This window comes from Crinia signifera, chromosome 3 (genome assembly GCF_055691185.1).
Source record: "Crinia signifera chromosome 3, ASM5569118v1, whole genome shotgun sequence".
In the NCBI taxonomy this organism is placed as follows: Eukaryota; Metazoa; Chordata; class Amphibia; order Anura; family Myobatrachidae; genus Crinia; species Crinia signifera.
Window position 1 is genome coordinate 23,351,603 of NC_139219.1, and position 72,089 is coordinate 23,423,691.

Below are 72,089 nucleotides of genomic sequence, written 5' to 3' on the forward strand. Positions count from 1 at the left end.
AGACAGTTTTTAGGATGCTAGAGGAGGCCCACGCCTCCTCTAGCATCCCAAAAAACTGTCTGCTGTTAGGGGGCAGCCATGTTCTCATAGTTATTTTTCATTAGAAGTACTGCAGGAGGAGACGGAGCCAGGACAAGATCTGCGCTGCGGCCGGGAGTCGGGACCCTGAATGCGGCGGCGCTGGCGGCGGCATGCGGAGGGGTAAGGGGGGGGTTAAATATAGTTGTAACTATAGCCCCACAGATCGGCGTCCACAGACCCTCAGCGCCTCCCCGCCACCGCGGGGGCTGCGGGGCTATAGTTCCGCCACTGGTCCGGGGGGTGTCTTGTCCGGGGGTCCCTGTGATAGCTATTATCAGGTACATGGGGAAGGGGAGATTACAGCCTCCCCGTGCGGTCCGGACCGTCCGGTTTTTGCTACATGCCCAGGGAGGCTTTATTCTCCCCCTCCACCTCTCCCTGGTGACAGGTGTCAGAGGCAGGCCCCCGGACAGGACACGCCCAGACAGGACACCCCCCGGACCGAACGCTACAAGCTCCGGACTGCAGATTTTGGTGTCCGTTCCGGCGGTCCACGGGTCTTGTCCTGGTCCGTTTTTTACCCATACCCCAGAACGATGTTATGACCACTAAGTAGAGAGGCCAGGAATCCTTGGTTGGATGTACAGTGTTACCAAGTCTGACATGAGGTTCATAGGTAGGGGATACAGGAGCAATACAATCGGACATAAAAGAAACGTAGGACATAAATGAATAAGATAGAAAATAAACTGGACATTTATCTATTTCCCCTAAGCCCCAACAGAAAGTGAGGACTTGGACTTTTGTGCCACAGCTCGTGGTAGCCACCTTTCCTTCCAGTAATTATTGTGTGCCCTTCTGTAGGTCTCCTAGCACAAGATTCCTGGAAGATGACGGGATAAGAAAACTGGTAAGACAGGAATCCGGTAGCTGAAGATAAACAAAGTCAAAGTCACAGAACCGAATAGTCTACACCAGGCATGCCCAAAGTCAGGCCCGGGGGCCAAATGCGGCCCGTGCTGTCATTTCAAGTGGCCCACAGCCTTCAGCTGGAAGTGGGCAGAGCATCAAATGTGGGAAGCACAGCACAGGACACTAAAGGTGGGTCCCCGGCGAGCGCACCTTTACCTTGCTGTCTGCTGCAGTGAGGAGGTGCCGGCTGCCACAGTCAGATGTGTTTGGCGTCCTACCCCTGCTGCTGCAATCGTATATCACTCTACTCCACAATCACAGTGACAGCAGTGTTTGGGGAGTGGGGCAGGAAGGGGGAAGCTTGCTCCAGTAACATGCAGAGTGGAGGAGGGCAGCAGCTGGAGCCCAAGCATCTCCTGTTCTTGCAGTGCCTGCTTTGCCTCTTCTTCCTCTGGCTCACATAAGGGGCTGGGAAACATACAGAGATGGGAAGGGGCAGAGTGGGGGACATACTTTGAAGGAGGGTCAGGCTGGGGGACATACAGTGAATGGAGGCAGTGATGGCCATTCAAAGAAGGGGGAGCAGGGGCAGGCTGGGGGACATACAGTGAATGGGGCAGAGTGGGTACATAGTGAATGGGGGTCATACAGTGAATGGGAGTCATACAGTGAAGGAGGGTCAGGCTTGGGGACATACAATGAATGGAGGCACAGATGGACATTAAGAGAAGGGGGCAGGCTTGGGGACAGAGTGAATTGGTGCAGAGTGGGGAGCATACAGTGAATGGGGGACATACAGTGAAGGAGGGCTAGGCTGGGGGACATACAGTGAATGGGGACAGGCTGAGGGAAATACAGTGAAGGGGTAGGCTGGAGGGCATAGAGTGAATGGGGGCAGAGTGGGGGACCATTCTGATGTGATTAATGATTCAAAGAATGTCAGGCTGAATGGTCGGCCCCCACACATTTACACCTCACCAAATCTGGCCCTCGTCGCAAAAAGTTTGGACACCCCTGGTCTAGACTCTAGAGCACAGATTCCGGTGTTCTTTACAAAAGAAGGAAATGGAGTGGCATTAAATATTGACATCAGAATTCCGACACTGACATTACTTCAACATGCGCAATCAACTGCAACTTCTCAGAACAGCGATCCATGCTGACGTAGGCCCTTTAACCCTAATTACAGTCAAACCGTAACTCTACAAATAATCCTCCTAACCCGAATTTCATGTGTCCACAATCTAATTATTGATACATAAATAATGTTGTCATTTGTGAACATGTCAATATCCTTACAGTTGACATTCTGGGGGAAATTTACTAAGATGTGTATTCTACTTCACATGTGATGTTGCTCTGGGCAACCAATCAGATCCTGTCTACTATCTTCTAGAGGGTGCTAAATAAATAAGAAATAGATTCTGATTGATTGCCCGTAGCAACATCACATATGTGAAGTAGAATTCACATAAGGAGATCAGTAAAAATAACATGATGAAAACATCCAATCGAACCACAGTCAACATAGGCAGTGGCATCCGTAATGCATGGTGACACCCAGTGCGGCTAAATATGGTGCCCCCACATCGAAGATGATAAGAGGATGTGGCCTCATGAGTAGGGTGTGGTCTTGTGAGAAGGGGGTGTGTCCTAGTTTGTTTTATGAGCCACAGTAGTGCTCTAGTTCATGTTATGCCACATTGTAGGACCGACAGTATAAATTATGCAGCACACCCCCTTCATTTACATTATAACATACAGTGTCAAAGTTGAAATTATATCACATTATAGTGCACTCTAGTTCATATTATGCCACACTATTGTGCATCCACTTCATATTGTGCAACATAACCGTGCTTCCACTTCATATTATGCAACAATACAGTGCCTCAGTTCATATTATGTAACATATTGTCTCAGCTCAGTGTAGCCCCTGTCTGCCGGCGCTCACCAGAGGGGAGGCTCTGGCAAGCCCCGACCAAAGATGACAGGGGCTACATCTGTATACTGTGATAAATACCGCTGCTTTTTTATCACTGGTTGCAAGCAACTTGATTGACAGGTGGTCATCCTTTGAGAGTAGTGATCGGACTAACCTGACGTTTTATGGGAGTGGCAGGAAAACAAATGTGACCAGGCATTTTATGGGAAGTCATGTGATATCAGCTCTGGCCCTGATTGGACTGTTTCTATTGCAGTTACCAAGTCAGTCCTGGGCTACACATTGACTGCACACACTGGAAATATAATTTGATGGATTTGCAAGAAATCCCCAATCCAGCTTGCATGGGGCGGGATTACACTCTGGTGTGGGTGGGTGGGGGGGGGGGGTGTATTCCAGATTGCGGGGCTCCAAAAATAAGCAACAAGGAGACCAGGTCTGAACAACCCCCGATATTGTGACATGTTTGTGAGATGAACACACATGTACCCAAGGTCCTTTACTTGTAAGCAGACTCCCACTGTGTATTTAATTAACTCTTGTAATAGCTTACCATACATTCGCCCATTATTAATAAATAGCTCCCACGCCAACTATACATCTAGATTATAACACTTTTCTATTTAAATGGACGCTAATTGAACATTAAATCAATCCAACATTGAATAACTTATATCCATCTACTCTACAGAAAAGGTAATAGATCACTTTGAAACATATGACAGTTTGCAAATATCACAAATTAGTTCCCCAACTCTGTGCGCGTCTTTATTGAAGAACGTTGTAACGCAGATCGACAGCCGACATTTATGCCAAAATTCATCCAATTAATGTGCGAAGAAAAGAAAAAAGCTCTGCAATGTGTTAAGTATTAAATTAACTAATTGCTTATTTACTATGGTACTGTAATTATTTATCTAGATTTTAATGTTGTATTAACAATACAGAAATTGTAACAAAGGCACACAAATGAATCATTGTGTTACAATTATTTTGTTCAGCCCACTAAAACCTGCAAAAGCTACACATAGTTATAGTATTTAGAGCGGGATGTACTAAAGGGAAGTATTTAGGGCGGGATGTACTAAAGGAAAAATGTGGTAAAACGGGGGTTTTACCGCATTTTCCTTTGTACCATTGCCCGTCCGCCCCGTCTTCTATCGCTGCCTGCCATCCGCGCGCCCCCCTCCCGTCCTCCTTTGATCTCCTCCACCCCCAGCAGGTGTCACAGCCGGGAGGACATCCGGCTGCAGGGGGGAGGAGGAGATGCAGGGGGACACTGACAGCCGCCGGGATGTGATGGAGACCCCCGCAGACCACATCACAGGTATCGCGGGGGTCTCCGTCACCGCAACCCGATGCTAGCCGCAAATGTTAGGATTAATGTTGGGATTGGACACTTTAGGAAAAATGTCAATTTGCTGTTCTCACCACCACCCACACACCTATACCGACTTTCCAGATCCACAGGTGAAAATGTGGAGGTGGCGTCTTGCAGCAAATTTGACAAGGATGCCTCCCAGAGTCATCCTTAATTTTGTGATAGACTCAGGGTTCCCCCCAGATTCTCTGTTTTGAATGCTACCTTAGATACGTCTTCTCCCTGGTACCAACAGTCATTACTATAAGGAAAGGCTGCATAAGAAAACAACACTATTTCCCCCTCCTCCACCCAACTATCCGTCTCTTCCCTCCTATATACGGACTTCCCACTAAGAAACCTAGGCGCTCATCCAGGGCCCAGTGGGTACCATGGGGCCCATGGATGGGCCTCAGGAAATGTGGCCCCCCACAGTGTTCCCAGAAGTCCAATGCGGGTCCGTCATTCGTCATGCTATGATGTCATCACATTGATACTGTGCCGACCTACCCGCACCAAGAGAAGGGAGCAGCAGACAGAGGAACCACTGGTGCCACGCTTTCAGTCCCAGCAGCTACAGAAGAACATCAGCGAAGGCCGTGGTAGTCTACTATCGGCTTCGCTGCTGCACCTCCCCCTGGTTAGGGTGTCTCAAAAAAAAAATCATAAAACTCCTGCTCCCTAGGTATTTTCTCATTCCTATTGTTCCTAAAAGTAAGTATATGTAATGTGAGCTTCGTATGTGCAGGGATAAGTTTGCCCTTAGGGATGAAATGATTCAAAAATTTGTCTACAGTATGCCCATTATTTCCTCCCTATTTTAAATTTTTTGGGGGGATTTTTGGGTAGGCTCATGATAATTTTAAACTGTTATTATACATTGATCACAGTAACCTAAAAGTAAAAATGACCGTTTCCACCTTTCAAAAAGTACCCCAAATTTATTACGAAATATTAAAAACAAGCTAATTTGAAAGAAAAGTTTTATTTCGCAACATCAGACTTTCTCAAGCTTATTTTACTGATTTATAATTTTTTTTAATATAGATTTCTTGAAGCATGGCATTTTCTTTTGATTTTCTTCAACCGACTGCAGTAAAGTCTGCCGTTGCTCCTCATCCTTCATACTGTAATTCTTCAAGAAAAATCAGGAAACAGTTTGACTCCTCTTTCTGCAGTATCGTTAACTACTATCAAGTACTTGACAAATGATTTCATTTCACAGAAACTGTGAAAGTGAAGTTTTTTCAACCAAGCTGCATCTTGTCCAAACACGTGGAAACGTAACCATGAGCTAGGACCAACCATTTGGGACAATTTGGTAATTGGATTCATGATTCTCAAGTGAAAGGCAAAACAACATCTGATCGCGTTGCATCGCATCGTAATGGCATGCGATACGACGCGATATTAAAATTGTATGCTCACGCCTGGGGAAAGGCTCAAATCAGGTCCCATCGCATGCCATCGCATACCTTAATTAGTGGCATGCGATGCGATGGGCGCCGTGAAAATACAGAATTACCAAAATATATATATATGGAGCCTTCTTCAGCTAGCCTTCTCTGGATAGCCTTCTCACCAAGGCCTATTGTTTTCAGATGCAATACAATACATAGAACAATACAGTAGGGGATTAGCATAGGATTAAGTCTGAAAACTCTGGCTCACTTAATCCTATTAAAGGTCTAGATGAGGATGGCTCTATCTTTATTTATATATTTGAATCACGGCTCCCTACAGTAATATATTAATTGAGTTATGATTATATTGTATCCTTAGGTCCAGTTATGCGGTGAGGAACATTATTCACTTCTGTTTATCCACATATTTTATAATTGGAAGTCACACGCACTGATTTTGCCTATGTCATTGACTATGAATCATTTCAATTGGTTTTGGACCACCAACCTGACACACCCCTACAAGTGCTCTGATGCACCTCAGGGAGCCTAGGCGCACAGTTTGGGAACCACTGGAAGTGCAGATTGTGTAACAGTTAGCATTACTGCCTCACAGTACTGAGGTCATGGGTTTGATACCCACCATGGTCCTATCTGTGTGGAGTTTGTATATTCTCCTTGTGTTTGTGTGGGTTTCCTCCCACAATCCAAAAATATACTGGTAGGTTATTTGGCTTCCAACTAAATTAACCCTAGAATGTCAGTGTGTGTGCGTGTACATGTGGTAGGGAATATAGATTGTAAGCTCCGCTGGGGCACAGACTGATGTGTCTCTTCCAATATTCTCTGTACAGCGCTGCGGAATATGTGTGCTAAAATGGTAATAAATGGTAATAGATAATAAATAAATACAGTGAGTGAGGACTGGCACTCTGGACAAACAGAAGCAAAAGCCGGTTTGTCTTCCAAAAATAAATTATAGACCAACCTTACTTCCAAAGATTTGGACGTACAGTAAGTAAGGGGTTATTCTAGTTCACTCTTTCTGACAAAATCCTTCTTAGATGGACAAAACCATGTGCAATGCAGGGGGGCAGATGTAACATGTGCAGAGAGAATTAGATTTGGGTGAGTTATTTTGTTTCTGTGCAGGGTAAATACTGACTGCTTTATTTTTACACTGCAATATAGATCTCACTTTGAAGAAAAACCCCACCAAAGTCTAATTCTCTCTGCACAAGTTACATCTGCCCCACCTGCAGTGCACATGGTTTTGCCCATCTAAGAAGGATTTTGTCAGAAAGAATGAACCAAAATAAGGCCCTAAGAGACTAGGGGCCAGATGTATCAAGCTTCAAAAAGTGATTAAGTGGAGAGTGATAAACAACCAGCCAATCAGAACCTACCTGTCATTTTTCAAACCCAGTTTGTAACATGACAGGTAGGAGCTGATTGGCTGGCGGTTTATCACTATACATTTTATCACTTTTTAAAGGTTGATACATCTGGCCCAATACTCCATGGACTTGGGTATTTGATATACATTACATAGTCGGTTGCATGTGCCGACATGCCGTTTCAAGGCTCATTGGCCCCATCATCGGGACTCAATGCAGTGACATGTGATGTGAGACAAAGCGCTTGGACTCCACAGCGCTCCTACTGCTGCAGTTTGACACCGGAGGGTAAGTATAAAAAATGGGTCCAGTGGTGGTTTTTACCTATGGTCTGCAGGGACCCAGGTAAAATCTGCCACTGTAGTGTAGCCAGATACAGTCTGTGAGACTGCACTGGCTTCACTGTGACTGGCAGTGACTTCCTATTGGAAGCCCGACCTGCCAGTCACCAAGGCAGTCCCATTGGAAGGTGTTCCCTCCCTCCGGGACACCTCTCTACAGGCTGCCCCTAAAATCTTGTTATTGCGCGTGAGCATTACCTACGTCAGTACTGCACATGTGCTGGTCCCGGTGCTTGTCATTTGTATTATACAGGTGCCGGGGCCGTGATTCCCCTTGCAGAGGTTTGTACTGCACATGCGCCAGTTCCGGCAGCCTGTCATCATAAAACAGACATCAAGAGGAGTCCAGGAGGAGCTGCGGTGGTGGTGGGGGGTGCCAGCATCTCGGCCATCGGCAGCCCCCCTCCTACAAAAAGGTACAAGCCACCACTGCATTGCTCCCATTATAGATACACTACTGACAAGTTACATATCTGTACATCCCGTATCTGCTGCAGAAGAATAAGAGTTTATTAAAATATTCCCATGTTACCATATCTCACATCTAATGCTGGTCATGCAGCAGAAGAGTCTCATGTAGATTTTCCTCAATGCTCCATTGCATTGTTTGCCAACTGCATCACAGATAATGGTAATTTGCAGGATGGTGCCATTAATCTTGCATTCCGCCGTTGGGGTTTTCCATAACCCATAAGCACAATTATGCGATACTAGTCATCAGACACCATTAAGCCTTGGCCCATCCGACCGTGCTAGCTGTAGGTCATCCTACCCCCCGCCTGGGCCATCTAATCTACACAAATAAGAGAATACAAATGAAGCTGAGATTAATAATGTGGACATTCATACATTTTGCATTAGAACAATAAAAAAAACAGAATCGTTTTTTTTTTAAATGTTACTTACAGTAGTTCTTACTTAATGAGAGAACATTTACTGTAATAGAGGAATTGATACTTAAAGAGAATTTCAAGACTTTAACAGTCTTTTCTAGTAGGGTGTGATATTTCAAGCATTGCGTTTCCAATGAACTACATGCAGCCCAGTGTTTATACAAGTTGTATGCATAAAGAATTGTGAGTTACAATTGTACAATGTCTGTCTTTCTTTCAGACGTTACAATAACCAATTTTTTTTCTGGAGCAGGCCAGTGTAATGACGTGAATCTTTAACTCTCCAAATACTAATCGGATTAACTTCACATCGGCTATTTAGACTAGGAAGCGTCCGATTTGTTCAGACTAACCGGAATATGGCCCTTATTCTGATCGGTGCGGCCGGATCCGAATATGCGGCCAGGACCGTGCGTGCGAAACCCCGCCTTCCATACGGATCGCCAACTCCGTCGGTACGCGGTAAGAAGCTGGGCGAACGGACCGCACGTGTATTTTTCACGGAATACGCCTCCTCCATCTCAGGGAACCTCCCCCATCATTCGATGGTCGCAGACCATCGAATGCAGGACCGAGTGGCCAGGCAGCTCCCGCAACCTCAGACCACACGGGCATTTTTCCGTGCAAAAGCAGGGATCTGGGCGGGCAGCTGACATCCGGCGATGTCATATGTCCGCCCCCTACACGTGCGTCATGACCGCATTACCATACGTACGCCCAGCGTTTGCATGGGAACGCCCATGAAACGCGGGGCGTATGCATATGGTAATGAGCCCAAATAGCCCTTCACGCCCCTCTCCACCCCCTGTTCGTAGTGTTCACATTTCATGCGGGATTTGGCCGTACGCCCCGCTCGCACATGCGCAGAGACGCCTCTGCACATGCGCAGACACAAAACATCGGCGGCACGAACGCATGCGGATATTACCGCACCAACCAGAATAAGGGCCTATGTCATATAGGGCCTTATTCTAGTTCACTCTTTCTGACAAAATCCTTCTTAGATGAACATAACAATGTGCACTTTAGGTGGGGCAGATGTTACTTGTGCTGAGAGAATTAGATTTGGGTGGGGTTTTACTTCAAAGTGAGATCTACATTGCAGTGTAAAAATAAAGCAGTCAGTATTTTCCCTGCACAGAAAGAAAATAACTCACCCAGATCTAATTCTCTCTGCACATTTTACATCTGCCCCCCTGCAGTGCACATGGTTTTGTCCATCTAAGAAGGATTTTGTCAGAAAGAGTGAACTAGAATAAGGCCCATAGTGTAACAGTTTTAGGCCAATGTACCGGGAGTCTCACACAAAACAGTTATATAGGGGAACATTTACTAAGATTACGAAAAAATCGTATTCGTATTTCTGATTCGTACGTGTACGAATGATTACGACTTGTGATGTTGTAGAAACAGTTGTGTTCCGGAGGGTCATTTATGATGGTGTTGCATTTTTTTAAATCGTATTAATCGATGGCGTAATATTTAGTAGAATCGGGGGTTACGTTTAGTCGTATTTTCGTATTGGATCCTCAATCTGGTTCTGGGCATGATAGAGACAAGCCGCTAGTGTCCACAGAAAGGGGAGAGTCCCAGCTTTTGGAATATACAATGGGGGAAATGTAATAGAATGAGAGATTCAGAAAGTGAGAGATTTGGTAAGAAATCTCCAGTTTTTTTAAAGCGGCAATCATTTACACTGCAAAATCAAACTGGTTTTGCAGTGTAAATAATTGCAGCTTTAAAAAAAACTGGAGATTTCTTACCAAATCTCTCATTTTCTGAATCTCTCATCCTATTACATTTCACCCTATAAGTCAGAGAGAACCTGAGAAATATGACTGGTAAGTGCAATTAACAGGTCGGATGTGGACTGCTGATTTGAAGTTGGATATCTCCAGTTCCCCAGGGCCGATTTTCAAAATTCTGGTATCCCTGAAAAAAGGGGAACCTCAGCTATCAGGATAGGGCCCTTATATACCTGGGGCCCCTGGGCAAATGCCTATTAAGCCCATGCAATAAGACGGCCCTGGTGGGAGTGTCCCAATACGTTTAGTCATGCTAGGCGAGACTTCAGACATGGACTTGCTGACAGCCAGGGTGCTGGGATCACACCTCTCAACTGTCCCACAAATTGTGAAACAATCCCACTGTCCCATCTGTGTGCCTCAGGGTCCCACGGTGAGGGTGGGGTACCATCATCACTGTTTTTCTATGCGCATGTGCACGTCATCTATTCACCATGCATATAGAAGTAACCGAGCATCCCTGAGAGTGATGGCTACACAGTGATGCAAGCTAGGGTACCATAGCAGTTCCCTTTTCTGCTGTTAATGCCATTGGCAAGTGTGGAGGTCAGTAGCGGCTCCAGAGGATGGGCTGCAGCACATTTCAAAATTCAAATAGGGGAGCCACACCCATTGCCAGTAAGTCAGTTTGGAATGGCAGTTGGCATGGCTCCCCTATTAGATTTTGAACTATGCTGCAGCCCCGCCTCTGGATTCGCCACTGGTGGAGGTCCCGAAATTACCACATATCAAAATTGTGAGGTATGTAATAACAGTCAAAATAGCTGTCTCATTAGAGTGTAAATTGGACCGGTATGGAGGCTCATTCACAGAAAGCGTTGCTTCAGTAACAATGTTATATTACATAAATCACTTTCCCTTATTTTTAAGAACTGGTTCTGTAGTCACAAATTCGGGAACTTGCTGAACATGTGCTGGATTCCTGCATTTAATTAGACAGCTACTTTGTTCCTTGTAAAAATAGTTCTTTGGCAAGTAAAATAATCAATCTTTATTCAGCGCAAATTAGTATACACTTCAAGCCAAGTACACTATTATCTACTTTCCACATGTACCGCTCATTAATATGCTTGCGCAGAAACAATGCAATCAATATCTTTGAATCAAATTATAATGCATTCACCAACTAATGCACCAGCCATCTCATCTCGTCTTCTATTAAAGAGAATAGACGGATATTTCTGCAAAACCTATTTCTTGTTGTGCAAGCGTTTATATGTATTATCGGAATTGTTCTTTCCTCGAATGATAGAATAAACTATATTTTTTTTTTTTAATTGATGGGCAGGGGATCTGGATTCGTTGCGGTGGGAAACAATTACATGGGATGAGAATGATGAATCTTTGACCTTTTGATGCTAAAGTGTAATAATGTTCCTTCTGTTGTCTCAGACTCAAACGAAAACTAAAGCAAATATTGATATTTCAAAAAAAGGTATAGATGTTTCATCTGGGAACATTTATAAATGACAAAAGGAGGAGATGTTTCAACAGTTGGAGGGAGATAATTTACCAACTAATCAGCTTTGAACATTTATCAAATTTATATATAAAATAAATAATAGAGTACCCTCTTCTCTGCACCTCACATTTATGGTTATAAGCAATGCTATTTTACTGCAGGAATTAGCAGGATCTCAGTTCCGGAACCTCTGAAGCCTCGTACACACAGGGCAGATATATTGCTCAGTGTCTCCTTTTCATCAGCGACCAGAGATGGTCGCTGATGAAAGGGAACCTCTGCCGGGGGAGCCGCAGAGGTAATCAGCTGGTCGCAGGAGCAAGCTCCTGCGACCAGCGATTAGAATGGGGCTGAAACAGGGAGCGCGCAGCCGGCGATTTATCGCAGGGGCACACTCCCATCACTGGCAATATGGTCGCCAGCGAACATATTCCCAGCGATTTCAGCCCCTATCGCCCCCGTGTGTACACAGCTTCACTTAATGCACCATGACATCATCGAGAACCGGGATCCCGAACTTGTCCTGGTCCAAAAAGTTTTTTCCATAAGATATGTTGGTACTTGTGTATTATAACGGTGCCCCCGATATTAAGTCACACGATTTTTCATCGCATCGCATGCCATCGCATGCCATACATCCGATGCACAGCGATGCGATGTGATTTAAGCCCCCTATACAATCGCATATAGCTCACAACGCTTCGGGTTCACGTTCATAGTGGGGGTGGCGTGGGGGTGCATTTAACATTGTAAGCCCCCATTAGGGTGCTTATACAATTTAAAATCGCATCGCATCACATTGTATGGCATTGTATGCCATATACAATGCTATACAATTTTAACATTGTATGACATTGGGGGAAATCTCGTTGCATCGCATCGAATACCATCGCATGCCTTATGGTCTGCGATGCAATGGGTGCCGTGATAGTACACAAGTACCGATATGTTTGATTTTAAAATTCTTCTTGAGTGCCTTGCTTTCTAAATACTATATATACTGTATATTGTGGTGAAACAGGGTTATGGTGTGTACACACAGTGAGATATGGCTTCCGATATTGCCGATATAGTGAACATCGGAAGCCATATCGCATGCAAATCGCATGCTTTTTTAGGGCTTGCAAGCCCAATGCGCTGCCGATGCGCGCTCCTGTAGGAGCGCAAATCGGCAGCCAGATAGAGAGGGCGATACTTGTGTATTTTGGCGGCGCCCCCGATGTCCATTGCACAATTTTTTTATCGCATCGCATGCCATGCACCCGTTGGGTGCTTACAATGTTAAATGCACCCACACGCACCCACACGCCACCCCCCCCACTATAAACGTGAACCCGAAGCGTGGCGAGCGCTGCGAGCCCGCGAGGGGCGTCGGTACGCGTCCTCCGACCTTTTCATACCCCCACTATCCACGTCGGCGTGAAGTTGAGAATAGAAAGTGTGGCGAGCGCAGCGAGTCACCGAGCCCGAAGCGTGGAGAGCGGCCGCGGATACCTTCACAGGTATACGTGTCCCTTCGCGGGCTTCACAGGTATCCGCGTCCCCTCGCGGGGCTTGCTGCGCTCGCCACGCTTCGGGCTCGGTGGCTCACTGCGCTCGCCACACTTTCTATTCTCAACTCCATGCCGACGTGGATAGTGGGGGTATGAAAAGTTCGGAGGACGCGTACCGCCGCCCCTCGCGGGCTCGCTGCGCTTGCCACGCTTCGGGTCACGTTTATAGTGGGGGGTGGCGTGTGGGTGCATTTAACATTGTAAGCACCCATTAGGGTGCTTATACAATGTTTAATCGCATCGCATTTTATGGCATTGTATGGCATTGTATGCCATATACAATGTCATACAATTTTTAAATTGTATGACATTGTACAATATTGCGCGGTATCGCATCGCATACCATCGCATGCCTTATGGTATGCGATGCGATGGGCGCCGCCAAAATACACAAGTACCGAGAGGGCAGCCAAGACTATATAGTGCAGATCTGCACTATATAGTCTAAATTGTGCCCCTCCATGCATGCTGTATGATGCGAGTCCCGATGCGATTTGATCGCATCGGGACTCGCATAGCATGGCATATAGCCCCCGTGTGTACACTACACACCATAAGTTTCACCAGAGGCTGATAGGATTCTCTGGTCACAGCTGCCCTGTAAAGGGTTAAGGAGCCGTCCAGCATCAGAGAGAGAGAGAGTGCTTTGCAGTCAGGTAACAGAACCTGGTTCACTGCAAAGCCAGAAATGGGTCTCTGATGTGTGCCTGTGTGGCACCCTGCAGAGGGTCCCCCTCAGCAGGACGCGGAGGATTAACCCTGCAGCACAGATGGGGTTAACCACTCGCCCCGCGGCTGCTGCTGCCGAGGGACAAGGGGTGGGACTTACCCCGGAGATTGAAGGAGCCCGGCCGGGATTGGAGGAGGCGGCGGCGGCGCGAGAAGAAGCCAGCAGGAAGGAGGGTCAGAGGTCGCCGGCTGGCGCGGGGGAAGGATGGAGAGGAGAGAGCTGCAGCAGCAGCGTCTGCGAGTGAGAGCGGCAGCCCCGGCGGCGGTGATTGACTGCATCAGGGGCAGGGGAGAACCCCGGCGCCCGACTGAGCTGCGCGGCAGAGTGACTGCTGGAGCCGCAGCAGCACTGATAGGAAGCGTCCAGACGCAGGAGAGGGACCCGGCGCGAGTGGGACAGATAGGAGGGCTGCAGCGTCGGCAGACCACACCAGCACCTGAGCGGCAGAAGCGGGGAGCATCAACCATCCCCTCTCCCCAGGTTATGAAGCAGGGACAGCAGCATCAGACAGCCACACGGCAGGCAGCAGCGTTACACGGCCCGGGTGTGCCAGCGGAAGGACCATCCCCTCTTGGAAAGGAGCCTCAACTGTCCTACCACCACCTACAAAACCGTGAGTTTGGTCCTTGTGGCCCCTACTGTGGGTTTGTCAAACACCACTCTGGTCAGTGAGGTTTAAGGTAGGTTGGGCAGGTTAGGAGAAGAGTATGTCCAACCTTGCCCACACCATTTTCAAGGAACACTTATTCTCCCCTCAGACAAGGGACCCCTTTGCCCTATAAGGTTCCCGGTTTCACCAGGTTCAGGACGGGACAGGACACATCGGCCCTATATTTTCCCTTTAGAAAAGGGACCACCCACCCAGGCTACTGATCCGTAGGAAAGCCTTACTGACGTGTGTTCGAGGCCACTTATCCATAGGAAGGCCCACCTGAATTGAGGCCCCGGCTACTGATCCGTAGGAAGGCCGGACAAAAGCATTCCCTAGGCTACTTATCCGTAGGAAGGCCAGGTTACTTCATAGGGACATCTTCCTGCGAACTGTACATCGATCCCTGTGCACAGGCCGAGTCCTAGACTCGGGTTTCAGGACAGAAATCGGGTACCTGTACCTTTAACTATACGCTGGTAGATCCCGCATATGTTTGTGCCATTATGACAAGTTGTTGAATGCTTGAGTCTTAGAGATTGAGGTAGACTTAGTTCATCCCGTGTGAGTTGTACGCTTTGCATCGTCAGATGTATGTCGATGTTCTGACTTAGGTTCAGGTTCTTGAGTGAGAGCCGCTGTTTAAAAAGTGTCTGCTATATTGCATTGTTTCAGGGATCCCACACCTGGAGGAAAGACGGGCCAGCTTTCAGGCACACGGATCCAGTCCAAGTGTTCAGGCCTGCACAGCTACAGGTGGGAACTGGGGTGATTGCAGGAAAAGAGAAAGGGATTTGAACCTTACTCAGTTTGCTGCACATGGTGCTGATGCTCGATAGGAGCCAGTGAGCAGGGACTGCTCGATAGGAGCCAGTGAGCAGGGACAAGTGTTATAGAGCCAGGGACTTGGACTGTATCTCATCTATAAGGTTTTTTAATACCCCCACCCCCAAACACTCAACCTACAGTATATGTCCAGATAAACAATACTTGTTATAAGTAAGAATAAAGTAAAACCAGGGGTGACATTTATTAGAGGTCGATGTTGGGTTTTTGGCGATTTTTATCGCAAAAACGGCCATTTTCGCACTTTTTCCCGAATTCACATAATTAATGAGATGCGAAAATCGGCAAAAAATGCGGGATTTGCCGCAAAATCGCACTTTCTGAAAGTGCGATTTTTTTTTAACTCCGGAATTCGCATCCAGATGTTTTCCCCATTGAAAAATATACAATTCGCATATTTAATGAGATGCGAATATGGAAATCGCCCCAAAAAATGGTCTAAACAGCAAAAAAAAAATAGACCTGATCCTGACTGGCAATTTTGTCAGAAACATGGCGATTTTGTCAGAACCATGCACAGATCATTGTGATCTGTGTATGGTTCTTTGGTAAAATAAAAAAAAAAACGGCGTGGGGTCCCCCCTCCTGTACATAACCAGCACCGGGCTCATTAAGCCGGACCTGGTTCCTCCCGTATTTCTGAAACCAGCCCCGGACTCTTGGACCGGGCCTGGTTCCAAAAATACGGGTGACAAAAAATCTGGGGGTCCCCCGTATTTTGAAACCAGCATCGGGCTCCAACAGCCCGCAGTGTCATGCCACAGCCGGGGGACACTTTTTACATAAGGTCCCCCGGCCGTACCATGAGCACCGTGGCTGGTCAGCCTTGGACGGGGTACCTGGAGGAGTGGGAACCCCCCAAATAAAGGGGTCCCCCCCCCCAGGCTTCACCCGTCCAGGGCTGAAGCCTGGGGCTGTCACCGGCGTACCTGGCCAATGGACGCCGGCCTGATAGGGTTAAATTCACATTCCTAACATTGCTTAATACAGGAGAACTACAAGTGCCAGCAGACCTCTCCCGCATGCTGGGACTTGGAGAACCACAAGTCCCAGCATGCGGGGCATTAATGGGCCCACTGGGACTTCGGCTTATGTGTCTCCATGGAGACGCATAGCTCAGCCAATCAGGGCTGAGCTATACGTCTCCATGGAAACGCATCGCCCAATCCTGCTCTCAGCCTCTGTTGCGCTGGGACAACGCGAAAGAAGCTGTTAGCTCCATCGGAGAAAGCCGGTTCAGCCCGCTGATAGTGCGGGCTGAATGGCTCTGCTGCAGAAGGGAGACCAGTGCTGGATCCTGGATCGGTATGTATAGTGGTGTAAAATTGAAGTGTGTGGATGTGTATGTAATAAAGTTTTACTTTTCTGTGTGTGTGTTTTATTTTAACATTCTTTTTACAGGTGGACTACAAGTCCCAGTGGGCACATTAATGCCCCGCAGGGCCGGCGCTACCCGCTCAGCAAAGCCTGCAAAGCAGGTAGGCGCCGGCCCTGAGAGGCGCTACCCTTCCCCCTCCCAGACACTGCTTCTGCAGCCTGCCCCTGTCAAAATATGACAGGCATCAGGTTTAACACAGCGCACACTCGCACAGGCAGTGTAGCTGCCTCACAGATCTCCATGATACTGCGGGGTGGACTAACAGTGAGGAAGAGCCACAGCGGTTCTGTGACTGTCACTGGAGCGAGTAAGTAGCAGGAAGCAGCAGAGTGCAGACACATGGGAGGGAGACGGGTCATGGGAGGAGGAGCTGTGCAGCCGGGAGCAGCAGTGTCACTAGGGTTTTGCGGGTGTTCGGCCGAGGGTGACACACTCCCGGCGTCACTTAATGCCGCACTGCAGAACCCCCGCACCCAGCTGACTAATACTGCCCCCGTGGTGGCTACTTCTGTGGGATGTGCACGCTACTGCCATTCCTCCGGCTGCCCTTTCAAAGGCAGCACCCACAGTACAGAACGCGCGTACCAGTAGCCACTAGCCACACAATTACTGATAACATATTTGAAATGGGCGCCAGGGGTTGGGAGAAGCGTGCGCTCCGAGTCCACTCCCCTTAGTGACGGTCAGTGATAACAGCAGTGGTGGAGGAGGAAGCAGAGGCAGAGGCCCGGTCTGGTGAGTCTTACTGGGGACTGTGTTAGCAGCATTAAAGGGGGCTTCTGTGTCAGCGACACTACAGGGGATATGAGTGTCAGCACAACTATTGGGGGCATCTGTGTCAGTGGCACCGCAGGGGTCATTCTGTGTTATCTGCACCACAGGGGGCATTCATTGTATATGTTACACCTCAATGGGCATTCTGCCTATAAGAGGCACCTCGGGGCATTCTGCGTGTAAGCGGTTCCTCAGGGCATTCTGTGTGTAAGCGGTACGTCAGGGGGGCATTCTGCATGTAAGGGGTACATCAGGGGGGCATTCTGCATGTAAGGGGTACATCAGGGGGGCATTCTGCATGTAAGCGGTTCCTCAGGGCATTCTGTGTGTAAGCGGTACATCAGGGGGGCATTCTGCATGTAAGTGGTACCTTGGGACATTGTGCATGTATTCGTCACCTCAGGGTATTCTACGTGTAAGCAGCACCTATGGGCTTTATTTGTTTAAGCGACACCTCAGGAGGTATTATGTGTGTAAATGGCACCACAGGAGACATTGTGTGTATAAGCAGCACCACAAGGGGAGTTGTGTGTAAGTGGCACCTCAGGGAGCATTCTGTGTGTAAGTGGCACCTCAGGAGAATGATTTCTCCTGCCATCAGAAATAAAAGTCAGTCTAAACACACTTTTATTTCCTCCAAAGTTCGATGAAGACAGGGCGGGCGCTGCCATCATGTTCCCAGGGGAATGCCAAGCGTTTTCATGGGGATGTCCATAAAACGCTGGGTGTTCCCCCTGCTCCGGACTGGTGTCCGTCGAGTCCCCCTCCCTCCTCTACCCATGCAAACACCTCGGTGAGTGGGATACTAGCCGAAGGCGTTCACACAGTGGGTAGGCACATATGCATATATATTGGGTACTTTTCTTTCATCACCATATGTATTGGGCACTACTCCAGGCGCTTCATGTGTATTGGGCACTATTCTGGGCCCTATATGCTATGAGCACTACTCTGGGCACTTTTGGGCAGTACTCTGGGCATTATATGTATTGGGCACTGCTCTGGGCACTATGCGTATTGGGCACTACTCTGGGCATTAAGTGTAGGCAGCACTACTGTGGACATTATGTGTGTAAACTGCACTACTCTGGGCATTATGTATATGTGGCATTATTGTGGGCATTATTTCTAAGCAGCATTACTGTGAGCATTATCTGCAAAAGGCACTACTACTGTTGGCATTATGTGTATAAGGGGAATTACTGTGTGGCGTAATATGGGTACCACTGTAACAAATAATGGGCTCTATTGTGTGGTGTAACATGGATAAGGGACACTAATGTGTGGTGTAATGTAAACAAGGAACATAGTGTAATGTAAATAACATTGTGCGGCATAATTTGAGAACACGCTTCATGTGCAAATACACCCTTTTTTGTGGAGCATGCCTCTGGCGTGGGCTGTTTACTTTAAAGGGAGGGCGCAAATTAATAGTTTGCAGGGGGGCACCCAACACCCTTGCACCGGCCCTGATGCCCCGCATGCTGGGACTTGTGGTTCTCCAAGTCCCAGCATGCGGGAGAGGTCTGCTGGCACTTGTAGTTCTCCTGTATTAAGCAATGTTAGGAATGTGAATTTAACCCTATCAGGCCGGCGTCGATTGGCCAGGTACGCCGGTGACAGCCCCGGGCTTCAGCCCTGGATGGGTGAAGCCTGGGGGGGGGACCCCTTTATTGGGGGGGGGGTCCCCACACCTCCAGGTACCCCGTCTAAGGCTGACCAGCCACGGTGCTCATGGTACGGCCGGGGGACCTTATGTAAAAAGTGTCCCCCGGCTGTGGCATGACACTGCGGGCTGTTGGAGCCCGGTGCTGGTTTCAAAATACGGGGGACCCCCAGATTTTTTGTCCCCCGTATTTTTGGTACCAGGACCGGTCCAAGAGTCCGGGGCTGGTTTCAGAAATACGGGGGACCCCTACACTTTTTGTCCCCCGTATTTTTGGAACCAGGTCCGGCTCAATGAGCCCGGGGCTGGTTATGTAGAGGAGGGGGGACCCCACGCGGTTTTTATTTATTTTTTTTATGTCAAAATCGCACATTTCACCAAAAATCGCACCTTTTCATGACAAAAAATCACACTTTTTCATTCCGAAAATCGCCCTATATCGCACTTTCTCGCACTTTTCATGCCGGAATACACACCTCATTAAATATGCGAATTCGCGGCAAAAATGCAATTTTAAAAAACGGCGATATACTGTAGGGCGATTTGAGAAAAAATCGCATTTTCTCAAAAACGCACAAATATATTCTAGTGCAGGATATCCACAAATGGCGTCGGCCACAAATAAAAGCCATATAGGGCCAAATGTAGTGAGATGCAATTTTTTTCATTACCTAAAAAATCGTATGCTATCGAGCATTTCAAATGTGTGAATTTGGGGTCGGAAATCGCACATGAAGTATGGTGTGATTTTTTTTAGAACAAGCCAGAAATGTATCGTGATTTCTGGCAAGTTTTCAGTAAATGCAATGGGTGTTTTTTTTAGGCAAGGTTTGGTTTTTCAGCAATGGGAATATGTGTTGTTTTTTTGGTATAACTTAAGAAAAAATGGCATGGGCTCGATTCCGGTGCCAGAAATACAGGGGTTTTTGACTGGGATTCCCCAGTATTTCAAAATCCAGATTCGGGCTCATTTATTGATTTTGTTCGGATCAGTACAACAAAAGGAGAATTGTCACCCTCAGCATTATCCTGCGGCTAAGCAGCAAGGAACTAATAAACAATACCCATTGTTCAATGCAAGGGAGATAATTAATGATAAAAAAACAACTATTGGGGCCTACACATGGGGCAATTTCTAAATAGATTGCATAGAAAATGCCCTTACATCGCTCTCCATGTGTAGGGCCATAGCGATTGCGATGTACTGCCCTGCGGGTCACTATCACTACTCACCGGAGAACACTGGCCGTGACAGATCATTCAGCACGCAGCGCTGGCACATTGATATGTGCTGATCGATCTTGCTGAGTGTTCTAGCATCTCGCAGAGCCCTCAGCAAATCTCCCCGTGTGTAGACCCCTTAACTAAGTCCCACAATGAGTTATCTGGCCCAAGATAAAAACTAGGATCACATTGGGTACAACTACTAATGATACGTGAAGGAGTTGTAGCGTGACTGTATGGCAGGACAATGCTTAGTGTACAGTTACTGTATACAGGTCTATGCTTGTTTGGGGGTGGATAGGAAGACACATAGAGATGTACTGTATCATTAACAATTTCAGGCTACACATCTGAGATAAGCAGGACTGTAACACTTCTATAGTATCCCATTTATATGAGTTAACCTTGTAATTGTTAATGGATTTTCTCTGACAACCCCACAGGCATTTTCTTTCTTTCTTGTTTGAAATACCTCTCTCCGGTGAATAGATTCTGCATGCAGGTGCAAATCTACATCAGGCTTATAGTGCATAGTTGTCATAGCAGCAATCTCCCTCTCTCCCTCATTAGTCTAGCAATCTCCCTCATGTCACATAGACCACATTACACTGTTACATCATAGGTACCTCCCCTCCTGCATTCTGCAGGAGACTCCCTGACATAGCAGCAATCTCCCTCTCTCCCTTATTAGTCTAGCAATCTCCCTCATGTCACATAGACCACATTACACTGTTACATCATAGTTACCTCCACTCCTGCATTCTGCAGGAGACTCCCTGACATAGCAGCAATCTCCCTCTCTCCCTCATTAGTCTACCAATCTCCCTCATGTCACCTAGCCCACATTACACTGTTACATCATAGTTACCTCCCCTGCTGCATTATGCAGGAGAATCCCTGACATAGCAGCAATCTCCCTCTCTCCCTCATTAGTCTAGTAATCTCCCTCATGTCATCTAGCCCACATTACACTGTTACATCATAGTTACCTCCCCTCCTGCATTCTGCAGGAGACTCCCTGACATAGCAGCAATCTCCCTCTCTCCCTCATTAGTCTAGCAATCTCCCTCATGCCACCTAGCCCACATTACACTGTTACACCATAGTTACCTCCCCCCTGCATTCTGCAAGAGACTCCCTGACATAGCAGCAATCTCCCTCTCTCCCTCATTAGTCTAGCAATCTCCCTCATGTCATCTAGCCCACATTACACTGTTACACCATAGTTACCTCCCCTCCTGCATTCTGCAGGAGACTCCCTGAAATAACAGCAATCTCCCTCTCTCCCTCATTAGTCTAGCAATCTCCCTCATGCCACCTAGCCCACATTACACTGTAACATCATAGTTACCTCCCCTCCTGCATTCTGCAGGAGACTCCCTGACATAGCAGCAATCTCCCTCTCTTCCTCATTAGTCTAGCAATCTCCCTCATGTCACCTAGCCCACATTACACTGTTACACCATAGTTACCTCCCCTCCTGCATTCTTCAGGAGACTCCCTGACATAGCAGCAATCTCCCTCTCTCCCTCATTAGTCTAGCAATCTCCCTCATGTCACCTAGCCCACATTACACTGTTACATTTTTGGTAAAAAGGAATAAGATAGAAATTAATTTACATTGAATCATCAGCACCATTTCCCAGCACATTACCAAGTACAGTATCTCTTACTAATTGCTTTGGGGCGCATCCACATTTGGAGATAAGTCATTTATAAAAGATTCCTCTCAGATATAGCAGTACACACCCACGCTTCTAGGTGCCACGTTCACAACCGCTCCATATATGAACTAGACACGCCCTTTAAGTAGAGCATGACACGCCCCCTCAATGGGACGCTGTGCAAAATTTTACTTCCAACTATAATCTCTCTGAAACTAGTTCTCAAAAGTAGGCAAGTATCTTATAGGGGTTTATGTATTCCGATGGGTTGCTTTGGACAACCAATCAGAATTTTCAATAATCCACGACTCCAGGTCAGTTTGAACAGACAGATGACTCCTCACATCATTCTCATTAAACCAAACGAACAGGAGGTTCCTAAGAACACAGAATAGGCTGCAACACCCAAAATGGACGAGCATCATTTCAGCTTTGTTAGAAATCATCAATAAACCTTGTTGTCACTTATACAGGTTGCCTAATTGACTTATTAATGATCGTTCAGGCCCGCTTCCGCCTTAGCCAATTCAGCATCACCAACCTTGGAGCAGTTAGCTGGTGTTCAGATTTAATTTAAATAAATGATTAGTTACTTGTTCGAATTGACCAATTTATAATTGCCTGATTTAAAGAGATGTTTAAAAGAAATCATTTAAACTGATATCACTCCATTCCCGCACACTTTTCAATCTATTCTAACCAGACCCCTGAGAGCAATAACACTTCTCCAAATTCAAACCGGTGAGAAGTAATTCAGCAGACAGATACTGAATGTGCCTTGGAATTACCTGGAGGACAATGACAGCAAATTGTGTTGTTATCTGGGAGTGCACAGAACATTAAATACTGCAAGACAGATAGACCAAATAACAAAACAATGTCAATGTTGAAACCACCTTCATCAATGATATCTCTCCTTTTGGCCACTAGGTGGGTTATTGAGGCTCGAAGGCAAAGACAAACCTTTCTTCAGGACCATCGGATGGACGGAGACCTACCTACGTGTCAAGATAGCTAAGTATCTGTATGATTGGGCTCCGAATGTAATAAAGTTTTATTTTTCTGGTGTCAGTGTGTATTTATTTAACTATTGGTTGTGCTGAGGAACTAAGAGTCCTAGCATGCCCTTTAATGGACCGCATACTGGGACGTGTGGTTCTCCAAGTCCCAGTTTGCGACCCAGGCTTGCTGGGACTCATAGATCCACAGCAGAACCCAATCGTTTTTTTTAAATTTTACACATTTAATCCATGCTTGCCTACTTTTGAAAACTAGTTTCAGGGAGATTATTGTTGGTAGAAGAATTTGACACAGCACCCCATTGAGGGGGCGTGTCATGCTCCACCCAAAGGGCGTGCCTAGTTCCATATATGGAGAGATTGTGAAAAGAGATTGTGAACGTGGCACCTAGAAGCGTGGGTGTGTACTGCTGCAGCTGAGAGGAATCTTGTAAAATGACTTATATACAAATGTAGATGATCCCCAAAGCAGTTAGTAAGAGATACTATACTTGGTAAAGTGCTGGGAAATGGTGCTGATGGTTCAATGTAAATGTAAAGGTAACAGTGTAACATGGGCTAGTTGAAATGAGGGAGATTGCTAGACTAATGAGGGAGAGAGGGAGATTGCTGTTATGTCAGGGAGTCTCCTGCAGAATGCAGGAGGGTAGGCAACTATGATTTAATCAGACCGGTTGCCACCGCCCCAGGGCTACCAGGGACAGCCCCAGGCTTCAGCCTAGGCAGGTCAATCCTGGTAGGGGGGTGTGGGGGGGGGGGAGGGACATTTCCCCAGGATCCCGGCCCAGGCTGACCGGTCAGGGGGTTAATGCTTTGGCTTGGGGGGGTCGTGTATAAAAAGTCTCCCCCCGGCTGTGGCATTACCCTGCTGGCTGCTTGGGCCTGGTGCCGGTTCAGAAAATACGGGGGACCCCTATTCGTTTTGTCCCCCATATTTTGGGAACAAGGACTGGCCAATTTCAATTATTCCCTGATTTTTTTAAGACCAGGACCGGCTCTTTGATCCTGGGGCTGGTTATACCGCAGGGGGAGGGACCGCACGTATTTTATATTATTCTTTTTTTTTTTTTTAACACTGCAGCCTGCACGGATCTGACTATATATATATGATATATATATGGCCACAAATTCGAATTCGTATTGGCCAGAATACAAAATCTTCCCTATTTACAAATTGTATTTTTTCAAATTTATGGCCATAGCCTGTGGTATTCGTATTCTAAGAAAATTTCCCCATATTTCTCCATTCTTAGGGGTTAATTTACAAAACCTTCTAAAAATGATTAATGGTGATGTCACTCATAGCAACCATTCAGATCCTGTTTGTCAATATTCCTTGGATACAATATAGAAATGATAGAATCGGATTGGTTGCTATTTTACGTAAAATGTACCCCTGATTGTGGCCCGGGCTTAGAACGTTACGGAGACACGAAGCATCCAGAAGATTGCACGTAGGAAAATATTATTGTCATCAATAAACTTTAATAACAAGTAATTTGTACACAGAGAACATATCCACTCATATATGGGATGTATTGATTATATACTTTAATAAGAAAGAGAAATAACAATAAAACATTGTAGCACTGTTATTATGGCCGCGTAAAGCGAAATTATTGCAGACGTGACGCACTAAAAAATATAGTGATAGTTACATGAAATAAAATAAAAAGTGGGCACTAGCATTTCTGGTGATTCACTAATTTGCTGGAGAACAACAGAGAGGCCTATTACACTATTATCACCATTAGCAACAGAGATAATAGAGGTCAATGCATTGATAGCACATACACAATAACAGAGTAGGGCTCACTACATGCCACACCCCCAAACATGTGATGCTTCGTGGTGGGGCAGGGCCTCTGACCAGTGGCGTGCGGTGGGGTGAGGCAGGTGAGGCAGTCTTTCCTGTCCTACTAGCGTATATGCCGGCGGTTTGAATTTATAAAGTATGTCAAAAATACAAATAATATATAAAAATAATCTTATTTTTATTATGCTAATCATTTTATAGTCAAAACTTTGGAGTAAAAAGTCTATGGCAGGTGAGGCAGTGCCGTTTCTGCACATCTCTTACCAAAACTGATAAAAATCATAAAAATCACCAAAAAACAGCTGAAATCAGATATATTTTTTTGAAGCCAAAACACAGAATTTTGATTTCAAATCTGAATTCCTCTGGATGATTTAAATCGGGATGAGGTTTAGATCGGATCTTACCAGTAGATCCAGATCCAGACCAGGTTATCCTCCAGATCCAAAAGGATTTCTGGAGAACCGACCACAATCTCTTATATATTTGGCTACATCTGTCACTCAAAGTGTGTGAGTGTGTGTATAACGCTGGGTGGAGCCTCTGACTCACATGACTGACTCACATGACAGAGAACCAGCCCAGTGAGCCCACAGACAGTGCCAGACACCCTCTGACCTCCCATGCTGCCCAGCACTGCTACTTCACAGCCACCAAATGAGTGCCCCCCGCTGCACCCCCCCGCGCCCTCCTCCCGAGATTTGCGGCAAAAACACACCCCCCGGCGACCCCCCCTCCTACGATTTGCGGCAAAAAGAACCCCCCGCGACCCCCCTCCCGCGATTTGCGGCAAACGACCCCCCGCGACCCCCCCTCCCGCGATTCGCGGCAAAAACACCCCCCCCCCCCGCGACCCCCCTCCCTCGATTTGCAGCAAAAAATCCCCCCCTTGTGCGATTCGCGGCACCCCCCCCACGCGATCCCCCTCCCGCGATTCGCGGCACCCCCCCCGCAATTCGCTGCAGCCCCAGGATTAAATGGCACATGCCAAACACTGACATGGCTATGGTCGACAATGAAAAAGGTTGACATGAGTTTTTGAAGATTTATTTTTCATTTTTTGAATGTTTTCATATTCATTCTCATGTGTCGACATGGACACCAATGAAGTGCCACACTTATGTCAACATTTACATGTGTTGACCTTTCTGTGTTGATTTTCTCTTTTGGCTGCGCATGCTTATTATTGAAAATACGCATGTGCAGACCCACAGTGCAAAGGCCTTCAGTGAGTATTAAACCCCGTGATTCACGGCACCCCCCCCTGCGACCCCCCCCCTCCCGTGATTCTTTGCACCCCACCCTGTGACCCCCCCTCCCGTGATTCATGGCACACCCCCCCGCGACCCCCCCTCCCACGATTCGCTGCAACCCCCGCAACCCCCCCTCCCGCGGTTCTCTGCAACCCCTCCCCTCCCGCGATTCACAGCAACCACCCCCCCCCCCCCCCGCAACCCCCCCTCCCGCAATTCACGGTGACCCCCTCCCGCGATTCGCGGACACCCAAGTTGCAATACAGGCCATCTTTCATACAATTCTAACCATATTTCTCATATACAAACGTTCACAAATTAAGGGGGCGCAGCCCCTTACGATGGTGTGAAGAGCGCCCGTAGGGCGCAATGAATCACCTAGTTCTCTATAAATACTTACCTTTGTTCTCTATTTCCATTCTATAACTCTCCTCCCCATACCTCCCTACTTTTGAAGGTCTGCCGGCGGGACGATGCTCCAGTGCGCCGGTGGCGCGCCAAAATTTTCGGGGGGGGGTTGGGGGTTGGGGGCGTGGCCTAATTTGGGGGCGTGGCCTATACGTGTGATTCTTCCGCTAGGCCACGCCCCCATTTTGCCGCTATGGGGGCATGACCCAGAGGCTCTATGAGCCTCTAGCCATGCCCCCAGTCCCCTGGCTACGAGAATAGACGCTGTGCGCATGCGCACAGCGTTTATTCCCCGCTGCTTAGCAGCTGACAGGGGGGACTCCCAACGGCCCCCCCACACCGCGGGACACTGCCGCCCGCGGGTGGGACATCGGGACAGGCCCTGACAATCGGGACTGTCCCGATAAAATCGGGACTGTTGGGAGGTATGCCTCCCAGAAGAACACAAATCATTATAGAGATTTGGGGTGACATTCTATGCTCTGCGCTAAATGCGCATGTTTAATTCGCACACTATATCGCCGCAAATCGCATTTTTCTAACTCGCACTTTTCAGTCCAAATTCGATTATTTAATGTGATGCGCATTTGAGGCTGAAAAGTGCGAAGAGTTGCGATTTGCGGCGAATTTTAGTCTTAAAAAAGTGCGAGTTTTAGTATGTAAAAAGTGCGATTTTTAGTCCGAAAAACGCGCCATTTCTTCCGCTGGTCATGTGCGAGTTTTGGACCAACCGGAGTGCGATTTACAAACCTGTCTCCGCATGACTAAGAACCCCCAAACCTATTGGCCCACCTATGTCCCCTCCATTATGCATCACACCCCCTATATAAAGGGCCATTGGCGCCATTTCACTCTTTGATAGGAAGTAAGGAGCATGGAGAGGAGCAGTGGAAGCGTTTGTGCAGGAAGAGGAGTTGGTGGCAGAGGAACCAGTGGCAGAGGGAGCACTGGCAGAGGGAGCACTGTCAGAGGGAGCACTGTCAGAGGGAGCACTGGCAGAGGGAGCACTGGCAGAGGGAGCACTGGCAGCAGCCAGACAAGTGGGAGAGGCAGCAGTGTGGCAGGCAGCATGGCCACAGCAAGGCCAGCCTCAGCTCAGACCCTGGCCGTCCAGCCCCAGCAGGAGGAGGTGGAGGATCCGCTGGCATCCCCATCCTACAGCCAAGCCCTAGACCATACCCCACACCAATGTTCCCTCTAATTTTACGAAGTCTGTGTGCGGCTAAAGATTTTAGCTGTGAAAATTTGGAAGGAAATTAAAATTTTTGTGCGTCACTTATATATAACTAGAAAATGGTGTTCAGCATTTGTGTTAACTTTACTTCAAAATGATATTAAACATTTAAACATTCAAAACACAGCACACAATGTAGTTAATGGGTGAAACATACATTAATTGAGTCCACAACTGCAAAAAGGGACCACTGCTGCTTTGTGCGCTCTGTTGTAATGTCTGTGCGCACACTCGTTAAGGTGTGTGCGCGCGCACGCGCGCACAGCTTAGAGGGAACACTGCCCCACACCAGCTGCAGGAGGGCCACATGTCAGAGGTGGAGGAAGATGCTGGTGAGGAGGAGGAAGACACTGCCATGGAGGAGGAGGAGGGTGACATGGCTGGTGCAGAAAATGAGGAGGAGGAGGAGGAGGTGGTAGCTGGTCGCACCAAAAGTGGCCGCATGGTCAGGTTTTCCTATGAGGAAAATGTGGCACTTGTGAGGGCTATCATGCCAGTGTATGAGAGGCTGCTTGGCAAAACCAACTACAAGACCACTGCCCAGCGCAAGCGCGCTATATGGAAGGACATCACCCAGGCGGTGAAGGCTGTGAGTAATCACAAGCGCCTGGTGCGCAATGTGAAGAAGCGCTTCAACGATATCAAACGCCAGTTGAAGCATAAAATGGCCCTGGAGATGGAGGAGGCCACCAGGACTGGAGGAGGAAGCCCCACCACTGTCAGCTACAATGCATATGAGGTGAAGCTGAAGCGCATCATCCCCCCTGAGGTCCTGCCTGGGATGCATGTGGTGGATACCGACAGGGCCCAAACGCCACCGCGAGCTGGTAAGTGTGACCCCATGCAAACTGTAACATACATGCCAATGTATTATACCTGTAATGTGCACTTGTATTGTTATGCTTTGTAAAGTGCTGCTGTGGAACTACATAGCCCAGCAAGGTCATGCACAAGAAAATGGCTGCTCCTGCTTTGAAATTGCTGATAATGCTGGCCCTTGTAGTTCCACAACTAATCTGATTGATTATGAGTGTACCATTCTTTGCAGCAGACTAACATCTATGTGTACAAAAACCCTGTGGTGTACTGGAGGTTTAGCTGCCATGCCTACATACACCGAATATGTACCACCGAATATCCTATAGTTGGCATGTGTACACTAGTTTACTACTAAGTCTGAAATGAAAGATGTGCCTGAAAACTAAACAAAGGGTGGTCCAGATATAATGCTGCCCTTTTCTATTGGGTATTGTCCATTATTGTGAATTCACTGCATGTTTTCTGAAAATGCATATCCATTGCAAGGTCCATAATGCCTGGCCATCTTTCCTTGTACAGATTGTCCGTCCCGAAGTGCTGCAGCATCTAAGAGAAGAAGGCCCGTTGCTGCCGAATCTGCGGAAGCAGGTAAATGACTACACAACACACCATTACACATACAGTACACACACCCATGTCACAACAACAATATCTCACACTACATTCTGCTCCTGCTGCTACATTGCAACGGAAATGAGTGTAATCTGAGCTAGGCATGTGACATATTAATAATGTCATTGTTGCATGCAGTATCGGGGTACATGTGTAAGTGCATAACACCCCTAGGTATGGGCGTCAGCCATCTATAGGCCTATGTAAAACAGTATAGAGGACAGTGTGGCCTATATATGCATGAGTACTTACCTCTTCTCTGTATCCACAGGTGCTATACAACTAGGGTCAAACCAAACAGATTCTTCAATACTGGTGCTAGACGAAATGGACATCATTCTTGATCAGGTCGACACCTTTGCGGCAGAGGAAGAAATGCCGGGCTCGTCCCAGAGTGATCTTCCCCCAAGTGGGGTGCCTCCCAACCCACCCCCAACCACCCAGCAACCCCATACACCAGCTACTGCTTCCCAAGTAGCTAACTCCTTGGTGAATTTCAAGGACAAGCAGCTTGAATTCATGGCCTCCCAAAGCCTCCAAATGGGAAATATACAGGGGTACATGCGTGACACCTTCCTGCAGTTGCGCAAAATGGCCCGTAGTCAGGGCCGGTGCAAGGCACCGGAGCGCCCCAGGCGAGTCGGGCTGGGGGCGCCCCGGTGCCGGGGTGGGGGGGGGGGGGGTGGTACCTGGCGTTCGGCGCTGTCTATTTAAATCTGGCGGCGGAGGCAGCGGGGGTCCCTGCAGTCTATTAAAAATCACGAGCGCTATCCGCCGGGCTATGCGGAAGCGCTTCTAGTGTGAAAACACTGGCAGCACGCTGATTGGCTGCCAGAGTTTTCACACTAGAAGCGCTTCCGCATAGCCCGGCGGATAGCGCTCGTGATTTTTAATAGACTGCAGGGACCCCCGCTGCCTCCGCCGCCAGCTTTAAATAGACAGCGCCGTAGCTAGGATAGGTACCCGGGCGGCATTTTCCGCCCTCCAGTGGCCGGCGCCCTAGGCAAATGCCTAGGTTTGCCTAGTGGTGGCGCCGGCCCTGCCCGTAGTGTAAGGGTAGCTGTAGGCACTCAAGTGCGCATTGCCAACAGTCTTGACAGCCGTTTTGCAGAACTAACTTCTGCAATACGTGAGCAGAATAGCCATATTGGGAGCCTGGCACAAACTCTTACAGCCCTAGCCCACACATGCACAGCGCAGACCAATGCCCTCCTAGCTATGCAGGCACAAATACAGCAGCAGCAGGAAGCCAATGTGGGAGGTGGCACTACCTCAACCCTCAGCAGTGTCTCCAGCACCCCAATAAGTGTCTCCCCCACTTCCCCACCCCGTCGTAGTGTGAGGACCCGTGGTGGGCTTAGTTCTGCCTCTAAAAGTGGTGTAGGGCTGCCTGATGCTGGACGAAGGTAGCTGCTACATTAGTGTTTCTAAATTCAAAAAGCCCAAATATCTGTCTACATGGCCCCACAGTTTGTATTTTGCACATGTTACATTGCAGAATGGTTTACATCAAAACAAGTAAAATTTGCAAACCGCATTCCATTGTGTTTGTGTCTTTTTCTCTATATAAATTAATGTGTGATTTATAACATATTGTAATGGTATATGACTATGGGATTGCAGTAAAGTAGTGTGGTATAACTCCTTGGCTGGCAAAGGTTATGGATGTACATTTTCCAGCAGGCTCTGACACTCATGGTTTGGACTGTAATGGTTGTAGTGTGTCTGGGCATGCTGGAACATGTAGTTCCACAACACCAGTGAGCCATGTTTCACAGAAAACTTAATTGTTACATGTACCAAGAGTACTTAGAAGGTAGATATCAGCAAGGGATAGGTCAGCACCACCATGTGCATCTGTTGTGGACTGGTGTTAGGTTAAATATGGGTGGAAAGCGGTGGTACTGGTCATTAATTTGATAATGAGTACACTTCCAACACTGGTACATTTTGGAGTACAGGCCACATGTGCTTACCAGAAAAGCTACGCCTGCTGATGTATGTCTGCAACAACTTCTTTATAGCAAGTAACAGTACAGTACAAATCTTAGACAAAGTGGCCTGTGATAGCACCAAGGCCCATGAGGTCACAGACTGAGTGGAGGCTGTGGACAAATAGTAGAGGGCACACATTAATTAGTGCTGGACAGACACTACATAGTTGGCACCCACAAAATGGGCACAAGCATCTCTCACCTGCTCATATAACTCCGACAGGGTAATGGGGTTCAGCGTAACCATCCCCACAACCTGTTGGTCCGACAGGTAGTCCAGGTACAGGTGAGCACCATACATACGTGGGGTACCCAGTAGTGGGGGGGCAACCAGCAGCTTTTGCCCACCTTCCTCCCTCCTGCGTTTGCCCTCCAATTGGGACACATCACAGATAATTTTAAAATAGTCATACAAATCTACATGAATTAAACCCTCACAGGTGTCCTTACTAATGTTGGGGTTAAGGTAGGGGGGTTTGGGATTGATAATGAAGGCACCTGTGTTGAAATTAACCATGTGCGCACTTGACCAAAATGAGGTGTGTGCAAATGCGCCAAACAGAACCAGGTCTGAAAAAAGTGCGATAAATAGACACCGCAAAAGTGCGATTTGCTAATGCGCATAGCATTAAATAAGCGGTTTGTATAGTTTTGCATTGGAAAACATCTGGATGCGATAAAAGTGCGAATTAATCTCGCACTTTTGTTCCGCATACCTTTACGCACAAAATATGCGATTTCGGTCCCTTAACGCATCACGTTAAATTGGCGATTTCACTGAAAAATGCGATATCGCCATTTTGTGGTCTAAATAACGCCAAAAACAGAAAATCGCAGAGCATAGAATGTCACCCTTGGTCTCACACATGTGGGTGTGGCCTGTCTAATGAGAATATACATACAAAGAAATAACTAATTAGTGAAATGTAATCTATGAAGTCTAGCATTTCAGAAGATTACCTAAATAAATACCTTACCACATTTGTTCGGCAGTTAAACCAATATCACTAGTAATGTAACAAAACAAACAAACAGAAGATGTTATGTTCACTTACTTACATTACAAGATCTGTCGAGGGAACATTGGCAGAAAGGTCAATCTCTTTGGAGAAATTAAGAACCCTGGGATATAAATCAATATAAAATTATAGATTAAGGAATCCTTTTGTTTCTTTCCCCCAGGCTGAGTTTAAAAGACCTTTTCGAGAATGTGTATACTTTGCGTTTGTTAATAAAGACAATATGGTTACTTAAATCAATTGAAGGTCACGTCAAGTCTGGAGTTCATCGGTCTGTCGTAATGCTTCGATGAGTGCTCTTGATTTCTTTTTTGTCTCCCGCAGTTATACAGAACTATTATGTAGAGCTGGTCATGTGTTATGGGTAAGTAATATGCTGTCATTTCCTGTGCAGTATCTGGGAAATGTAGACGTGTCCTTGAAGAAACATGATGATGATGATGATTATTATTACAGGTCAAGTATCCCTTATTCGAAAAAATTCTCAGGACCACAAGCATTTTGGATAAGGAATTATTATGGATTTTGGAATACTTTTTTGAAATACTAACCTGGTCCACTGGTAGTCCTCCAACATCCACAATGTCCCCAATTTCCACGGTGGTCATCATGTTCCTCTTCAGCGGCATCCCCGGTCTGAAAGATGCATTGTGAAGGTGCAATCAGGGGCGTAACTAGATATTCACAGGCCCCATAGCAAAAGTTTGTAAGCCCCCCCCCCCCCCCCCCCCATTTAGTAAAACATATTACTTAAACAGCAAAGATGGGACCCCTGCAGCTCTGGGCCCCATAGTAGCTGCACCCCTTGCATCTATATGGTAGTTACGCCCCTGAAGATGAACCCGATGGCCGCCATGGACCCAAGGGGACCTGGTGAGTATGAATAATCGGTGCAGGGGGACACACAAAAAACCCGAAATATTCCAAAAAACCCAGGTTTTCAGATATACGGATAATGGATACTCAACCTGTATTATTATTTCACATTATTTATTTATTCATATCCTATAGAAATGAACAATTTTGAACAAACACAATTAAAAAAGGGATATTAATTAACAAAAAAGCTTACAATCTATTGGATAAAGGAGTTTAAGTCGGCAGGATAGTGAAAGAGCCGAATATTGCATATAGGTCAAGCTAGACAGCAATAGGAAAAACTGCTTTCAGGACTGTATGATCCAGTCACCCAGCAATGATGGAAGGTTGACTGAGTATTGAAAAAGAACACCTGTATGTTTTGTGCGAACTGTGTAGAGTGAGATAATCAGACAGAATAGCTGAGTAAGTAGATGTGGACTTTGACCGGCTTGTCCAGGCAACTGAATATTTAGGTAACTAGGGAAGGAATGGAGGTTAAACGTCTAAGGGCCTAATTCTGGTTCAGTCGTAAAAGCAATTCTCTCTCTAATGAGCAAAACCATGTGCACTGCAGGTGGGGCAGATGTTACATGTACATAGAGAATTAGATGGTACTTGTGTAATATCTAGGTGCCCGATTTTTTCATCGCATCTCATGCAATATAGTGGCATACAATTCATGCGATGCAATTTTTTATTTTAAAGACAGAATACATGTAAAGTAATCCGCTTCCCCTCGCTGGGCTCGCTGCGCTCGCCACACTATATAAAATCAACTCCATGCGTAGTTGGATATTGGGGGTATGAAATCACCCATGGGTGACTATGCAATTAAAAATCCGGTCTTTATAATGAAAAATCGCATCGCATTGCATCGCATCGCATTGCATCGCATCGCATTGCATCGCATCGCATCGCATTGCATCGCATTGCATCGCATGCCTTAAGTAGTGGCATGCGATGAACAAATCGGGCGCCCAGATAATACAAAAGTACCAATTAGATTTGTGTGGGGTTTGTACTTCAAACTGATATCTATATTGCAGTGTAAGAATAGATTAGGCAGTATTTATCCTGCACAGAAAAAAAAAGAATTCACCCAAAATCTAACGCTCTCTGCCCATGTTACATCTGCCCCACCTGCAGTGCACATGGTTTTGTTCATTAGAGAGAGAAATTGCCTTTTCCAGTGAACCAGAATCGGGCCCTTAATGAAAGACAGGGCTTTCCACAGAGACCGACAGAAAATTCAGTAGCTAGGATGAGAGCAGGTTATGAGTGTGGATGAACACGACGTTTGTGTTTGTTTGTTTAAGATGCAGTAAGATAAAGGCAACCTGCTATACTGTATGTAGGGGCTGCCAGTAGAGAGAATCGGGAGTAAGGACATTTTTTAACCTATGTATTCAAAATAGAATGTAAGGGTTCAAAAATGACTCGGCATACCCCATACCTGCCTATCCTCCTAGAATGGCTGGGTAGGCATCATGACATCCTGATGACCAAGATCTCAATGGCTACTGGTAAGTATTTAACTCTACCCTTATCCCTAACCCATCCATTCCCATATACTCCCTTGTCCCTGTCCCCCAAACCCTAACCCTCCCTTTCCACAGCCTATCCCTTCCCCTCGCTGCCTTACCCTAACTCTCCCCTAACCTTAACCTGACTCGGCATACTTACAGTGGTTTCATCTACATGACTGTTGGTATACTGACTCCGGTCTTCTGGCCATGAGTTGGGATTGTGGTCCTGGCATGTACTGTATGATGCAATGGATATTACATATAAAGCCTTACTATAGATCACTTGTACAGCATATATATTAAATTTGCAGGAGGGCGTGCATTATCCAATTGCTATTATATTTCTTAATATGGGGGTAATTCTAGTTGACTCGCTAAGGAGCAAAAATTTGCCACTTAGAGAGACTTCTAATGCTGCCCACCAGGTGTGCGAATTTCCAGCCCCGGACAAATTCCCCCCCCCCCATTTTGCATACACACCCATTCACAGGGTAGCGAACGGGGGCAAAATCATTCGATGTTCGCTGACGATCGAGTGATTTTTTTCCAATGCTCGCAAATCTAAGTATCTAAGTCACTCAGGTGACTTAGACTTGCTCTGTCCAGGTGCACGCCCCCTGCCCACCTCCATTCCCGCCTCCTCCTGTGCGAGCACCACAGTGACAATGCAAGTCGCAAAGGGCGCCCACACAGAAGCCCTGCACATGCACATATGCATATGCGCAGGACAGAAACATCGGTCCCCAGTGCGAACACGGCAGGGACCGAAGGAATCAGAATTATGCCCTATATGTCATTTGCACCCATAAGATAAAATGAAAGCTGTTACCATATGAAGAAACACTGTACAATGATTTGACAAATTAAACACAAAAGAATATTGCCATTGGTCTAACTTGTCATTTGTATTTACTGCATATAAAATAGTGAATTGCACTGCTACTACACTTCAGCTAAGGAAGCAGACCACCCAAAATACTGAGGAGTTTGTAGAACTATTGTTGCGCTGCATCAATGTCCTGTAATTAATCATACCCCCCCCCTTCCTCCTCCTGTGACAGGTCCGCAATCTGTAACCAGTTATTCCCCAGCAGACTAGGAACGCTTACAGCTGCCTTACTGTATTCTTCTCCAGCAGCCGAACACAGGGCCAAAGATGAGCAAAATAAATTAACGTCAATGGTATTAAATGTCCATGTTACATACACGTCTTACTACCGCACGGAACCTCTTATTATCACACTCTGGGAGCGCATTTATTTTACATCAACATTTTTATGACAGCGTTATATACTTTATAAAGGTGCGAGATGTCCAGTAGATTTAGACATCTGTTTGTCAGCATTCATGAGAATGTCGTCATGGTCATGATGTCTGTAGTGCAAAACTGTGGCCCTTCAGCTGTTGTGAAACTACACATCCCAGCATGCCTGGCCATAGTTTTAGCACTCCCTAAAACAAAAACTTTGGCAAGGCATGATGGGACCATAGACGAATCTAGGGGGTGGTCCAGGGGTGCACAGGACCACCCATTAGCCCATTTTGTAGCTGAGGGATGGGGCTTTCCAACGAGCCCAGCCCAGTGTCTCTAGCCCCCTGGGAACCAGAGATACTACCAGGCAAAGCTGGAACGTTTTCCTATAGGATAACATGGGACCCGTTAATTCCGACCCCCATCCAGTTCAACGGCTGCCAGTTCCCCCTTCGGCATCACTGAAGCTCGAGGTTGATCTCAGTCGAACCCAAATCGCTGGGCCTTCAATCTGATACCAGGCTGGATCCATATGGGTTAATTGGTTCCAGGGATATTCAGGTTAAACCGTTGTTTTTTTTTTTTTCATTTCTTAAATGTAATTTCATGACTGTTTATGTTCTTTGAGGGCAGATTTCTCTGGAACCAAACAGCCCAGTTTCACGGGACCAAAATCATTCGAAGCCAACTCAAAAGATACCACCGCCACCCCGCATCAACCCTCCCTCACCTGTGTTTTGGCAGCACAGAGCTGTGCTGCACGGACCTGTGACCTCCTCCTCCCTGCACTATGATCCTCTTCCGGGTGCAGGGAGGAGGAGAGTCCGGCGCAGCAGCAGCGCCGGGTACGGGAGGGAGGGGGAAGCTGTCTTGACCCGATGGGACCCGCTGACTTAACGCAAGAGCTGTCCTTTGCCATAATTATGGCATATGTTAGAGCATATGCGATAATTATGTCTGCGATGGGCGGCGAAGGGGGGGCGAGCTGGGGTTCGGATGTTAGAACATCCTGCCCTAGATCTGGGGCAGGTAAAATAGTGAGTGGACCCATACTCACAATCAATTTTAGAGTGAAACATCCATCAAGGTATCTTTATCGTCATAACATTTTTTGGGGTACATAAAATATTTATATATGAATTAAATGTAAAACAGCTCAAGCCCCAGTGGTGGGTTCTTAGTGAATGAGATGTCTATTCACGAGATCAGAGATCTGGATCCGGTTCCATGTAGACTTGCCTCATATGTAATTACCCACTTCCCGAGTCTGCTGTCTATAAGGACACCCTGAATCTAGATCAACATGTTTCGAGAACTAGCTATTCTTCAGGATCAACTCCAATTTAATAGTGTTCTTTATTTTATGGGATTCAGGAAAAATGCTAGTATACTGTACTCTGATTGGATGATCCTCCAGAGATAGCGCTTTGGGATCCTTTTAACCATCATTTGTACAGAGGTCTTGGACTGAGTAGCTGGACTGTTACTTGTGCGGTCGGCATTACTATTAAGGTATACGGTACCTGGGTCGGCAATGTCTTGGTTAACAGTCACTAGGATGACCACTAATGGTAGACATTGACTAGGTCGACACCTGGAAATGGTCGACATACCATAGGTCAGCATTGGCAGAAGGTTGACCCAAGCTTAATGTTGACATGAGATTTTCATACTTTACTATCCAAGCGGGCATAGAGTGAAAATTTTGAGCGCAGCGAGGCACCGTGCCGGGAGCGCAGCCAACCATGCTAGGAGAAGTGGCAAACTTATACAGTGTCCATGTCGACATGTGTCAACATAGCCATAGATTGTACACAGGAGGGACAAAGCCTGCAGGAGGCAGGCGGTTGACATCACAGGATGTCAGTCACCTGATCCGTCTTCGTCGTAGCGATCATAAATAAAAGTCAGTTTTCACAGACTTTTATTTGCGAAGTCAGGATACATCATTCGATGGTTGGCAACCATCGGATGATTTCTCATGCTAAAGGATGCATACAAGGCGATGTGTCTTGTTAAACATCCACTCGCATGTTACCAAGGGGAATCAGCAGCAGGGGCGGTTATTCGAACGGACGGCCAACCTGAATCAGGACCAATGTGTAGGGAAACACAATGATCCCATCAAACTCTTAATAAACATTTTACATGGACAATATTGTTTTGTAATATGTCATCAGAAACATTGTTACCTTTTTGTGATGAGGAAGGTCATGAAACAGTCCACAAAATGTGCATCAAGGTGGGCACTCTATGCTAATCAGCTCTCCATTAACATTGGGAAGTTCTGCAGAGTGAAAGTCAATCTGTCAATAATTCAGTCCTACGGGACTAATGATCTGTGTGTCTTAGAGTGAATGGACCCGCTTATACTTTATTACTAAACAATTAGAGTCATTATCATAATTGGAGTAATACGTATATTATTATCATCAATATCGTTTTCTGCCGGTGACCTTTAAATGTGCATTGTGCTTAATTGGAGTGGTAAACTTCATATTCTTATTAAAGAAGTTTTTTCTTCTTGCAAAGGTTCTATGAAAGGAGTCTTGATTAAAAATGAAAACAGATATCTTTTTATACATAATGCTGACGACTTAGATGATCTAAAGAGCTTTCAGATTCTTGCTGTTCATATAGCAAGAAGTGAGCTTCTAAATTTCCAGACCATTTTTCCACTGATCCATTTCTGCACTCATTTCAATGCTTGAAACATCCACCCCTTAATATATATTTTGAAGTCCTAATATGTTATACAGTATCATGTCAGTCAATGGATGCAGTTTTAATAACATTGGAGGTTACCTAATGAACATTTATTCCTACAGAATTAATCAATCTTGACCTTGTCTTGTTGACTATTGACTTTGTCTTGTTGACTCTTGACTTTGTCTTGACCAACTTTTTAGGCTGTAGACAAAAACTTTCCTCCGAGACTTTGAATTCTTTCTGCACTATACTGATCTTACTAGGCTTCATATTTATAATTCATCCTTAAGCATCTCATACTCAAATGGGAAGTGGAATAGGATCCAAGGGCACCATGAACGGAGACTTGAAGGAGTCAGCAGGCAATGATAGTTGGTATAGATCTGTCTACAAGATTGTGTACAGTATATTGAAAAGAAGACAGAAAAAAAGCTGTGTGTAAACTTTGTTTCATGAAGAGCTGTGTTCTACACCACCATCTCCCAACTAGTATAGGGTAGATGCTTGGATTGGCCTCATGTTGGTCTAGCCCATTGTCCTCCCAACCAACAAGAGGAGGGCACAAGGTTGACTAGTGACCAGTAAAGGTTCCAGTGGTGGGACTGCATTGGATGTTGGTGTGGCTACCCTTAATGAAGTTTGGGCTGCTGTGTAGCTCCACCACTGAAGCCACCACTGCTATTGACAACCTGCTTTGAGGGCAAATCTTAGTGTAGTATCTATACTTGTGAGCTGAGCACACATTTCCATCCATGCTCCTGCTCCACCAGGTACCTGGCTCTCTAATAGAGTAACAATGTACATCAAACCTGATGCTTTGAAAACGAGGTGATACTTTTTGGAAGTGGGACCAGATTCCACTGGTATCTTAGTGGGTCAGTAGGACCCTGTTTAAGGATTTTCCTAGAGTGTGGACATGTATAAATATGCCGGTTCTGTTCACAGATGGACCTCTTGCACCTGGGATTGGCCAGCTACCACTATAAATGACAACCACTACAAAACCAGACATATGGGATATGGGAAACGCGTTCTCATAGATGCTTACAACTCGATGACTACCCACATTTTAATCTGCATGTGCAATGCTAGAGCAGTTGTGGTTAACCTGCATGCTAATCTGTCAGCCCCTTAATGGACATGAAGATGCACACGCAGATAAGGCCAGTGCGTGTTTGCATCATTTTTTACTGCTGCCCTCTAGAGGTTCAAATTAAATTTCAACTGAATTGCAGAGGAAAGCGACTTTAACAGTTTACAGCCGTACAGCAGAAAATAAATACGGAAAACACATTTGCAAGACATAAAAAAAGAAAACAGGAAAATAAATCAGTTGTTAAAAAAGTGCCTTTGCATTATGAATAGGATATTTGTAGACAATACAGCATTAGTACTTCAACATTCCAAACCACGGTGGTGAGAAATTAGGCTTCAGATGGATGCTACTCGGAATGAAAGCACCGAAAACCGCAAGCAACATTTGAAAACGGTTAAGTGTTTTAGAAAAGCTGAATCACATAATAATAATGCTGACGGCAAGGAACAGAGCGAGCGTTTTACATCAATCTTTTATGCAGATGTCAGAAGCATTTGCTGATCACTGAGAGAGAGCAATTCCGGAAGTGTCCAGCATATTGCTAATTCCTGACTGACAGGCATGCTCTAAATAAATTGCAATCCTAGGCCCTTATTCTGGTTCACTCGCAAAGGCAAATTCCTTCTTAAATGGACAAAACCATGTGCACTGCAGGTGGGGCAGATGTGCAGTGAGATTAGATTTGGGTGAGTTATTTTGTTTCTGTGCAGGGTAAATACTGGCTGCTTTATTTTTACACTGCAGTATAGATCTCACTTTGAAGTAAAGCCCCACCCAAATCTAATTCTCTCTGCACATGTCACATCTGCCCCACCTGCAGTGCACATGGTTTTGTCCATTTGAGAAGGAATTTGCCTTTGCGAGTGAACCAGAATAAGTGCCCTTATGCGTTTATAATGCAGCTGTCTAATACTGAGCACCTACAAGAACTAATAGCTCACGTCCGCTTATACTGCAGATCTGAAATCTAGAGAAGGTTGCGTACATTGAAACATCCCGGAACAGTACAAATGTACCATTTGGAAAGCAACATACTGTACCTTCAAGATAGCTCAATTTTGGTGGGACAGCTTGGTCCATGAATCTAGATTTATATGTCTCGATTCCAATACAGTTGGGTAACAAGTTCCATGGATATGTACCTAGCATTTTAGGGGTATTTACTGGTGTTTACTGGGAAAAGAGCTCTTCAGAAATGCAGGACACACCCCGAAAAGACATGGATCTGCCCAGTATAACATAACCCTTTTCGTTAAAGATGAGTGGTTCAGTTTGTTGAAAATGTAACACACACAAATTTGGATTTTGTGTCGAACTGAGTCCCGACTCAGATCACTCCGGGTTTAGATCTTGGATTTAAAAATCAAAATTCATGTGTGTATTTGATGGAATCTAAGTCCCTCCTTCATGATTTGCGGGGTCGTATTACATTGGAAATGACTGGAAATAAATGTGATATCGACCATCGGATGATTTCTTTCCCTTTCGGCCGCATGAGAGGGGATGTGTTCCCGTACACCCCCTCGCCTGTTGGCAGTGGGGTAGGTGCTTACCCGCCCACTGTAGGAACAACACCCAAGGTCTGTTGTGTAGGGCGGCCCATAAAGCTATTGCCAAGCTCATTGAATGTCTGCCATGTCACGCGTGTGACGTGTGGCGTAGTGTATCTGATTCTCAGGCATGACTAGCTGCACAAAGCCGGCACTACCAAACATATTGCAGCTCTAATGATTACGGCTATAACTGCTGCTTCTTCTTACTGTACCACTAGAACAATCCAGGAAGCCAAAGCCAGAAACCTTTAATGTCATTCTATCCCGGGGCAAATGCCACCCTGCACCCAGGCCCAGCCAACTCCTGGTGGAAGAGCTGGTTGGCACTACGGTTTGAGTCCGCCATGCTGTGTTTTACACCTCTAGGGTGGCACCAGTCCGGGCTGGTAAAGTTTAGTGCTGGCTAGAGAAAATGTCAGTGGGGATTGTGATGGGTGCATCTTCTTACCCTTCTTATAGGGGTAGGAGTTAATGATCGAGGAGTCAGTAATTCACTAGCTAATCACTGAGCCTGATTGCAGGCAGTTGCATGGGTGGCTGTGGTTTTGCATGCACCTCTGCTTGAGGCCAACTGTCTGTGATTAATGGAAATTACAGTGATTTTCAAATCACCGCACACCAAACAAGATTTTAAAATTGCCAAGGCACATCATCAGACCCCCACAGGGAAAAACACATTGGCCCTCACAGGAAAAAAAGACCCATTGGCCCCCACATGAAAAAATAATCACATTGTTCCCCACAGGTAAAAAAAATAAATACTTTATCCCTCACATAAAAACAAGAGAATAGTGAAAAACAGTTGAACTGTTGGTGGTTACTGTAAACTACCGATGAAGCCGCCTTCATTCAGCGGGGATCTGGCGCCCAGATCGTCAACCACCAGCTGCCGGAAGGGGACGCATATGCATGAGACGCTCACGTGTCCCCTTTCCTACGGAGCTCCCCGCCAGTCGCCGTCAATCACCGCCGCCTCCCTGCACCCCCCCAACCCTGCGCATCTCCCTGAAGCAGGTTCGCCTCCCCTGCTGCCCGGAAACTGGGACACGCGTGCGTTTGAGATGCTCGCGCGTCCCAGTTAGATGGAGCACCGGCTCGCCAGCGGGAGCATTCTGGCGAGCCCCAGCGCTGGCTGAGAGGCACTCAATCTGTAGTATGGACATCTCTAGCTCTGGTCTATTAGAAGGGTGTGTTGGTGGGTGGATAAAGTCACCCCCTTCCTAACTCCTATATAATATCATTGGATACAAGCTCCTTTCCTTAGCTCAATGTAAGAACGTTCCTGGACACCGGCTTATGACATACAGTTTGCCTCCGAGGAGCAATCAGTACTTCACTAGTGATTTTCCCTTCAGTACCATTGGCCTAAATACTACGTCTTCCTTAAGCTCCTTTATGTCTTCATCAAACAATGCCAGTAACAGACAATGCAAAAATGTATTTGTTCTAATCATTATAACTTAACAATCCCTCCTCCATTGCCTTGAAGGATAATGATACGATATGTAAATGTAAATGAATGGAATATCACTGCTTAATATAAATATGAATCTAATTAAAAACAGAAATGATTGAAACTAATTTGGGTTACAAAATAAGAGATTTGAGCTAATTATTCAGCAAAAAATGGAATTAGTTGGCTAATGAATCAATAAATCATTCTCAATGCAGCACGGCTTGTTCTGTAGACACCGGTACAGCGCAAACTGCAAAATCATAGAGTTTTAGTGCGATCATCTTTTTTCTAATGGGGAAGCTGGGGGCAGAGGTGAGGAGGCTGCCGGCAGATTCCTGTAAGTGGCAAATCACTTGTTCAATTTTATAGGGAACCATTTGTAAGCAGCATGAGACTTATGTTGGTCTAGACAGCTGCAGGCCTGTGGCACAATGTCCCTGTGAAAGCAGCGTGTTTAAAGGACACAGAGGGAACATTAAGGATGATAATCTGTGTGGGGTAGTAGAAGGTGGATAGTACAGTCATACTTGCCAACCTTAAGTGACTCCTCTCCAGGAGACTCTCTGCAGCTCGACAGGGGGTGGGGCTTGCCATCTATAAGCCCGCCCCATTATTGTAAATGCCATGATTCACAGCTCTCCAGGGAGGGGGTGGTACTAAATTACATGATTTGCAAAATTTTAGCCCCGCCCCTCCCCAAAGAGCTGTGAATGACCGTATTTGACTGGCAGAGGGAGGGGGTGTAGAAGCTGATGCGGGGGCCCCTGCTAAATGCGGGAGGCTTGCCCACCCCTCCGGGGGACCTGATTTTTGTTAAGGAAGTATGAGTAAAGTATTATAATCAAATATTAAAGAAAGTAGTCTGGGCAGGATATGTCAACATTCACATCGTTGACATGCATTACTTCGACCTGGTTATGCAGTAGACGTTGACCGTGTTTCCATTCATCATGTAGACATTGAGGAAATGTTGACATGCTAGAAGGCTGACATACTTCATTAAATTTATTGCTGTGTCAAAAACACTAATGTAATAATAAATATTATTTTTATTAGATGTATTTTTATAATAATAATAATAATAATAATAATAATAATAGTCATTTATGAATAATAATTAATTATTACTATTATGATTATCATCACAATGCTTTCATTCTATATATTTTGCAGGGGAAGGGTGGGACGACAAAAAGCAAACAACATACATTAGCAACAAAACAGCAATATAATATTTCACATTTGATACAAATGGCAAAGGGTCAATGGGGCAGATGTATTAAGCTTTAACAAGAGATAAATCCAAGGGTGATAAGGAAAGATAAACGTCCAGCCAATCAGCTCCTTACTGACTTTTTTCAAACACAGCCTGTAACATGACACAGCCTGTAACATGGCAGTTGGCAGGTGATTGGCTGGACGTTTATCTCTCCTTATCACCCTTGGATTTATCTCTTGTTAAAGCTTAATACATCTGCCCCAGTATGCTATAACATACAAGACCAGAACAGATCACTGATTTACAGTAAGAGTATGTATATTAATTTACGTGATGAGCTGCTTTTTCCAGGGAATCTCTGGAGTACATTTAAGTATTGCATTTAAAAAAAAAAAAATGTATACATAAAAAGACTGCAAAAAATACAGAAATACAAAAGCGAAAATCAGACAGAGAACAGGATTCCGGCACAAGTCAAGGGTCAGGTTTTGTAAATAATAATCATTTAGTGGTAATTGCTAGGTTTACAAACTACAGGTCATTGCTATGTGTTTGGTTTGTTTTGTTTAGTTGGTTTGTTATGCAATATTTGGACATTTGCTGCTTTAATTACAGGATATGTTGTAGAACAGTTTGCAAAGATCTCCAGGAAATTGAATGTGGTTTCAACGTAGAGATGCACTTTATAGAGCAAAACAATATTTTCCAACATTGAGAAGGAGATGTCAGGTCAATCTGCTTGCTAGGTTCTCGATAACAAACAGGATATCATCCATTAATGCATCTTTATGTCCCGTGCACAGAGGCGTAGCTAGGGCAGAGCCGGAGGAGCACCAGCTCTGGGCGCCGACATGTCACCTGGCGCCAGGGCTCTGCCGCCGGCTCCCCCGCCCTGCTCGCCCACTGTGCCTGGATCAGTCTGCACTGGGGACAGTTAAAACCCGGTGAGCACTCTCACTGTGCATGCACCGGTTTGGGACGCCGGAGGCAGGGATGTGGCGCCATGATGTCACAACGTTATCAACCTCATGGCGCCGCATCCCTGCCGCCGGCGTCCCAAACCGGCGCATACGCTACAGGTTTTAACTTTCCCCACTGACTGATGCCAGGCACAGCGGGCATCAACATCATGGCGCTGCATCCCTGGCACCGGAGACCCTATCCAGGGGTCAAGGGGTGAGCGCTGTGGGGTCCTATTATTATTATACAGGGGAGCAGCCTTATTATTATACAGGGGGGGGGGTCAATCTGTGGAGTCCTGTTATTATTATTATACAGGGGGAGCAGCCTGTGGTGTCCTTTTATTATACAGGGGAAGCAGCCTGTGGTGTCCTTTTATTATACACTGGGAGCAGCCTGTGGTGTCCTTTTCTTATACAGGGGGAGCAGACTGTGGGGTCCTGTTATTATTATCAACGAGCAAGGTCAGTCCTCTTAGCAACGAGCAAGTTCAGTCCCCCTCGGCAATGAGCAAGGACAGTCCCCCTTTTCTCCGCGCAAGGGGGGGGGGGGGAACATACCCTTTCTCCGGGCACGGTGGAACCAAGCTACACCACTGCCGTGCATGAATAAAGGTGCAATGAGACACCAGAAATATTTTTGTTTCTGAATAGTATTAAAACCACGTCAGACTTTTGCAAAAAAAAAAAAAAATGCAAAAGTTGAAGTGAAACGGAACTAAATTAAAGAATCAAAACTTATTTTTAACATTCATGGATCATTCAGTAATTTCCACGTGAACAAGGCGTACCAATTGTCCGTAAATGGCAGTAAAATGACTACTGTTTCTTAAGAAAGAACCAACATAATATACTAGTGAAACTGTTTAAATTATATATGTTGGTTATTTTTAAAGCAATTCATATATGTTATTAAAGTCTATTACAATATGTCTGATTAATAGCCTAGTAGTACGTCAGACAGGATACATATGATGGAGATTAATTTAAGACAATTTTCTAACCTACTGTATTTAAAATCAACCAAAACTGCTAGAAATAGCAACAAAAAGTCTAAACTGTCTAATTTTTGAAGCAGTGATTTTCTATCCTTTTACAGATAAGTAATATAACGTCCAAACTCCTTTGCAATTAATGGATGCAGTGCAACAAGGTGTAAATTTGAGTTTTCCATTACTAGTATATGGTCTAATTATGCGAGATCCCGGGAATCCTGGGATTGAAAAAAATGCACAAGGATTGTCATCATTAATTAGAATGTAGGACTGTGCGTTGGGTAGAAATTCTTCTGATGTTATTGCTCAAGTCAATTAAATAAAAATCCTGCTGAAAAGCAATCCCAATATACCCACAGATTTGTATCAATGAAGCATTAAATAATTAATGGAACAAAATAAAAAGTGCTTAAAAAAGTGTTTGTTGTTTTATAATGGATCTCGAGCATTGAACAGAAGTCACTTTGAATGAAGGGTACTTATGTAGTAACTGGGCTGCCGATTTCTAAATCGGGTCGGATCGGGAGATCGCATCGCATCGCATGCGACCATGCGATTCGATGCGATGCGATGCGATGCGATGACCCGATTTTTCCATAGGAATCAATGTTAAAATGGACTGAGTCCATTTTAACATGGAATTCAATGGGAAAAATGGGTCCTTTTCATACCCCTACTATCCAAGTGGGCATGGAGTTGGATATAAACCTGTGGCGAGCGTAGCGAGCCACCGAGCCCGAAGCGTGGCGAGCGAAGCGAGCCCCGCGAGGGGACGAATACCGTCCCCTCGCGGGGCTCGCTTCGCTCGCCACGCTTCGGGCTCGGTGGCTCGCTACGCTCGCCACAGGTTTATATCCAACTCCATGCCCACTTGGATAGTAGGGGTATGAAAAGGACCCATTTTTCCATAGGAATCATTTTAACATTGATTCCTATGGAAAAATCGGGTCATCGCATCCGATATCGGATGCGATATCGGATGCGATGCGATGCGATATCGCATCGCATCGCATCTGATTGTATGCCTTAACTTAAGGCATACAATCAAAAAATCGGCAGCCCAGTTACTACATAAGTACCGAATGAAGTCCAGCTCCGTTGCAGACATCATTAAGGCAGGTGGAAGCCTTCCAATAACCTGTACGAGCAGGGTACATATGCTCAAATTGTAATTGCTTCTTGAGCAGTACTGTAGGTTCTGTTAAACTTGGATCATATTCCACTATGTATAAATAACTTAATTACATTTGATCAGCAGCAGCTGTAGCGCCAAGCATATACTGCAGAGAAAAACTGCATATAAACATACATGTTATCATGTATGTAATATATCAGCTGGCTGCACTGAGTGAATGAGTGCACTGAGTTTATATGGAGCCTTGCGGCTCCCGGGAATCAGCATTTGGATTTTCCCACTCCTCCTATGCCTTCCTATAGACTTCTTTTGGCTAGTTTCACAGGAGTCTGGTGATTGGTTTAGGAATATGTGATGCCTTATGCTGATTCCGGGGCACCCCATGTTATTATCACAGATGGTCCATATAATTATATTTAGTTATCGCAGTTTACACAAGCCATCAGACCCTTGAGGAGACAGGATCCTAGAAATCTCCATCAAGGAAAGTTTTGTAGCTTGCAGCCCATAAGCTAATGGTTAACGCATTTCAGAGCCTGCTTAATGCGACATTTGAGCAGCCCTTATAGAAACCTATTGGGTCTGCTTTTGCAATCAAAAATGGGTGATCGCAGCCAATATCCCCGATATTGTTCAAGGTCGCTGGGTGGTTTAAGGCAATATCCTGCAAATATTGTTTGGCAAATATGCCCTGTGCCGGAACACACTGGTGCCGGAACCCTGACTCCACAAAATTACTGTAGATGCCATAGATCATAAGTATGTCAGGGTCTCTTAGCATGGGGAGGAGGGGGGGTTGGGTGTTAGAGTTAGGCACTAAAATGCAGGGGGTTAGGGTTAGGCACCTGGGGGGGGGGGGGCAGGCATTTTCTAGTTGCGCCACTGGAGCCACAGGTAGGCTAGGCCTGCTATTGAGCATGACAGGATAGTAGGTGTCATAATTGCCATTTGAAAACGTTTTTAGCTCACTGCATCAGCCGACATCACCGTTTGCCTCTCAGGAGTTCCTACGTGCACACAGAACCCAGTTTTGCAGTTCCATCTCATACTGTATATTACACTTCTGCGAGCAGTGAGATAAAGAGTGCAGAATTCACGTCTCTATGGGTGACGTTCTTTGTGTCACATGACCATAACCGCTAAACAGAAATACTTCAATCTCTAAATCTCTGTTCATAGCGAATCTCCACAAATAGAGGTATTATGTTCCTTTGTGTAAAACCCCGCATTCAAAGCAGTTCTAGTATTTAGTGCAGCAGTATTCTGTAGGTCAGGTCTGTATCCCTATCAATGTACACTTCACTAATCACTTTCATAGTAAACCAAGGGGGAAAAGAAGTGAACAGATCTGAATGACAGGTAATTAAACTGTCAAGGTCAGATTCTGACGGTATGCAGGGTAGGGGAGCGATTGGGGGATAATCTGTCATTTCCTAAAATCTCACCAGATGTGTTTTACAATAATTTGTGGATCTTATTATACAGTATAACACAATGTACATGCTTCATTCAAGGTCACAAAACAGCATATGTTTAAGCCTTTCTTTATTCTTAAAGAATGAATAAATTGTTTACTATTTATTGTATACCTTGGTTTTTAAATTATAATGCTATATACTGTACAGTACTAGGCTCCCTGACATTATGCTGAATTAATTCCCAAGAGTTTAGCCAGTCAAAGCCCTTGGTTCAAATGAGGAAATAACATTAATTCATACTGACCTACTTTGAAAGTCTACCACTGCAGGGAACTTCAGGGGGTAGGGCCAAATGGTCTTGACATTAGGCTCCACCCCCAACATACACTTGCTATTTGTGGGTTCGCAGCTAGGGGTGGAGCTAAATGATGTGATCCAGTCATTTAGCAGTGCTCCCTTCCCATTGGCTCCTGTAATTGCCAGTGAGAAACATTAATTGCTTCACTCAATGGCAGGCAGAATGCAGGAGTACTGTACCGCCTACCGAGGCTGTGGTGGACTACCCCAAATACTGGGAGATTCCCAAAGCTTCACTCAAGGTAGGCAGATACTATGGGGATTATTCTGGTTCACTCCTTCTGGCAAATTCCTTCTCAAATGGACAAAACCATGTGTACTGCAGGTGGGGTAGATGTTACTTGTTCAGAGAGAGTTGGATTTGAGTGGGGTTTTACTTCAAAGTGTAAAAATAAAGCAGCCAGTATTTTCCCTGCACAGAAACAAAATAACTCACCCAAATCTAATTCTCTCTGCACATTTTACATCTGCCCCTCTGCAGTACACATGGTTTTGTCCATTTAAGAAGGAATTTTGCCAGAAGGAGTGAACCAGAATAACCCCCTATGTATTTATTTTATTTATTTATTTATTAACAGTTTCTTATATAGCGCACACAGACTTCGCAGCGCTTTACAGTGTACAGTTGAACATTCACATCAGACCTTGCACCAGTGGAGCTTACTATCTATATTTCCTACCACATGTACGTGCACACACAGGCATTCTAGGGTTAATTTCGTTGGGAGCCAATTAGCCTACCAGTATATTTTTGGATTGTGGGAGGAAACCGGAGTACCCGGAGGAAACCCACGCAAGCACGTAGCTAAGTGTCCCTATTTTCCAGAGATGGTCCCAATGGTCTATAATTGTGTTTCTTTGCAGATATACTTGATATTCAATATGAAAAAAATGCACATATAAATTACTGTTGTTTTATACACTGTGGGCCAAGTTCATGTTTATAAGTAAAGCAAAAAGTTCAAGCAACTTGGGAAAACCACATTGCACTGCAGTGGGCAGTTGTAGCATGTAACTTATTGAGAGATGTTGTGAGTACTTTAAACTAAAATTCAAATTGAAGTGTAAATCTAATATTTGTGTACTGCATGCAACATCAGCCCGTATTTACCTTGCATAGAAAAAAAATAAAAATATATTTGGTCTCCTTGTATAAACATTGCTTGTTTGGGGGGATTTTTTTGCTTTTCTATCCTATGATTTTGGGGTAGTCCCCCACATCCCCAGAAGAGTGCGCACTCCTCCTGCATTCTGTGTGTGTCCATTTGTTTGTGAACTGTCCCATTGTCAGGCCTACAGCCTCGTGTCCTGTCGTGGTTTGGGGGAGACAGGGTAGATGGAAGGCCCCTCATCATTCACTGCTCTACTGTTTACAGAATGCCGCCGGGCATTCATTCAGACCCCTAGTTATTACCATGATTTCTTCTGTTGCGTGAAGCCATGATGAAGTCAAGCTGCCCTCCACCCAATAGTGCACATTTCAGAAAGTGTTTCATATTCCTTGAAAATGTTTATGACAGGGCTGCATCGTGTAAAGTAGCGGGTCCAGGGGTATCCCTGCAGACAGCAGGCGCACGAAAGGTCAATTTCAATTACACTCTACATATAAGTGATATATGAAGTAGTTGAGGTAATTATACAATCTGCAGCCAGCTGAAATTTACTGAGAAAAACCCCTAAGGGCAAGAAAAGGTAATTTATTCTTGCAGCTGCAAAGTACATTTGCTAGGGAGATAATAATCCCTTTTATGTTCTGACCAAGCATAATGTGCTTTTTTCCCCATGATTCTTAGAATTCTGTAAGTTGTGCGTCTTCGTTCCGCTGATTGGGTGAAGCATATGTTATAAACTTTTAAAGAGTAATTAAAGTTGTTATGCTAGCTTTGAAAATTTTAAGATAATGAGATTAAAAGTCATTTCTTCCTGTTTACAATAAAGTTAGGGAGTCTCTGGAATTGATTGAAATTATTTCACACTTCTGTGAATTTTAGCAAACAGATTCTTCAAAAAGTTTTCTCTTCTTTTGTGCTGCTTGATGAATATTTGATAGAACCTTGAGCTCAGATTCTGTATTCAGGTCTCGGAGAACAAGCGAGAGAGCCGTACAAAAATGTTTGCTTTTTAGCAATAGACGTACACAAGACTGATGCAAAAACAAAAATGATGTTGGTGCAGTAAAATGTAAATGTAGTACTAAAACAATTCTGGTAAAAAGTGTTTAAAAAAACAAAAAAAACAAGGGGATTATTTTTTTTTTTTTTTAAATGAAAATTCTTTTAAAATAACTGTAAATGATCTGGTGTTTCCTAGGGGTGTAGTAAGCATCCCGGTGTTCAGGATGCCAGCGTTCAGTATACCGATGCCTTCAGTAGACCAATACTGGAACCCCAAAAAGATCAGGATACCAACAGCTGACTCCCCGATTGGTGAGTATGCAGGGCGAGTTAGGGTCAGGTTGGGGATGGGGGTTAGGTTTGGGCACTAATGGGGTTATTTAGGGTTAGGCTTTGGGAAGGGAGGGATAGGATTAGAATTAGAAATCTTAGATGGGGGTTAGGGTTAGACTGCAGGGCGGGGAAGGGGGATAAGGGAGGCGGCATGGTGGGGGGAGTAGGTTTCGGTGATGAGGTAAGTTCAAACGGTAGCAGGGAGGGTTAGGGACAGGATGTTTGGGGTGAGGGTTAGGGTTAGTCTACTAGAAGGGAGTCCCTCCTTTGGGATATCAGCTTCAGTATGCACTGGCATTCTGACTGCCAGTCAACTGTATGTATCCCATTTCATGAATTAAAGTAAGAGCATGGCAACATTTTTTTTATTAAATTAAGTTAATTACTGTTGAAATTCTACATTAACACTATAGTCTGTTCGTACATATGTAGGATAAAAAATTACTAATGGTCAAATTTTATCAAATTTAATTGACTTAAAAATTTTGATGTAAACCAATATTGGATTTCAGTTGCCAAAAACAATTTTTTTTTTTAACATTCATTGTAATTATTTATACATGTGTGTTTTGGTCATCGGTTTTTAATGATTTTCCTAAATTTTTAATTGATCAAAATCAATTAGAATTAACCTTTAGTAAATTTTCAATTTAATGCTTTTAAGTGGTTTGTGGACTTGATTATTGCTTATGAATGTTTAGTCTTTCCTCTCTATGGGCTTCCAAAGGCTACTGTCATTACTGCTTGCGATCAATGGTCAACATTTCAGTCTGGAAACAAAAACCTGGACTGCATCGTGAGAGAACATTCCTGAAGTTGTCAGTAGTATGCCTACTTAGCTCTATCACTGCATTCAGTGGTCCCACAAATTGATGTTCTAACCTTGTTCCCATGGTAGAAACACCAAATTTTGGAACTGCCTTTTGGTTATAAGATCATGACAATTTTTGGGGACCATGGCTCAAAATACTAAACTAATTATCTATACAACATATCAAAAGTAAAGAGTGCAATGTAAATAGCAAAACTATAAAATATGAACGTATACTGAAGGATAAACCAAGTTGCGGCTTTACACCAACTTCTTCATAGAATATTATAACTATTATTATGGGCATTATTAATAATATTTATTATATTATCAGTGGCATCTCTAGGGTTAGACATACTGGGTGTGCCTAAGCAAAGGGATGTGCCTTTACCGGGAAGAGATTATCTTCATGGACCATCCTCATTTTCGTCACTCCAGGGCAGCTGTGACCATACCTGTTTAGACTCCTGGTGTGGCAAGTCTATGCCGCAAAGCCAGGGAGAGTGGTCTCATTGTTGGGGCATCGTTTTATGGTTTTTGGCATAGCCCGGACCCCCTTTATATCACTCTAGGGGTCAGGGAGGCCCACCTTGCCACAAAAGGGCACTCACTCCCCGGAGCCTCATACACCCGCTAACAAACAAACCAGAAGGGGGATGCAGTACCTTCGGAAAGGTGACACCTCCGTGCGGTCCACATCCAGTAGTGATGCTTCTATGTATTAGTTATTAGTAATTATGTACATATTATTATGATTAATTTAATGACGGTTATGATGATGATAATGATTATAATTGTAATGTGTGTTGTCATTAATATTTATTTAATTATACGTAACTTAATATTTCCAAGCCTTCAAACTTAGTAGGTCATTCTGGTTTTTTCCTCACCGTTGTGAATTCCCAATGGTGAGCATTATTTATGAGCTGCGCATGTGCTTATACACTTATGCGCATGTGCAGCCCATCTGTGTGAGCAGTCGCGGCCCATTCGCACAGATCGCGCCCACTGGAGTCGGGACCATGGGAAAACCCAGCGTTTCATGGGCATCCCCATGAAAATGATGGGCGTTCCCATGGTGATTTGCCAATGAAGCGGGTGCTGGGGGCAGGCAGCTGACATCACCGGATATCAGCTGCCCGCCCTCTTCCCGAAAAAAGGAAGCCACAAAATCACAGACACCGCACGTAAGCTGCGAATGGATGTTTATGCAAAACATCTATTCGCATGCGGAGACATTCGCATTGCTTGCGGCGGGCAAGCATTAATGTGTGCGGCATGTTGCGTTTAATTGACTCGCAAAGCTGTGAAAGTCGCAGATTTGCGAGTCATTCAGAATGACCTCCTTAATCATGATGCATCCCAAATGATTATATCTTATCACACATAAGGGTATCAAAAAAAAGCCTAGTTTCCCCTAATGCCCCTCCACTTCTACTGGATGTTCTTCATGAGGAAGCACAGAGCGATTCATCTATGCCACTGTATAATGACCATGCATGCAGCTAAGTTACTAGTGCATGGCAGCTCAGTGGACAGCTCAAGCGGTATCTGCCACAAGAAGTGAAGAGTAAGGCTGGTCAATAAGCCTGAGACCATAACACCCCAAGGTTGCTTGGAAGGAGCATCTTTAAAGAATGTGGTAGCTTCCCCATTAATGGTCTACATTGTCTTCTGGAAAATCCTGTGTAGCCTCATTGTTTTGGTATTATTCTGTTTTCTATTTGGTGGCTGAATTCATGAGTACATTTATATCAGTTGGATGCACTCTTCACATCAGTTATGTGTAGGCCAATTGTCCTAGCTGGGAAATAATGAAATAACATGACATAATGTCGTGTTCATTGAAGAGAGTTGAAGATCAATGGTTGTGTTTGGAATACAAGTTTGTCTTGTTTTGCTTTCACTATTACTAACAATGAATTAAAAGTAATCCATGTTTGAGTCATGTCAAATATACTTGACCTGTTTAGAAATGTCAAATCCTGTGCAGGGTCAGTCAACACCCTTGGCCAGTGGTTCTTAACCTGGGGTATGTGTACCCACTGAGGTACGCTGCAGACTGGTTGGGGGGGTACTATACAATAAAATTGGTAATGGTGTTAGAAGAGGACATGTCTCTTGATGGCGGATGAAGTCTACCGTTGCCGTGGAGACGAACCACGTTGCGTCACTTCCGGTTCCGTCTGCAGCATCATCAGCATCTCCTCATGCATGTTCAAGACCAGCAATCTGATAGGAGCCACCCGTGCTGCCCTCAGACATCAGCGATCATCTGCCCTATACTGACACAGGTGGAAGAAGCAGTGGCATTAATCCTACAGGCGTTATCGGGGGCACCCAGGAGATATAAGACAGCCAGTATCCAGACACAGAGAGACCTGATTCCCCTACTCCATATCATAAGGACAAGAATTAGGATACAAATACAACTCACTTCCATTCCACTTGTAAGTACTGTGATACACTTCAAATTGAGAGGAAGTGGTACTCATAAATGCAAAGCCTAATCAAGGGGTACGGGAATAATTTTGGGATCTGCTGCCCTTGGCAAAACTTCAATCTACTGCCGACCCCCCAACCCCACTCTGCAACCAATATCCACTTTCCAGATCCTCAAGTTAAAGTGTGAAGGTGGCGTCTTAGAAATGTAACAGTTCCCTTCTGTATTAAGTACATCAGGGATGTCATCCCCATAGACAGCCTTCGTTTTGTGAAAGACAGACCCGGTGGCACCATTTTCCCCATCCTCCAAGATCTGGCATCCTAGGCAGCTGCCTTATGCTGCCTGTTGATAGAGCTGACCTTGGTCTTATGTCATTTGTATAGGTACAGATGGAGCAGCACTCATTAGAGCTGCTCCTGGTGATAGAATCACCATCTACCAGCCACCAGAAGGGGGTGTGCAAGCACAAGAAGCTCAAGCACCCCATTCTGATGGAGCCTGCCGCCACCCTCTGCCGCCTCCCTGCTGCTCCGTTGTAGCTGCCAGCACCCCCCAACCCTGCTCATCTCCCTGAAGTGGATATTGGCAGGGTATCCACTCCATGTGACTGGGACGAGCAAGCATGTGAGACGCATTGGCATCTCCATCAGATGGAGTCCCTCTCCACCAACCTGCGCCACCTCAGAGAACCTGCGATTTCCCAAGCTGGTTAAGAGGCACTCCACCTGTATAGTACTCTTGCTAAGTTTCCATTGCGAAAAGGGTGTCCTATGGGAAATATCTAACCGCTAAGGCATTTATGCTCCAGACAGAGGGTACTGGAGTCTTGAAGACCACGCTACCAATGCACTCGCAGGAAACTTTAGCAAAGCAGTAGCAGTACTGCGTAGGCAGATTAATGAAAAAAAAAACGGTTTAGGAAACCAGTATCTCACATAGGAATGGAAATATCCAGAGATTACATTAATATAATTGTAGCCCCAAGGCTTGTAGTAGCGAATCAGAATCTGTTAGATAAAATCCAACACTTCATCATTAATTTTATTCTATCAAGCTGTTGAGCTACGAACAATGCGCTAAATAAAATATCATCATTACTTTTGAGTAAATGTTTGCATTGCTTTTTTCCGGGAGTCATTCGAAGTTTCTTCTTATCTCTTCTTGAAGGAAAAAAAAAAAACAATTTAGCCTTACAATAAAATAAATTAATCTTTAAGTCTATATAATTTGAGACTTTTTTTTTCCGCAGCGTATATATGACAGTGGAAAGGAAATAATTCATATCATTGTCTCAAAGTTTGTATGACACATTTCATACGGGTAGAAAGAAACATTTCTTTCCAAGTAATCGCGGCTGATTGATAATTCCCTTACGGACTGCCTTTGTACATTTTGTTTGTAGACTACAGTGAATAAATACATTCCTTTCCCTTCTGTGTTTTGATGTTCTCTGCTTTCATCACAGTAATGCATAAGATATTTTTTCCCCTCTCATTGTTTTTTTTTGGTTGAAAATTTAGCAATTTATGAATAAATCAAACACCTACTTGAATTTCAAGTGGGTGAAGACTCAAGAAATGTAGGACATTCTATGCAACACAGGCGTATGGTAATGGTCGAAATGAATTCTACAGCTTGTGGTGCAAATTCAGAAGTAATATATAGTTATGCGTCAGGAAATATTGGCAATAGGCGGAATGAGAACGGAGCAATTAGGGCTAATGAAAGTTACCAAACACCATTCCAAGGATAAATATGGGGGAAATATAGCAAAGCTTGGAGACAGAACGGGGAGAGCGCTAAGGTGAAGTTAATCCGCTCCTGTTATTTTTCAAACAGCCTGTGATATGACAGTTTACACATTATGCTACATCTGCCCCACCTGCAGTGCACATGGTTTTTCCCATTTTGAGAAGAAATTTGGGTACTTATGTAGTATCTGGGCTGCCGATTTCTAAATCGGGTCGGATCGGGAGATCGCATCGCATCGCATGCGACCATGCGATTCGATGCGATGCGATGCGATGCGATGACCCGATTTTTCCATAGGAATCAATGTTAAAATGGACTGAGTCCATTTTAACATGGAATTCAATGGGAAAAATGGGTCCTTTTCATACCCCTACTATCCAAGTGGGCATGGAGTTGGATATAAACCTGTGGCGAGCGTAGCGAGCCACCGAGCCCGAAGCGTGGCGAGCGAAGCGAGCCCCGCGAGGGGACGAATACCGTCCCCTCGCGGGGCTCGCTTCGCTCGCCACGCTTCGGGCTCGGTGGCTCGCTACGCTCGCCACAGGTTTATATCCAACTCCATGCCCACTTGGATAGTAGGGGTATGAAAAGGACCCATTTTTCCATAGGAATCATTTTAACATTGATTCCTATGGAAAAATCGGGTCATCGCATCCGATATCGGATGCGATGCGATGCGATGCGATGCGATATCGCATCGCATCGCATCTGATTGTATGCCTTAACTTAAGGCATACAATCAAAAAATCGGCAGCCCAGATACTACATAAGTACCGAAATTTGTACTGCAATCAGATCTGAATAAGGACCTACTGTATATGCGCAACACCATAATGCTCCGTACACATTATGCCACACACCGTAATGTCCCTTACACAATATGTGTGACACCATAATGCCCCTTACATATTATGCCACACACCATAATGCCCCTTACACAATATGTGTGACACCATAATGTCCCTTACATATTATGCCACACACCGTAATGCCCCTTACACAATATGTGTGACACCATAATGCCCCTTACATATTATGCCACACACCGTAATGCCCCTTACACAATATTCCAAAGCACCACTAACCTCAACCCCCCCCCCCTCTACCACCACAAATTACTGACCATCCCTTACCAGTTGCAAAAAAAAAGTTTTAACGTTGAAAACTAAAAGGAAAGTCCTAATCTTCACCCATGTGCCAAGTAGGGCCCTCATGCATGCAAGTAAGAATGCTGTGCAGCCTCCGGCAAGTGTCTCTCCAAGTCCTCTGTGCGATTTCAAGGCTCACCCAGCCATATATATGGCCCTGCTCACAACCAATGACTTTGGTGAAAATGTATTAAGGTTCAGTTATGCAAAACCACATGGCAAACTGACCTTTTGTAGTGATAACAAAAAAACATTAGTCCAACAAAAGAGGTTGCACAAGTTGAGTGATGCTAGTACAATTGTTTGGGTTGGGCACAAAATATTGACTGTCGATACTTATGTCAACATGAGAATGTCAACATGGTCATTTTGACCTTCATCATGTAGACTGCAATGTAAGGGTAACATAATTTCCTGCTCCTGGCATCTGCAGAACCACTAGTGGTGTCTTCAGGGTCCATCCAGTCAAGTGGCCATCACTTTCGAGCAAACCTCTTCCAGAGTTCCAGTAAGCATTCGACCACAAGTATTGGGTGATCTGGTTGGCTTGATGACGTGGGTGGTGGAACATTGCGTCATTGTGGTTCTAACCACACACTGCCCATTATGGAATCTTAGCACTGGCAGGCCCACAATGATGCCTTTCAAGGCACCAAACCCATCGAACCTCCCAGTTGGACAACGACTGCCAGCATTGCCAGGGTAAAGAGTTGTAACGTATGATTGACAGTAACGATACTCAAAGTGAATCTCTTAGCTACAGTAACAAGAGTTTGTAACCAATAGTAAACCTGAGATATTAGTTTGCATTAGATGATCAAATATAAACTTTATGCTTGCTATTAGTTTGGGTACAGCACGACTCATCCGATGGTACCCTGTTATTAAATAATCTTATTGATACTGCCTACCTACAAGCTGCAATAACATGGAAACATCCCCGGGAAATGAAGAGTGCCTACAAAATAACAAGTACTGTAGTTGAAATGAAGTGCAATATAACCGGGAGATTCGGAGGCTACAGTAAGACACATCAGAAAGAATAAAATTATATGATGCACTTTCATTGCTGGCATGCTGTACTAATATAAAGGTAGAGCACTGTATAAAAAAAATGTTATTTTAAAGAAATATATTTCTGTGCTTGAAAAACATTAGGCCAGTTTTGCAGCACCGTGCTGTTTTTGCACATAAAACAATTGTCTGTTTATTTTAATGGTTGCGATAAAAGGCAGAATTGTGTTTTGTTTTACTGTTGCTGTGTGATAGCCTCATAGACAGAAAATACATTACTGCACCACGTGTTGCTATGTATCAACTCAGGCACGCTGAGATGCAAGCTTTGTGGGAACACGCACAGGTTAGTAACCTGCAACATATCTACATATACTGTATATATACAGTGGCGGCTGGGACCTTTTTGTAGGAGGGGGGCTGCCGCTGGTCACAATGCCAGCACCCCCCCCCCCTCTTGTCCCCACCACCGCTCCTCCTGGCCCCTTCGCGCTCCTAGCGCCTGTACTATGTAATATGAGAGGCGCCAGGACTGGAGCATGCGCAGTAACGTCCAGCATCTATGGGCTGTTTCAGCAACAAATTACTCCTTAACAGAAAGTGAAAAGAAAATGATTAGTCTCAAACTTGCTGGATATAGAGGGAGGGAGCTGTGAAGACAGAGATTGGAGGTAGGAGAAGAGAGGGAATAAGCCGACGGGCTTTTCACAGATTATCTTATAATGTGCATAGTGGCTGTGGTAAGAAGGACACACAATGTAACTCTTGCCCTTCCAAAATCATTGATGTTAAATCCACTACCACAAGTGCATAGCTCTCCATATTCTCATGCTCTGCCCCCTGGCCCTCTGCCCCCCCACCCCCCCCCCCCCCCCCTGCATCAGAGCCATCAAATGCGGAACTTTGCTCATCAATGTTCACCATTTAAGTAAGTTTATTCCCCATCACCCTAAAGTAATTCCCTATTAAGTGTTTTGTGTGTCTGTTTCGCTTTACCCTTGCAAACTCACCCCACTTCCATTTTCTCACACTGCCCCCATTTTCTCTGTTACCCTTACTACCCTCTTTCCTCCATCCATGCCCAGTCACCGTTTTTATATTCTTACACTTCGCCATTCTTTACACGTTACCTTCTTCCCCCTTAACTCTGGCTGGCAGGGGTGGATTAAGAGATCAGTAATGACCCCCCCCCATGGCCCAATTTTATTATTTTCAATGGTTATTAGCCCTCATTTAATGAACAGCAAAGAAGAACAAAAAGAACAAAAAGCATAAGAAGAAGAAAAGAACAAGAAGAACTAGAACAAGAAGAAGAAGTATAAGAAGAAGTTCAAGAGGAAGAAGCTAAAAAAGAGGCATGAACTATAGTATGACATTTTGTTTTATCTTTAAATATGTATAATTATTTATTAAGTAGGACAACTTATAAGGGCATTCATAGTTTATGGTACAGTAAAGTATAAATATTTAGTAATTACAGGTAAAATTTGGACTAAAAGTACTAAAACAAGCATCCAAGTGGTTGCTGCAGAAAATGTCCCATGGTGTCTTATATGCCTAACGGGAAATCCACCACTGGTGACTGGAGTCCTGATGGCCCCATGTGAATTGTACATGAATTATGGTGTATAGAATATATTGATTAAATCATTTAGGGAGGCATGCACTAATTGGGAAATGAGGCCAAAGCCTGTGTGCGGGCTTTGTCACATTTACCATATGCTATTCTTCGTGTTGTGCAGTGGTAGCTCCAGAGGAGGAGCTGCAGCACAGTTCAACATTCAAATAGGGAAGCCATGCCTACTGCCAGTGAGTTAGTTTGCAATGGCAGTTGGTGGCAGTGGGTGTGGATCCCCTATTTGAATTTGAACTGTGCTGCAGCCCCACCTCTGGAGCCACCAATGGTGTGGAGGGTAATGTCAGCTTTTGTTGGTGTTACCATATAGAAGTCTATGGTATTATTTCTGTAGTGTGCTCTGAAAGAGATCCATTCGGATATCTCCCAGCAACTCCTCTGGCCGTCTTAACCACTGATCAGCACTGATTGCAATGGGAAGCTCATATCAGGAGAGTTGTCTTTGTGGTCCTGGGCCCTGATTCTGATCGGCTTGGTACCTGGCGTGCTCTCACGGGAAACGCCGCAGACTGACCAATATGCGAGCAGGGTAGAAATCATTTGATGGTATCCGACCATCGAATGATCTTAGCCCGGCATGTTAACCATGTTTTGTTTATGCAAAACATCCATTTGCAAAGTCGCAGGGATATTTGCTGGGTCGCTGGGGGGGAATTTGTATGCACGGTGGGAAGCATTTGAAGGCTCGCTCAGCAGTGAAATACTGCTGCTTAGCGAGCCAACCAGAGTGACCCCCCCCATCGCATATGTTAGTATACAGATGGAGCCAGCCTCCCTCGCCAGATTGTCTCCGCTGTCGATCCGCCAGCGGCAAGGCGCTCCATCTGACTGAGACGCACGTGCGTCTCACACGCATGCGCGTCTCAGTTTCTGGGCGGCGGGGCGACGGGAACCCTGTCCGTCTCCGCTTCAGGGAGATGGACAGGGTTAGGTGGGAGAGCGGGGAGGTGGTGGGGACCCTGGGTGACCGCCGGCAAGCCAGCGGGGACCTGGGGGAAGAGCCGTCGGGAGGGGACGCGCGGCTGGTGGGGGATGGCGGCTGGCGATTCTTCCGCGATCCCCTGCAAAGCTGGGAACTGCTCCATCTGCATATGCAGTATGAATGATATGTGTGCTAATATGTTAAGCCATGGGTATTCAAACTGCAGCCCTCCAGATGTTGTGAAACTACAAAACCCAGCATGCCTTTCCACAGTTTTGCTATAAGGGATTGTTAAAACTGTGGCAAGGCATGCTGGGATTTGTAGTTTCACAACATCTGGAGGGCCTCATTTTGAGGACCCATGTGTTAAGCCTTTAATTAGTACATCCAAACCCCAGTCACTTTAAGAAAATATTTAGTCCTTAAATAAAGGACTTTTTTAGGATGTTCAGGACTTTACATTTTTTATTGTTTTTCTTTTAGCAATTTTTATATATATTCTTAATATTCATTTACATTAGAATAAAAAAAGGAAAAGGTTGCCTATTACTGTATTAAAAAGTAGAGATGTGCACCGGTCACTTTTGTGTTTTCGGTTCTGATTACCTTGAGGTTTTGGGTTCTAATGGGTTTTGCCAAAACACCCCCAAACGTTTAGGTTTTGGATTCTGATTATTTTTTTCAAGTATAAAAACGGCTAAAATCACAGAATTTGGTTTTTATTTTGCTTTTACGCTATTTCCAGTCTATTCTAAACACCTCACAATATTTTTTTTAGGGCAAAAGGTTGTACTGCAGCGGCAAAGAGGATGGCAGTTTGAAAAACTAGGCCCCCCCCCAAAAACAAAAAAAAAAAAACAGGAGGACCAAGGGATTTAGGTGTCCCTGGACTGCTAGCCACAGTTCCTGTACTAAACATTGATTTATGAAGGGTCTTCAGGTGACGTATAAGGGAGGATTTCCCTAGGTGGGCAAGATCCTTACCCCTGCTTATTGGAGATTTACATAAGCTACATATGGCAATACATTTGTTCAACTAAAAAGAGAGAGCGCACTTAATATATCAATATATTTAATTAATAAAAAATACACATTTTAAAACAATACATTTGTAAATAGATATAACATAATAAACAAAATAAGATAAGAATCAACTTTAAATATCGCTCAAAATTTATCCAGAGGTCAAATGTCATCAAACTGTAGCTTCGCTGCTCTAACCCACTTAAGTCCTTATGTTAAAGGGGCGATGTACAGATGGAGCCGGGCTCCCTCTTGCTGGCGAATCGTCAGACTGTCACCGCTGGCGATCCGCCAACAAGAAGGCGCTCCATCTGACTGAGACGCGCGTGCGTCTCACGCGCACGCGCGTCTCAGTTTCCGGTTGGCGGGGCGACGGAAACCTGTCCGTCTCCCCTTCAGGGAGATGGACATGGTTAGGGGGGGGCGGGTGACCGCCGACAAGCCGGAGGGGACCTGGGGGAAGTAGGGGAAGCACCATCGGAAGGGGACGCGCGTGCATCTCGTGCGCATGCGTCCCCTTTCGCAGACACAGATGGCGGCTGGCGGGGGATGGCGGCTGGTGTCGCCATCCCCTACAAAGACTAGGCCGACTCCATCTGTATATGTGGGGAGCCTCCACTGTACAATTTATACCAATTGTGTCCAGAGATAAATTGTACCAATTTGGGACAGATAAAGGCAAATGTCGTTAGACCAAATGCTTCCAGGGTACTTTATGCCAGTCTCTTCCACGATGTTACCTCTCCTGTCTTTTGCGTGAGATGGATGGTAGTTGCCGATGGAGCGGGTGGTGCAGGATCGCCGCAGGTCTCCGTTCACCGCAGTCAGAGCACTTCTTGATTTCTCTGGAAGTGGAGGGCTAAGTTTGATGTTTAGATGTGTCAACAAAAAAATACATCTGTTGTCTGGATTCAGATAAAAAAAATTCAGACCGAAGAGTCGGATTTATTGGTCCTCTGCCCAGGCCTGACGATGGGCTTTTTCATCCCATGGACAACAACTGTTTCCCCCCCCTGGTTCCTCATTTAAGCAAACCACCTCAGCATCCTCATCTTTAACTTCCTCCTCAGCGCCAGCTACATCAATATCCTCCTCTCGGTCTACAACATTGACACCTTCATTATCTAAATCAGGAACTGCACTGAGGTGATCCTTCCCGCATATGCAGAGGCAGTGCTGAAAATGGTGGAAGGAGTCACCTCTTCCCATACAGCGATGGGACGGTCAGTCATCGCAAACACCAACACCCTTGGACTCTCCTTGGGGGTTTGTGGTAACGTGTCTTTAGTAGGCAGAGATGTTTGCTGTGTTTTTGATGACAGCTGAAATCTCTTAAAAACTCTAAAGGGGGAGTAGGAGGGCTTGCATCGCCATGTGAAGTTGAACCACCAGTCATGAATACAGGCCAGGGCCTTAACCGTTCCTTGCCACTCCCTGTCGTAAATGGCACATTGGCAAGTTTAAATTTCCCCTCCAATGATTTTAATTAGTTTTTTTGGGTCCTTTTTTTACCCAACTTTGACTTTTTGGATTTTACATGCCCTGTACTTTGACAATGGACATCGGCCTTGGAAGACGACGTTGATGGCATATCATCGTCTATGTCATCATTACTACTTGCAGTTGCAGCTGATTCAGAAGTAGGAGGACGCAGCCCTTCATCTTTCCCTATTTGATTCTCCATATTTTGGATCTCCATTATTTTTGTGGAGTTATGCAATATATTACACCACAGGACAGCACCACTGGAGTGCAAGTATATATGGCAGATGATGCACCAGTAGAGAGGTATTATATATACGGCAGTAGATGCACCAGCAGAGAGATATTATTTATACAGCAGTACAGTAGATGCACCAACAGAGAGGTAATATGTGGCACCCCGCTCCACCCCTTTTATTCCTTTGCCCCCAGGGAGTTAACATTGCAGCCAATGCTGCCAGAACAGGTCCTTTCCCCTGTCAGCAGGGCTGTGAGGGGTTAACAGACTCAGCTAGTGTCCCAGCTCCCCTGCACGTTTGACAGGAAGCTGGGAGGTCAGAGGTGATTCCAGCAGCAGTGTGTGAGAGAGGACATGTGGAGAGAGGGAAAAAGCTTTGTGAAGAAGAGCTGCAGCAACCCCAGTGTTAGAGAGAACAGGACAGTGCTGCCTAAAGTCAGAGGGAACAAGTGCACTGAGGCATGTGAAATAAAGTTGAAGAAGGCTGCTGTCCCAAGTGTGAGGAGAAGGAAGAGAGAGAGAGAGCGAGAGAGCACACTGCAGCACCCAGCAGAGGGGCCAGACAGCATGCAGCAGTACAGCCAGAGATTCATGTGGCAGAAGCCAGCAATATAGCAGGTACTACTTTGCCTCATAATGACAGCCACCTACACCCTCATATTACCTAGCAGGGACATTCCCCAGGATACCCCCCACTATTGCCTATAGTAAGGAAACAAGACACTATAAGGGCCATAAGGCCTCCTTGCTGAAAGTGGGCATTTGACTCTTCCCTGCACAACTTTGACCTCTGCATATGGTCAGCTCTGTTACTGAGTGTGACACTAGCACCTTCACAACCATCCTGTGGACATTTTGCTGAGAGCTGTAATATATTTATTGTCATATGGTTTATGTGACTTGATATCCTGCTGTGCTTATTTTCCATGTTGTTTTATTTGATATAAGTAAGTAGTGGCCATTTCAATCCATATTATTCTGAGATTCCTGAGCGATAATTGTTCCTGTTTAATGCCGTATTGTAAATGTTTGCATAGTCTCGGAGCTCCGAATAGCAGTGTAGTATTTTAGTATGTATTTTTGATTCTAATAATCCTTTCTTTATAGCAGCACGTAGTTTCTTCCCTGGTAAATTAACCCTTTTTGAGCTGCTAACCATAGTAGTGTCACTTTTGTGGGTCCTCCTTGGGTTGTGCCATCCCCTGTCACAGGATCTTCCTAGGAAAAGGCTGTGAAGATCTGAAGCCGGCAAGTCCAGAGTCCAGGTACGCATCACACCACACCATGTCAGTCAGCCTGTCACAATTATATATACAGAAGTAGATGCACCAGTATAGAGGTATTATATATACAGCAGTAGATGCACCAGCAGAGAGAAATTATATATACAGAAGTAGATGCACCAGTAGACTAGTATTATTATTTATATGGCAGAAGATGCACCAGTAGAGAGGTATTATATATATGGCAGAAGATGCACCAGCAGAGAGATATTATATATACAGCAGTAGATGCACCAGCAGAGAGATATAATATATGATTATACTGTTAGCTTCCAATCAAACCGTTTTACTGTGAAGCACAAAAATTACCAGGACTCACATGCTTAGATGTATCTGAAACTGTTGTATCTATGCATATTTATACAACACTGTATAGCGCACAATTCAGTCTGTGTGCCATCACTGAACCTGGCTGGCATCAGAGTGCCCCATCAAAGCCCATTTAAGCAACCGTTGTTGCACTTGCCTTGTGTACAGCTCACCATCAACTATATATACAGTTGTAAATACAAGAACAATCAGAATAGCTCCCTGAGCGCTTGATGTAAGTTCCTCTCTCCTTTTTCCAGGGGAATTTAACCCAAAAAAGAGAGAGAAGGAGAAACACAATGGTGTAATATTGTAACTTAATAGTAAATTCTATTATCCAATAAAATCTGTGCCTCGTACCAGATGTGTCTACTCAGATTAGCAGACAATGTAAGCTCAAATGGAGGGACTTAGTACGTCACCAAACGATCCTTCACTCCCCTTCTTCTTTAAGTATGGTCACTCAAAAAAAGGGGGATAGGAAGACACTAAGGGGGAAATTTACTAAAGGAAATTTGTAAAAAAAATAGGTGTATTTGTATCGAGAAATACACTTATTTTTGATATTTACTATCCCGAAAATACGGCAATTCGTTTTCGTATTGATGTGCTATCAATACGAATACGAATTGCTGTATTTTCGGGATAGTAAATGTCAAAAATAAGTGTTTTTCTGGATACAAATACACCTATTTTTTACAAATTTCCTTTAGTAAATTTCCCCCAATAGTGCAAATACCTTTTTTTATTTTTAAAAAGCATAAAATTAAACAATCAGATTTCGAATCAAAGGACTCTCACCATGTGGTTTTGTCCACAAGAGATGCAGACAAAATAGCGCAAGTGTGTAAAACCAAACAGGCGTCCCTGGGTGCTGGTCCACAATGGGGGTCCTTAGAAAAATGTCCTCTGCCTTGCCAAACCGACCGGTTTCGATACTGGATGTATCTTTCTCAAGGTAATATATACAGTTGTGTAGCAATAGCCCTCCCAGAGCCTGCGGTGGCTTGGAAGTGCTGGCATAGGCAAATCTAGGGGGTGGTCCGGGGATGCACAGGACCACCCATTAGCCTATTTTGTAGCTGATGGAAGGGGCTTTCCAACGAGCCCAGCCCTGTGTCTCTAGCCCCCTGGGAACCGGAGATACGGCCAGGCAAAGCTGGAACGTTTTCCCTATAGAATAACATGGGACCCACTAATTCCGACCCCCACCCAGTTCAATGGCTGCCAGTTTCCCCTTCGGCATTACTGAAGCTCGAGGTTGATCTCAGTCGAACCCAAATCGCTGGGCCTTCAATCTGATACCAGGCTGGATCCATATGGGTTAATTGGTTCCAGGGATATTGAGGTTAAACCATTTTAAATCATTGAGGTTTAAATCATTCAAAGCCAACTCAAAAGTTCTTCAATATGATACTGGTCTCATGTAAATGGGTCAGTTGGTTCCGAAGATATAGCTGGTTGGTTAAAGGGGGGTAGGGAGAGGGGAGTGGTTGTCTCTCCCCCTCACACCAGAAAATGCAGGGACTAGGCTGGTGTATAAGGGGTCAGCCTGGGAATGTCCCTGCATGATCCTGGGACCATATTCCCGGGAAAATCCCTGCATTTTCTATTGTAAAAGGGGTATTATTTCAAACAGCCGTGACCTGCAATGCTCTGAATACAGCCGGGCAGCCCCCTGCTCTCTGCCCAGCTTTCAGTGACTGTCAACCCTGCAGTTTCCGCTCCAATTCTTCTCCACGCTTTCACCTCAGCCCGCCCCCCCTTTAATCATGTGCGGCATCATGTGTAATGGGTACTATGGTGTGCGGCATCATGTGTAATGGGTACTATGGTGTGTGGCATCATGTGTAATGGGTACTATGGTGTGCGGCATCATGTGTAATGGGTACTATGGTGTGCGGCATCATGTGTAATGGGTACTATGGTGTGCGGCATCATGTGTAATGGTAACTATAGTGTGCGGCATCATGTGTAACGGGTACTATGGTGTGCGGCATCATGTGTAATGGGTACTATGGTGCCATCAAGCAATAACCCCCTAGCAATGAGCACGTAGGTAAGCAGCACTTATGTGGCAAATATGTAATGGGCATTACGGTTTGTTATATAGTATGTAATGGGCATCATGATGTGTGGCACAATGTGTAATGGGCATTATGGTGTGTGGCCTTATGTGTAATTAAATTACGGCGTGTGGCTTTATGTGTAATGGGTATTACAGAGTTTGCTAAAATGTGTAATGGGCATTACTGTGTATGGTCTAAAGTGTAATACCACACCCCTTTTTGTGATGCCACGCCTCCTTCCCATGAGGCCACGCCCCCTTTTTACCACGCGGCTATGCCGCGCAAAGGTTCCCCTACTAATGTGTATACATCTGGGACCACCCATTACCATAATTCTAGATTCGCCTATGAGTGCTGGGTGGCTTGTGGGCACTGGCCAATCTGCAAGGGCTTTTGCTATGCCACTGCATGGACCTGAAGATAAATGACTTGTCCGCAGTAACATTGTGCGTGCCCCCATAGAAAACATCCTCCCAAAATGTTTGCCACCTCAGAGTAGACCAGGTTGCAGACTTTTAATTGTGCCTCTCCAGGAAAAGCTCAGAGAGGAGACCAAATGCTGCAGGTCGGGGGGTGAAGACAAGGCTGATGTCACCAAGCTCCACCCCATTCCATACAAAGTGCTAAAATGACGCGAAATCGCGTGATTCACATCATTGTAGTCCTGCCCCAAATTCCAGATTTTTTTCCCGCACCTCCAAGGGGTGTGGTGGGATGCGGGAGAATTGCCCACCTTCCGGGGGGGGGGGGGGGGGTGGGAGGAGGACCGACTTCCATTTTGGGATGGTAGTCAACCGTGGACTAGACAGTTAAGGATCCTGGAGTTATGCCACTGTTTATATGCATGTTCTGGGCACATGTGCAGAGCAAAAATCTGCTTTGTACATAGGGTTGCATTCGGCTCTACATCGCGGAGTAATAATTTCAAGGTGGCAGACTGAAAATATAAACTGTGATGATCATGTTGCAGCGGCTATACACTCTGAACACAATAATGTTCCGCCTCGTTCACCTTCATCCGAACACTATTTCGTTAACTAATCAACTGTTAGTTAATGTCTATTGTTTGTTAGTTTTCTATTAGACTGTTTAATCTAGCCTGTCTTCCTTTTGCCTCTATTTAATTAAGCAACTAAACATAAGCAATATATTTTAAAAATAAAATCGGTCACGGTTTACCCGCGGCGTAATAGCGGAGACAATCAACTAATATGTTTCAGGATTACTGCCCAGACTTCATGTCATTTAAAACCAGCTGAAGAATTCACGTTAAACGCTCAGACGCTTCCAGAGAAGTCTGAACACAAATGAACTGCATCGCGGGGTACGAAGGGGCATTGATTTCTAGTTAATAGTGTTTAGCGTTTCAGTAGATCCTGATGTAAGCAGCATTTCTAGTAAAGATTGATGGGATAACCAGCAATGCTGCTAACTATGCACTGACATTTAACTGATTGTCATATGTAGCTGCAGTCAGCGCAATGGACGTTCCGTACCCTTGTACAAGATCAGCAGTACTCGTTTTCCTCTTCCTCTAAATGACATTTTTTTGCTTGGAAATGTTCACAAAACAGCACAATCAGAACTTATGGGGTACATTTACTAAGGTTTACTGCCCAGAGCAGATTCTGTCTATAATTTCTCTAATGCATCCTAGAAAATGAGAGACTTAATTAATCAAATCGTTATTCAAATTGTCGTAATGGCCTGACAGTCGAAATCCCGGGCCGTCTTCGTCCGCTCGACAGATACTCGCCAGGTGGAATTCAATGTTCTGCCTGTTTAGTGTCAAAAGGTGGGCGTATCGAGGAAAATGGCCGAGGATTGTCAAAAACACCAGTGAATTCAACAATCTACGATTGTTTTTGACAAAACAGATCCGACTTGTTTTAAAGTTGGATTTTTTGGGGAGAATCCGCCTTCAATGCTGTCGGAAACGGCAGCATTGAATAGGCGGCCGCCGCTATTTCCCCTGTCGACCAAGATGTAATACCCCCAACCCTATGACTTTGTGTTACCTATTTCGCAGTTAGGAGTCAATGACAAAATATAACATATAAAACTACTATTTTTATAAGGATTTTTAAGATTAATTTAATATGAGTATATAATAGTTCATTTATTTCAGGACTTAATGCTATGAAAACATTACTAAATCGGCAAGCAGAGCCAGCATACAGTAGAATGCCATTTTTCTTGTCTCTGTCCTATACTCCATTGAATTTCTCCCAAAGGAATCCTGACAATCTTAGTTATAGTATTCCTTTTATTGTGTGACATCACATGGTAGAGTACAGAAGAGCAGGGGTGTGGCCTAGTGGCAGGGATGTGGTATGACATCATTGGGATTGTGGGTGTTGGCGGATCACATAAATGAAAGGACCAAACATAAAGGACTTACCTAGAAAATAAAAAAGTGCTGATTACACACAGGGGTAAATTTACTACATCTTCTAAAAATAAAAAAGAGGTGAAGAATCTGTCTATCATTTTTCTTTTTCATCTCCGAAAATGATAGACTGAATCTGACTGGTTGCTCTGGGTAACAATTGGTTGCAGAATCCCCTCTTTCATTTTTAGAAGACTTAGTAAATTAACCCCACATATTAGGGGAAATCACAAGGACTTCCTGGATTTTAAATTAGAACAATAACTTTTTTTTGTGTATATAAAGGTGAATTGTTACAAGACACCTTTGGTGGGTCTCTTTAACTGCAGCCTGTCTCCAGTATGTGTTCTGTGTGCAGTCTCACCTGTCACATAACTAGTCCATTAGCACTCTGCCTTTGTGTCAGGCTGCCTATCTGCAGTGACTTTCCTCATTAAGGGGGATTGTCCTAAATCGTTGTTTTGATTGGGTACTGTTCACTTTATAACCCAGCCCGCCCTAGTCTCCATTCTGGTTATACTCCAAACCCTGAACCTGTACAGATCCTGGCTAGCCTGTGAAATTCTCAATAATCCTGTCATGCCTGAAAACCATGCATTCCTTGAACTAATCTGAGCATTTTGTTGCTCTGCAAGAGGCTGTTCGTGTATACTGCTGTATACTTCTCCTGCATATTCCAGTCTGTTCCTGCTCTAATAGAGCTTCTGTTTTAGTCCTGTTTGATATACCTTGCCCTGTCTGTACCTGCTCATACTGAGCTTCTGTTTATGTCTTCTTTATATACTGCAATCTAATTGTGTCCTGTATATACTTGCTCTTATTGAGCTTCTGTGTGGATATACCTGTGTTTAGGTGTCAGTACATCTTCTACTGGCACTGCACCCCAGTCCAGTCCTTGTACCTATTTGTTTGTGTAACTATTAGCTGCTACTACACTTCCAGAGCCTGTCTGTCTGCCTGTTTGTTTTCCAGAACTGTGTCGCTATTAGCGATCACTTCCATATACCAGCCCTGCCTGTCTGGTCCTGTATTTCTCTCTGCCTGTATTATATTTAAACGCTACCATGGACTGCACAGCCTCCTGTAGCAGCATTGTCCAACTTAAGACCTGGCGGCACCCCAGTACCTGGTGGACCTAATTTGTTTGGGAAAAGTGGCTGTTATACTGTAGGTGAAGCCTTAGCTTGCAGAAGGCTTTAAGGACTTCTGGGCAAGAGCAAAAGCCCACCTAATACCACCTAGGTGGCCACATTAACATGATTTAACTTGTCAGGAGTTAATTCAGTACCCAGCAGGGCACTGGAGATTGCCAGAGAAATTGTTTCTCCACCTACAACGAGGAAACAGCTGGAGAACATATTACCACCAGACAGAATGCCTAAGGATAAAGTAGGGAGAGTCAGAGCTACAGATGGAGCGTCCTTCTTCCTTGCAGGGGCGCCAGCCCCCACCAGTCACCAGAATGGGACGTGCGTGCACGAGACGCACATGCATCTCCTTACAATGGAGCTGCCCCTGGGTCCCCGCCGCAAGTCCCCAACACGGTCCCCCACCTCCCTGCTCCCCCCTAACCCTGGCCGTCTCCCTGAAGCAGAGACAGGCAGGGTTCCCATCCCCCTCCAACAGGAAACTGGGACATGCATGCATGGGGGGCGCTCGCACGTCCCAGTCAGATGTAGCGTCTGCTCGCCAGTGGGGGTGGTCTGACAAGCCCCAGCACTGAGTGAGCGGCGCTACCTCTGTAGGATCCGGATGCTGCACAATAATGGAATAGAGCAGAACCTGACTCCCAGTCACTGAGGAGTAGCTGGCATTTTGTGTCGGTCCCTCAGAGGTGTTTTAAAGAACTTCTCACAAAGCAATATCTCCATTAGATTTTGTCACACTGATCTACCTGTGGGGAACCAGATTCCCACCCATTAAAAAACTTGAACTATCCATCTTGCACCCCAATGACACCAGATAAGGCTAATATGGACCAATGGTTCCATTGACCCTAGTAGGGTAGAAGTCATGTGTTGGAACTGTGACTTCTGAAACGTTCCCAAAGCAGATGTTGACTGCAACCATTTTTTCCCACCACAAAGAAAGCTGATGAAAACATCCTTAACTTTGATGACAGTTCTCTCTACTCTGACTAAATCACCATGTGGACAGGTACAGTACAATCAAGACGATCACCTTCACAAACTGTCAATATTTTTCACTTTCCCTGAAGGTATAAATTGTTCGTCTTTTTTTCACTGGGACTATAATTCATTCTGCCAACACATCTCAGCTCTCATCCGGTGGTTCGCTGGAGTATGACCCACTTAACACTTTGCATGGTGCATGCATTGCACAGAGTAACTGTACAACATCACTGTTGCAACTGAGATGGACAGAAT